General features: G+C 38.0%; 2 protein-coding genes and 1 pseudogene across 2 annotated transcripts; all 3 read left to right on the forward strand.

The window, feature by feature from the left end:
- The first annotated feature begins 128 nt into the window (after positions 1-128).
- On the forward strand, positions 129-6,271 carry LOC125369769. The gene is made up of 7 exons (XM_048372852.1): positions 129-1,450; positions 1,511-1,824; positions 1,903-3,440; positions 3,783-4,141; positions 4,199-4,245; positions 5,085-5,425; positions 5,599-6,271. The coding sequence occupies exons 1-7, from the start codon at positions 286-288 to the stop codon at positions 6,269-6,271; spliced, it is 4,437 nt and encodes a 1,478-aa protein (XP_048228809.1). The 5' UTR covers positions 129-285.
- Positions 6,272-6,442: 171 nt separating this feature from the next.
- LOC125369772 lies at positions 6,443-7,896 on the forward strand. The gene is made up of 2 exons (XM_048372854.1): positions 6,443-6,666; positions 6,993-7,896. Exons 1-2 carry the CDS (start codon positions 6,443-6,445, stop codon positions 7,894-7,896), a joined length of 1,128 nt encoding a protein of 375 aa, XP_048228811.1.
- Positions 7,897-27,736: 19,840 nt separating this feature from the next.
- LOC125369773 lies at positions 27,737-40,542 on the forward strand (annotated as a pseudogene).
- Positions 40,543-72,089: the final 31,547 nt, after the last annotated feature.

Here is a 72,089-nt window from a genome sequence, read left to right on the forward strand (position 1 = left end):
AGATACCAAAATCTTAGTAGAGTTAGAGGACACTTTGGTGGTGAGTTTGGTGGTTATGGAAACTATGATGATGTTGATAGGAACTTAGGTAGTATCAAACTTAGTATTCCTACCTTCTTAGGAAAAACTGATCCGGAGGCATATTTGGAGTGGGAAAAGCGAGTTGACCTTATCTTTGATTGCCATAACTTTTCAGAGGAGAAAAAGGTGAAATTGGTGGTTACCCAATTTAGTGACTATGCTATAGTTTGGTGGGATCATTTGGTGGTTAGTAGGAGGAGGAACATGGAAGAGCCTATTGGTAGTTGGATTGCACTCAAAACTATCATGAGAAGGCGTTTTGTACCCAGACATTACCATAGGGAGTTACATCAAAGACTCCAATCTTTGAGGCAAGGTACAAGGAGTGTTGAGGATTTTTATAAGGAGATGGAAATGCTCATGAATAGGGCTGATTTGGATGAGGATAGAGAAGCTACCATGGCACGATTCATTGGTGGGCTTAATAAGGAGATTGCTGATAGGGTAGAGTTGCAACATTATGTGGAGCTTGAGGAGTTAGTTCACCTTGCAATTAAGGTGGAAAAGCAACTAAAACCTAAAGGGACAGCAAGGTTTGAATATAAGGGCACTTCGAGTGGGAGGCCACATTGGTCTAGTTCTTGGAAAGGAGGTAAGAAAGGTGATGATAAGGTTATTCCCAATAACAACAAAGGGAAAAGCATTTCAGGCAACAAAGACACATCTAAACCAGAAATTAACAAAGAAAAGAATAGAGACATCAAGTGTTTCAAATGCTTGGGGCGTGGCCATATTGCTTCACAATGTCCAAACAAGCGGGCAATGGTGGCTAGAGACCATGGGGAGATTGAAACAGCAAGTGAAGAGAGTGATAATGATGATGAGATACCACAATTGGAAGACGGCAGCGATGATTGCATTGAGGGTCCTACGGGAGGTGAGCTCTTGGTGGCTAGGCGCACACTAAGTGTTCAAATGAAGGAAGATGATACCTTGGAGCAGCAAAGAGACAACATTTTCCACACAAGATGCCATGTACAAGGTAAGACTTGTCTTGTTATTATTAATGGTGGTAGTTGTACAAATGTTGCTAGCACTTTAATGGTTGAAAAATTGGGTTTAAATCTAATTCCACATCCTAGACCTTATAAATTGTTATGGTTAAATAATTGTGGTGAGATCAAAGTGAATAAGCAAGTTGTTGTACCTTTCACAATTGGTAGATATTCAGATGAGGCGCTATGTGATGTAGTGCCAATGCATGCTGGCCATATATTGTTAGGTAGGCCATGGGAATTTGATACGGGGGCCTTCCATGATGGCTTTCTAAATAGGTACTCATTTGTGAAGGATGGGAGAAAAGTTACTTTGACACCTCTTTCTCCTAAGGAAGTGTATGATGACCAATGTAAGTTGGAAAGAGAGAGGCGTGAGGCTGAAAATAACAAAAAGGAACATGAAAACCCAAAGGGTGAGATTCAGCCTAAAGAGAAAACAAAGGCAAAGGGTAGTTTTTTGGCTAGGGAAAGTGAAGTTAGGCATGCATTTCATTCAAGTCGGATGTTATTTGTTGTTACTTATAAAGATGTATATTTGAACACTACTGAACTTGATCTTTCCTTGCCGAGTGTGTTTGCTAATCTTTTGCAGGAATTTGCTGATGTCTTTCCCGAGGAAATGCCAAGTGGATTACCTCCTCAAAGAGGGATAGAACATCAAATAGACTTCATACCCGGGGCTTCCATACCAAATAGACCAGCCTATAGAAGTAATCCAGAGGAGACAAAGGAGCTTCAAAGGCAAGTGGAAGAACTGATGTCAAAGGGGTATGTGCGTGAGAGCTTAAGTCCTTGTGCGGTTCCAGTGATTTTGGTTCCAAAGAAGGATGGCACATGGAGAATGTGTGTGGACTGTCGTGCAATCAATAAAATAACGGTAAAGTATCGTCATCCCATTCCTAGGTTAGATGATATGCTTGATGAGTTGCATGGTGCATGTTTGTTTACTAAGATTGATTTGCGTTCTGGTTATTATCAAATTTGCATGAAAACTGGTGATGAGTGGAAAACGGCTTTTAAGACTAAATACGGTCTATATGAGTGGTTAGTTATGCCGTTTGGGCTTACAAATGCACCTAGTACTTTTATGAGATTGATGAACCATGTCTTGCATGAGTGTCTTGGTAAATTTGTGGTTGTGTATTTTGATGATATCTTAGTTTATTCCAAGTCCATTGATGATCATGTCATGCATGTGCGTAGGATTCTAGACATTCTTAGGGTAGAAAAATTGTATGCCAATTTAAAAAAGTGTGCTTTTTGCATGGATAAAGTTAATTTCCTTGGTTTTGTCGTTAGTTCAAAGGGGCTCGAGGTTGATGTGGAGAAAGTGAAAGCAATTAGGGAGTGGCCAACACCTAAAAACATTAGCCAAGTTAGGAGTTTTCATGGCTTGGCTAGTTTCTATAGGAGGTTCATTAAGGACTTTAGTAGTATAGCTGCACCTTTGAATGAAATTGTCAAGAAAAACGTTGGGTTTACTTGGGGTGATGCACAAGAACATGCTTTTAATATGCTTAAAGATAAGTTGTGTATTGAGTGTGATGCTAGTGGCATTGGGATTGGTGCTGTTTTGATGCAAGAAGGCAGACCTATATGCTATTTTAGTGAAAAACTAAATGGAGCAGCCCTCCGGTACCCAACCTATGACAAAGAACTCTATGCTTTGGTTCGGGCCTTGCAAACATGGCAACACTATTTATGGCCCAAAGAATTTGTCATCCACACGGATCATGAGAGTTTGAAGCATCTCAAGGGGCAAGACAAATTGAACCGAAGACATGCTAAGTGGATGGAGTTCATTGAGACATTCCCATATGTGATCAAATACAAGAAAGGTAAGGAGAATGTGGTTGCTGATGCACTATCTCGAAGGTATGCTTTACTTACTACTCTTGATTCTAAATTGCTGGGCTTCGAGTTCATAAAAGAGTTGTATGTGAGTGATAATGATTTCAGCGGCATGTTTACAACTTGTGCTAATGGGGCTGTTTCTGCTGATTTTTATGTGTTTGAGGGATTTCTTTTCAAGAAAAATCGCCTTTGTATTCCTAATTGTTCTTTGCGGGCTGTATTGGTTAGGGAAGCACACGGGGGCGGTTTAATGGGTCATTTTGGGGTGCAAAAGACTTATGATATTCTGATTGAGCATTTTTATTGGCCATGCATGAAACGTGATGTGCATAAAATTTGTGGTCAATGCATTGTGTGTTTGAAAGCTAAGTCCAAACTGCAACCCCATGGGTTATATACACCTTTACCTATTCCTGATGTTCCTTGGACAAATTTGTCTATGGACTTTGTGCTTGGTTTGCCGAGATCTAGGAAAGGTAGAGATAGTATATTTGTTGTTGTGGATAGGTTTAGTAAAATGGTTCACTTTATCCCTTGCCATAAAAGTGATGATGCTGTCCATATTTCTGATTTGTTTCTTAGAGAAGTTGTGCGTTTGCATGGAGTACCTAAGACCATTGTTAGTGATAGAGATGTTAAATTTCTAAGTCACTTTTGGCGTGTGCTATGGGGTAAGTTAGGAACTAAATTGCTTTATTCTACTACTTGCCATCCACAGACAGATGGACAAACTGAAGTTGTGAATAGGACTTTAATTCAATTGCTTCGTGCTTTGATTTCTAGGAATTTAAAATCTTGGGAGGATTTGTTGCCATATGTTGAATTTGCATATAATAGAGCTGTTCATAGCACTACACACACTTCACCATTTGAAATTGTATATGGTTTTAATCCTTTAACTCCTATTGATTTGATTCCTTTGCCTCTTAACAAGCTTGTTAGTGTTGAAGGTTCTTCTAAGGCAGATTTGGTTAAAAAGCTACACAAACAAGTTCAAGAGAGAATTGAGAAGCAAAATGCAAAAGTGGCCGAGAGGGTTAATAAAGGACGAATTCCAATGGTATTCCAACCTGGAGATTGGGTTTGGGTGCATTTTCACAAAGAAAGGGTCCCAAATCAAAGAAAGTCTAAACTAAGTCCGAGGGGTGATGGTCCATTTCAAGTCCTTGAGAGGATCAATGACAATGCCTACAAGATTGATTTGAAAGGTGAGTATAATGTGAGTGGTACATTTAATGTAGCTGATTTGAGTCCTTTTGATGTAGGTGATGAACTTGATCCGAGGACGAATCATCCTAAAGAAGGAGGGAATGATATGGACATGGCCAAGCTTAAAGATGGACTTGATGGAGAGAACAACAAGAAAATCAAAGATAAAGCTAAGGATCCATTGAGCATGCTACAAGGCCCAATTACAAGGTCAAGGTCCAAGAAGCTACAAGAAGCCTTAATTGGCGAGGTGCCTCTTTGGTCTTAGCTTAAAGAAACTCTCTTGCCTTGAGTAAGGATATTCTCCTTGAGTTTACAGCATGAGGATTATAGCATGAACAGCTCTCGGCGTCATCCTGGTATCAGAGCCTCTGGTTGAGAGAAGAAGAAATTGATAAGATCATGGAAACAACTTCAAATCCAATTGTCCAAGCCTCTTCCCTCTCACTACCTACTTCATGTAAACAGTATATTACAGATAAGATCGATAATCTAGTAGAAATTTCCCATATTCCCGAAACCGCTCAAATTCAAAACTCTCTTGTCCCAATTCTCAACCCTTATGCTGTCTTTCGACGCAACCAGTCTTTTTCTAGACAACTGAGACATATTATTTCTAGACCTTCTGTCAACATAAAGGAATATGTACAGTCGTCTTCCCTTTCTCAGTGTGTTCTCTCAGAACCACTCAACAAGACGTGAATTTAGAAATTCCACCTCATTTCATCCAACAGTGGAGACAATGAAGTATACCCATCTCCACTTGGAGCCATCAGACTTGTTCTCTCCTATCATGGGAGATAAGGACTTCCGATTCACAGCAGACTCTCCTTGTTAGATACCCGGTATCTAAATTATGAACATGCCGTAATCGGCTCTATTGCTACAACACTGAATGGAGCGTAGTGCTAACGTTCTTCCCTAATTTCAACATGTCATTAGAAGATTCACATCTTAGTCAGGGCCTTGAAGGTTCAAGTCCAGGATTACAGTGGCCGATCAGTTGCCGATACCATTTCGGCTACTCTTCATCATCGGATGGTTTCTGAGGCTTCAAGACCATGCAATAAATCTGCAGACCCCGTGGTCTCTAGCGGAGACGCATTATTTATCTTTACTGACAGTGGTCTTACTCCCACTATAGTTCAAACTCCTAGGCAATTGCCTAGAGAAGAACTGGAGAAGTTGATTCCCTCTGTTTGGATCACAAATTATGAGAAACTTCACCAAAGCTCACAGCCTGTCCAGAAACAAGATCCAATATTCATCAAACAGCTTGACAAGTCCGCTCAAGGTTTCATATCTATCATCATCTTCAAATCCTCATACTATCTCTATGATTCAACCAAGACAGAGATCTTATGAGAAGAAAATTCCCATTCAGCCAGTCAAACGGGTGGGAAGTTTATAAAGGCAAGATTAATGGTCATTTCATTTGGGATGTTAATCCCTCCAGATGTGATCTTGGATGTAACTGCCAAGATGATCTGGATGATCTAGAAATCGGATCAAAGGGGACTAAGACTTGGAAAAGAAAACATACATGTTCTAGTCCACCTAGATATGATGACAAAGATGATGATCAACCTGATTCCATTCAGGTTCCTGCAAAAAACAAGAAAGAAAGACCTTGGATCGGTCTTCCACCAGAGAAGAACAAACCGATGTCCAATGATGACTATCTAAAGAGATGCTTTGAAATATTGAAAGAAGGACTCTTGAATTGTCCTCCTCCTCCAATGGTTTGCTCCTGTTCTTTTGAGCCAGTAAAGATCCCAGAGTCTGTCGCAGTGCCATGTTTTATGGTCAACTCAGAAGAATTTCCTCCTCTGGCGAGGAAAGAAAATGAACAGACCAAGGCTCCTGCCCGTCCTTTTATTGTGAAGGATACAGTCCAACCTGCAGGCAGTTTGGCCCCCCTCTTAGCTGCTGAAGAAGTTTTGAACTGGCAGACAAACAATGCTGTTGCCCAGAATCATTATCTGGAAAAGATTGACAATAGACTCTCAGAAGTCTATGAAAAAACCAGTTCCATAGAAGCTCATGTCACCTCATTCAGAGAAGAAGCCTTACGGATGCACACGAAGCTTTCGTCTAGGCTATTTAAACTTGAGCAGGAGATGGAATAGATTCTGGCAACTCAGCCTACATCACCTTTATTCTGGCAAAAGGATAAAGAGATCTTAAGGCTGAAAGAGCAGCTCCGGGAAATAGAAAGAGATCTTTACCCTTCCAAACAATCTACCTCTTCTCAACTAAATTTTCCTATTTCTACACCACACCCTTTCATGTCCACGGTTATGCCTGTTAAACAATATGCTACTATCTCAGACTTGGTGCCTCGAGCATCCAAACCGGCATCCAAACCTGCAAAAAGGACATCCTCAACTCCCTCATCCTTTCCATCCAAGCCTTCAAAGGATAAAGGGCCTACTAAAACACAGATGGCTATACAGCAAAACCCTCCTATCTTTACGGAGTCTACCCCTTCCTCAACTGGGTCGTATATTTCAGATTCAGATCGGTCTCAGTTTGAATTACAAGATTGACTCTTCCTCTTCCGATCGAGGAACTGATATCTCTGTATCAACGAGTTTGGAACACAAGGTCCTCGGTGTTGATGAACATACCGCAAGAGCCCTGAGATTACAGGAAGAAATCAAGAATTAGAGTCTCTTGCTCCGAACATCCTTTCCGCCAAAACCAGATTCCGGTCCCTGGTTCTCTTTAGATACCGTACCTCCATCACAATGGCGTAACAAGATTTTAGAATTCAATGCTTGGCTTGATCTCCAAATGATAAACCCTCAAGCTAGTCTCCAAGCTCGCCTTAATGTAATTCACATCAAGGTTCACTGGCACATTACGGGAATGGTTCTCTCACTTGTCTGAATACCAGCAGCTTCAATTTGTTCAACTTGGTTCTATCACTCAAGCTCTGGCACAAATCCATCAACAGTTTCTAGGAGACTACAATTTAATTTTCAGACAAAGAAAACAAGAGTACTTTGATCGCAAATGCTGTTCTATGAAGAGAAAAGATCTAGAAGTTCACTATGTTCATATGTCCAAACTCTATTATGAACTCGCCGGGCCCAATAGTGATGATCTCAAATATACTTTTGTCAGCTCTCTGCCTGAAGAAATGCACCCTGAAATTCAACGCATGATGACAGAAACTCACAGAGATATCACTCATATTTCTCTCGGAGAAATCTGGCAATTCACCCTGGCCACTCTAGACAAGATGTGTGAACAGCAGAAACTTTTCAAAAAGATTGCAAAAGGAGAAGCATTGCTAAGAAACTTATGCAACAGGGATTATCTCCAAATCAAATGCAAAGAGAAACACTGTGACTGCAGATCAAAGAAGAAAAAGCATTTTTCTTCTCATTCAAAGGAATCTTCTCATTACAAGCAAAGAAAGGGAAGGAAGATACGCTGGTTCAAAAGGAAATCGACAAACAAGCGTAAATCAGATCGGTGCTACATCTGTGGCCAAAGAGGGCACTATGCAAAGAAATGCCCTAACAAGCCGAATCAGACTGTTGCTCTTCTTCATCAATTAAAAGACTCATGTCCAGAAGATCTATCTGACCATGACCTTGAGTCTCTTTTCTCAGAAGAAGAAATGGCGTCTTCTCAGACTCTATTTGCCATTCCGTACTCAGACAACAGCACAGATGATGAAAATTCTTCAGACGAAGAAACATCTATTCTTACTATTGGTCCTGCTGATGTGGAAAAGGAATAGGATCGTTTTTGGAATGAGTTTGAGTACTTTGAATGGTAGGGAGCAAATAAAAGAACACGACACTAAGTAAAGCACTCTCAAACTTCTACTCTCAAACACTAAGTAGTAAGAGCAAAAGGGCGTGTAAACACAAAGTAAAACACTTAGAATAATTTCACAAAGAAATCAGATTTGTTTTCAACTCTCAATGCCTATAACACTTGGCCATGAGTTCTATTTATACTCAACCACTAGAAGAGTTACATGACATAGATAAACTCTTCAACTTCCTCCTAAAAACTGACCAGCTACAAGGATTCACATTCCCTTGTAACATCCCTAATTAAACAGCAAATAAAAGTGCTAAATAAAGAAAATCTTTGTAACAGCTATTAAAGGCTGATTACAAAGGTTTTATTACACACTTAAAACTGAAATTCTAACAGCAAATTAAACAAAGAATAACTCCAAAAACGTCCACCTTTATGAACAGCAAAAACTGAACATAATGAGCAGCAAATAGAGTAAGGAATAACTCCAAAAACGTCCACCTTTATGAACAACAAAAACTGAACATAATGAGCAGCAAATATTCCCCTTCTCAAGCTTTTATTCAACCATCCAATTAAGGCAAGTGATAAAGGTTTGTTTTGATGAGAATCCCATGAAATGTTCTGATCTTTGCTTAGCATTTTCATGCACTAGCAAGGCATGGACCGTAGCATCATTATCTTGCACTTGAGCTGTGTGATGGACCTCTTGTTGGACTGATTCCATATCATTCTCCCCCTCTTGAAAAGTTTGTCCTCAAACTTTCATTATCAAGGTATGGAGTTAAATCCCCCACATTGAAAGTTGCACTTACACCACCATACTCACTTGGAAGTTCAAGTTTGTAAGCACTTTCTCCAATCTTTTCTAACACACGAAATGGACCATCTGACCTAGGCATGAGTTTGTTTTTCCTAAGATTAGGAAAACGTTCCTTCCTCAAATGTAACCACACTAGATCACCCTTAGCAAAGGTAGGCTGTTTTCTTCTCTTGTTAGCTCTTGCCTTGTAAACTGCATTCATTGCTTCAATTTTCTCCTTAACTTGAGTACATGTTTTCTGAAATGCTTCCCATCTTTTCTTTGAATCAACATGGACTAAGTCCTTTCTTGGCAATGGAACAAGTTCAACAGGAAGAAGAGGATTTACCCCATAGACCACCTCAAAAGGAGCACGACTTGTAGTTGAAGAAGGTGATCTATTATAGGCAAATTCAGCATGTGCCAACTTGATATCCCAATCTTTCTGCGTTTTACTCACAAGTCCACGCAACAAAGATCCAAGTGTTCTATTAGTCACTTCCGTTTGGCCATCACGAGGATGATGAGAAGTACTAAAAGAAGCTTAGTACCTACCAACTTCCATAAAATTCTCCAAAAGTGACTTAGGAATTTAGAATCCCTATCTGAAACAATTGATCTTGGAACACCATGCAAACGAATGATCTCACGAAAATAAAAGTCAGCAATTTTGGATGCATCATTCGTCTTATGGCACGCAATAAAGTGAGCCATCTTTGAAAATCGATCAACCACCACCATGATGCTATCCTTTCCCCTTTGAGTCTTTGGAAGCCCCACAATAAAGTCCATACTTACACTTTCCCAAGGGGCATCAGGGACGGGTAAGGGATGGTAGAGACCTTTATGGAAGGTACTCTTGGACTTTTGACAAGTAGAACATCTCTCCACCACATGAGTCACGTCTTTTATCATGTGTGGCCAATAAAAGTGTTCATTGAGTATGTCCATGGTCTTATGAACACCAAAGTGACCAGCAATTCCACCTCCATGGACTTCCCTAATCAAAAGCTCACGAACACCACACTTAGGGATACAAAGTTTGTTCCCTTTAAATAAGAAACCATCTTGAACTATGAACTCCTGAGTAGGCTTTTGAAATATAGTAGCAAAGTGTTCATCATTCTCATATAAACCTTTTAAATGTTCCGCAACAACATTGTTCCTTCCCTCCTTATACTTCGAATGGAAAGTGAAAGATTGCAGGAACTCTACCCACTTGGCATGTCGATGATTCAGCTTTTGTTGGCCATGTATGTACTTCAAGGCCTCATGATCCGAATGAAGAACAAAAGGTTTTGGCCTTAGATAGTGAGACCAATGTTCTAAAGCTCTAACAATCGCATAGAACTCACGATCATAGTTGGAATAATTCAGCTTGGCTCCACTTAGTTTCTCACTAAAGTAGCAAACTGGACGCTTCTCTTGAATAAGGACAGCTCCAATACCCACGCCGCTTGCATCACATTCCACTTCAAAAAGCTTGTCAAAATCTGGAAGAGCAAGGATGGGTGCATTGCATAATTTTGTTTTGACTTCTTCAAAGGATTTTTGGGCCGCTTCACTCCATTTGAATTCTCCTTTCTTCATTAACTCCGTCATCGGGGCTGTAGTTGTTGAGAAGTTCTTGATGAAGATTCTATAGAAAGAAGCAAGGCCATGAAAGCTCCTAACTTCATGAACATCCCTTGGAACTAACCATGTGGAAATGGCCTTCACTTTCTCTGGATCAACCTGTATCCCTTCACTAGAAACAATGTATCCTAGGAAAGAAATACTATTACACATGAAAGTACATTTTTCCATTTTTCCATACAACTTGTGAGTTCTCAATTTTTCAAATAAATCTCTCAAATGCAACATATGCTCACTTTCAGATTGACAATGAACTTATTGAGAAAAGGTCGAAGTACCTCATTCATAAGTCTAATGAACGAACTAGGGGCATTGCAAAGTCCAAATGGCATGACAAGCCACTCATACAACCCTTGTTTCGTTTTGAAAGCTGTCTTCCATTCATCACCTTCTCGAATTCTCATTTGATGGTAGCCACTCCTCAAATCAATCTTGCTGAAAATTCTGGCACCACTCAATTCATCAAACATATCTTGGAGCCTAGGCATAGGAAATCTATATTTGATAGTTATGTTATTGATTGCACGACTATCAATACACATTCTCCATGTTCCTTCTTTCTTAGGCACTAAAAGAGCCGGAACAGCACATGGACTAAGGCTCTCACGCACATAACCTTTCTCCATTAGTTCTTCCACTTGCCTTTGCAACTCTTTAGCTTGCTCGGGATTGCACCGATAGGCTGCTTTGTTAGGCAATGGGGCTCCCGGGATTAAGTCAATTGCATGCTCAATCCCACGAAAAGGTGGCAGTCCTTTCGGTAAATCACTAGGAAATACATCAGAAAATTCTTCAAGCAAATGACTCAAAAACAAAGAGTTAGTGGCATAGGAAACAACATTAGAAATGGGTTTAACAAGAAGTACAAACCCTCCTCCCTCCATTGCACACTCTTTTTCGAACTCTTTCCTCGAAATCAGAAAATTAGGTCTCCTTTCCACCATAGGTTCAACCTTAGGAGGCAAAGGCAACAATCTAATCTTTTTTCCACCCGTGGTAGTAACCGTATATATATTAGAAACACCATCATGTACAGCATTTCTATCAAATTGCCATGGTCTACCAAGCAAAATATGACATGCACTCATAGGCAATACATCACACCAACGTTCATCATGATAATTGCCAATTGTAAATGAAACTAAAGCTTGTTTCTTGACCTTCAAACCAGTTTCATTATTCAACCAATTCAATTTGTAAGGCTTAGCATGATTTCGAAGAGGAAGCTTAAGCTTACTGACAAGTTCTGTGGATGCCACATCCGTGCATGATCCTCCATCAACAATCACATCACATGTCTTATCAAGAACTTGCACCTTGTATGGAAAAGGTTCTCTCGTTGCTGCATGTCTTTGAGAGGTTCGGAATGTAAGACTCTCCTAACAACTCCACAAAGAGGGTTGTCATTCTCCTCCGCATCATACTCCTCAACATCTTCATTGTTACTTTCATATTCATAGCTGTAAGAATCCTCCTCACTCGGGTGAATTGTGAGAATATTCCTTTTTGGGCATTCACTAGCAATATGCCCACGTTCTTGGCACTTGTAACAAGTCCTTTTGAATCCTTCTTGCTTAAAACTAGATTTTCCACTTTGAAACTTTGAAGGATTAGTAGAAGAAAGTTGTTTAGAAGAGCTAGAAGAAGACTCACTCTTCCTAAAAGGTATGTATGGTTTATATGGAGTCTTGACGCCACTTGTGTTCGCCTTAGGCTTCTCCCTGTTTCACTTGTGCTTCCACCTTCCTAGCTACTGTCACAACTTCATCAAAAGTAGAAAAGCTCATAAGATCTACCTTGTGAGAGATGGGTTTGGACAGCCCTTTAGTGAAACGAGCAATCTTGAGGGGCTCCTTCTCTTGCAAGTCACACATCAAGCCTAGCCTCTCAAATTCACGAACATACTCATCAACACTGAGATCGCCTTGAGTTAGTCGAGTTAGCTTGACATATTGATCTTGCTCATACTCACGTGGTACCCAACGCCTCTCCATTTTCTTCTTGAGTTTCTCCCATGACTCGATCTTTTCTTTCTCTTCTCTTCGTCTCTTGGCTTTTACCAAAGCCCAGCAAGCTTTGTTAATCTAAGGACAGCTATCTTACACCTCCTCCTATCATCAAAGTCTTTATAATCAAAGACACTTTCCATTCTTCGAACCCAATCTAAGAAGTTTTCCGGATCACTTGAGCCATCAAATTCAGGAAGTTCCAATTTGAAACTCCTATCTTCTTCTTGAAAATTTCGATAGGTAGGATTCCCACCGGAGCTTGCTGTGTTCTCCAAGTCTCCAACACGTTCTCCCATCTTTAAGGATAGTTCCGCAATGGCATCCATCCTAGCTTCATGTTTCCTCAAGTCTCCTTGTAGCTCACGAAGTTGCTTCATGATAGCAGCCAACATTTCAGAATTAGACTGATTTGTTTCCATTACAATAGCGTGCAATTTTAATCAACCAAAAAAAATATCAAACGGACTTCAAAAATTTTGTAACTTTACAATCACAAAACTCTCAAAGAGAAAAACAATTTAAACTCAAGAAACACTCAAAAATCTTCAGGAACAAGGGAGATACGAATCAAAACCTTCAGACCTGTTTTCAGCAACGTAATCTGTTTTTTTTTTTTTGTACGAAACTCACACTCTCCAAAGCCTAAGCTCTGATACCAATTGATGTGGAAAAGGAATAGGATCGTTTTTGGAATGAGTTTGAGTACTTTGAATGGTAGGGAGCAAATAAAAGAACACGACACTAAGTAAAGCACTCTCAAACTTCTACTCTCAAACACTAAGTAGTAAGAGCAAAAGGGCGTGTAAACACAAAGTAAAACACTTAGAATAATTTCACAAAGAAATCAGACTTGTTTTCAACTCTCAATGCCTATAACACTTGGCCATGAGTTCTATTTATACTCAACCACTAGAAGAGTTACATGACATAGATAAACTCTTCAACTTCCTCCTAAAAACTGACCAGCTACAAGGATTCACATTCCCTTGTAACATCCCTAATTAAACAGCAAATAAAAGTGCTAAATAAAGAAAATCTTTGTAACAGCTATTAAAGGCTAATTACAAAGGTTTTATTACACACTTAAAACTGAAATTCTAACAGCAAATTAAACAAAGAATAACTCCAAAAACGTCCACCTTTATGAACAGCAAAAACTGAACATAATGAGCAGCAAATAGAGTAAGGAATAACTCCAAAAACGTCCACCTTTATGAACAACAAAAACTGAACATAATGAGCAGCAAATATTCCCCTTCTCAAGCTTTTATTCAACCATCCAATTAAGGCAAGTGATAAAGGTTTGTTTTGATGAGAATCCCATGAAATGTTCTGATCTTTACTTAGCATTTTCATGCACTAGCAAGGCATGGACCGTAGCATCATTATCTTGCACTTGAGCTGTGTGATGGACCTCTTGTTGGACTGATTCCATATCAATATGTATCGTAACTCATTAGTTATTGGGTGTATGGTTGCTAAGATGATGATTTCCTATCATCTTGGCCGCATATCCTAGTCATTCTAGGATTAGGATTATTTTGTTTTAAACTCTATAAATAGAGCTATGTATTTCGGCAAAAGCATCTTTTATTGTTTAGGTTTTGATTTCACTTCTACCTTAATTTAATTCTATTAACTTGTTAGTTTCTAGGATTAATTAAGTTCATCTCATTATAGCTATTGATCTTATTTCTTTATAAATAAGGATGAAAGTTCCGCAAATAACTTTTGGCAAACCTTATAAGTATTGATCTTGGCGTTTAATCTTCTCTTCTATAGAAGGTTTACATCGCATATAATTCACACCTAATAAAATAATCCTTAATTAAATAAAAATAAACTAAAACAATTACTTAACCTAAAACCTAAAAGGATAAGAACCCATGTAAATATGAATTAAGCCAAAAGCCTAATCATGAACGAATGGCTTTTATTCTTCAAATGGACTAAATGCTTCATTATAAGGTTGGAGTTTTGTTTTCATGCTTGAGTTGCATTTCCATTTTGGACCTTTTGGTGTATGCCTTTGCAATGGAATCTCATGGCAACCTTGATTCATATCATTCCCCCTTTCTTGAAAGAAATTCGTCCTCGAATTTTGCCCAAATATTGCGAAAGAAATAAACATATAATATCAAATAGTAATAGAATGCCTTCATCAACCTGCAATTCCTTCGCAATAGTGATTAAAGGAACTTTAGAACAAATTATATTTTTAGTACCAATAAACTCAACATGCTCAAAAGGCTCAATTTCATCAAGCAAAACACTTTCATCCTTCACTAACTGAACCATTGCCTCTCCATCAACTACAAACTCTTCATTATTGAATTCATTCATAAGTAGCAAGTCATTGTCTTTCTTGCTTTCTCCATTTATCAAGTCTTCAAAATCTACATTGACTTTAGTAGAGCAATTTACCTCCTTTACATCATCGATGTTAGTCTTTAATGATGGCTTAGAATCGGCTTTATCTTTAAGATGCTTAAGAAAGCTATTAGTCAACATCTTGAACTCTTCAAACTCATACTTAAATGAGGTAAACCTTCTTAGGAAGAGAAGGATACACGCCAAGATCGATACTTAAAAGGTTTACATCTTTGGTATTAGAACTAGCTTACAAGGTTTGGTCACGTATCCTATTTGTTATCTTGTTGTTCTTCTACTCACATACTCTTTTGTTTGGTTAAAGTCTTCAAGACGTTCTAGATAAATTGGTTTGTGATATCTTTATCTTGTTATTTCGTTTCCTTTAATTTGCTTGATCAAAGTCTTCGAGACATTTCAATCAAATTAAGCTCTATGTGTTTTGTTCTTGTTTGGTTATTAAAAAAAATTTGTGTATGGATCTGAATTATTGATCCAAAGTGAGGCTTAAAAAAAAGAAAGAGTATAGAAAGCAAGATTTGGAGCTGATTCAAAAAAAGATTGACTTGGTCAAGGTCAAAATCAGGTTTGAAGATATCACATAACCTTCTCTTTGCAATTCCTTTTTCTATTATACTTCTCCTTAATTGTTTCCTATTCGATTTCTTATATTCCTCTTTATCATTGATGGGAATTGTAGGTTTCATCAATTAACTCCCCAATAGCAAAAATACTATGATAAGTTGAATTAGAAGAAAACTAGAAATTACCAATTTAATCCACAAATTCGGATCGTTCAAAGATTGAAGTAAGAAGATGGATGCTACTTAACCCCTTTACCAACAAGGATAAAGATACTAAGATAGACTTTGAATTTCCTCTTATGCCACAAACAAGAAAGTTTGATAAATAACAAGAAAACAAAGATTTAGATTTTGACACCACAAGCTAGAATAAAGCTTGATAAGTCGCAAAGTTCAAGCAAGAAATTAAAGACAAAATTCCTCACAATAAAACTCAAACAAAATTTCATATATCAAATTCAATCATGCGCTAAAAGAAAGAGAAAAGGACTTGTTTATATAGAGTACAAGTCCATGCACACACTACTAAAATAGACTCACACACATAGGATTACTTTTACTCTTAAATGGCCTTAGTAACCACTATCCACACTAATAGCCATTACTTGGTATTAATTACCCCATTACCACCATATACAAGTTAATAGGATTTCTATGCCACCCAAACTTTCTCTTTTTTTTTTATCTTCTGATTCTTTTTTTTTTAATGATAATAACACAAGTGAAAAGAAATTATGAACAACACAATTTTTTTTTAGCAAGGGACAACGAAGTTTTACTTTATGCGCACAGAGGTGTAAACTTTGAAAAGAAAGAGTACTTAGAAGGAAAATATTGAAACAAGAAGAATTTGGCACAAAAAAAATAAAGAAGATGAGAAACTTTAATAACACACAAAACACAAAGATAAGCAAACCTCATGTTAAGAACCTCCAAGGATTAGAACCACGAACCCTAATGATTATGAACCCGTGAATTACTATCTTAGAAACCCAAGAACAAATTGAGTTTCAAAACCCAAGACCGCTTAAATCAGATTGCAAGGTATGGTTGATCAAGATCAGAACCTAAAGAAAACTAAGTTCTTTAAACCCTAACCCTTAACACGCCACAAGGATAGATCGATTCCTTGATAAGTGGTTTATGCATTCAACAAGAATTCAAGAATTCAAGCAAATATGCAAAGGAAACAACTACTATAATTTTATCAAAATTTGAATTTTTCAAAACACAACTTAAGGGGCGTTTTTATAGCCACCTAACATAAGAAACCCTAGTAAAACTATTAACCCTAGCTGCCACATAAGAAAAATAGGCAATAACATTGTTCTGAACTTAAATAAGAGATTTCAGCCCAAATATTAGCCCACATTAGTCTTCATGTATTTGGACTTGCAAAACATTAAATAAAGCCCATTCAGATGTGTCTTTACTTGGGCCTATCCTAGCATGACCAATTGGGCTTCCTTGACTAGCCCGATCTTGCATATAGCCAATTAAGGCTTCTTGTAGCTTCTTGGACCTTGACCTTGTAATTGGGCCTTGTAGCATGCTCAATGGATCCTTAGCTTTATCTTATTGTAATTGGGCCTTGTAGCATGCTCAATGGATCCTTAGCTTTATCTTTGGTTTTCTTGTTGTCCTCTCCATCAAGTCCATCTTTAAGCTTGGCCATGTCCATATCATTCCCTCCTTCTTTAGGATGATTCGTCCTCGAATCAAGTTGATCACCTTGCACTCTCTCATTTTCATGCATTTGTGCCGCGAGTATTACCGGTAGTTGGCACATTATTACCTCCACTAGAACCACTTGACATGCTGCAATAAAAGTTAGTATGCAATAATAAAAAAAAAAAATAAATCGAAGGAAATTAAGGACCTCACCAACACTCCCTCACGTGTTTACTCTCAATTAATGGGGATGGTCACTCGTGTTTCGCACAATCAAGAATGATCACACAAGGCTGAAAACTCACACCACTCAGCTTGTTTTCAAGGATTCTTATGTGAATCAATAACCACACATCAAGTTATTTCACTATGCTTGCAATGCACCAAGAATTATGATCTAACAAGAACAAGTGTTTAATGAATCAAGAACAATGAAGAACTCAAAAAGAATTAATGGGCATGTAAAAGGAACGAAAATAAGGTGAAAGAAACAAGAAATTAAGTTCAAGAACCAAGCAATCAAGTTTCAACCCGAATGGAAATCTCTAACCAAACAGCATTGGAAACAAGCTCAAGAACGAATTAAAACTTCAATTTGATGTATAAGACATGTAAGGAACAGATTTAGGAAGTAAAAATCACAAAGAAGGTTGATCAAGAAAGAAGTTTACCTCTTTATGCTTTAAATGTGTCAAATCTGCCCAAACTCAAAAGACACACAAAGAGGAGAATAAATGAAGGACAAAAACGAATTTAGAGCTGAATTAATTCAAATAAGATGGTATGTATAGGGCTCAGGTCATTGGAATTTAATGTCCCTTTGAATCTTCCCAAACAGCCACCAAATCCTTATTTATGTAGGATTGTGAAAATCTCCCTAAACCTTTTAACAACCTTAATATCTATGTAATCACCCCAAGAACAATGATTTCAACACCAAATACGTTTTTTCCAGTAACAAAGACAATCAAACCAATCAGACCTATTCCTTTTTTTTTTTGCTAATTCGGATCTGATATTTTTCTTTTCTTGTTTCGTTTTCTTTTTTTTTTTTTTGAATCAGAATCAGAAACTACAAGAATCAAGAACTAAACAATGTAGATCTCAAGAATACCAAGAATACTTCAAGAACAATATCAAGAACTCAAGGAAAACAAACAATAACTTAAAGAAAAGGGATAAATAACCTGATTTAAGAGCCAAAGCTCTGATACCAAATGTTAAGAACCTCCAAGGATTAGAACCACGAACCCTAATGATTATGAACCCGTGAATTACTATCTTAGAAACCCAAGAACAAATTGAGTTTCAAAACCCAAGACCGCTTAAATCAGATTGCAAGGTATGGTTGATCAAGATCAGAACCTAAAGAAAACTAAGTTCTTTAAACCCTAACCCTTAACACGCCACAAGGATAGATCGATTCCTTGATAAGTGGTTTATGCATTCAACAAGAATTCAAGAATTCAAGCAAATATGCAAAGGAAACAACTACTATAATTTTATCAAAATTTGAATTTTTCAAAACACAACTTAAGGGGCGTTTTTATAGCCACCTAACATAAGAAACCCTAGTAAAACTATTAACCCTAGCTGCCACATAAGAAAAATAGGCAATAACATTGTTCTGAACTTAAATAAGAGATTTCAGCCCAAATATTAGCCCACATTAGTCTTCATGTATTTGGACTTGCAAAACATTAAATAAAGCCCATTCAGATGTGTCTTTACTTGGGCCTATCCTAGCATGACCAATTGGGCTTCCTTGACTAGCCCGATCTTGCATATAGCCAATTAAGGCTTCTTGTAGCTTCTTGGACCTTGACCTTGTAATTGGGCCTTGTAGCATGCTCAATGGATCCTTAGCTTTATCTTTGGTTTTCTTGTTGTCCTCTCCATCAAGTCCATCTTTAAGCTTGGCCATGTCCATATCACCTCAACTTGAAGCAAGCTCTGATACCAAATGATAGGAAATCATCATCTTAGCAACCATACACCCCAATAACTAATGAGTTACGATACATATGGAATGCAAGAAAACACCCTCCAATCAAGATGATTCCAAAAACCCAAGGATCTCCTCAAGTGAAGTTAGGAAAAAACTAGTTCCAACAATGAAACTAGCACTTGAATTCAACTCAAAACGCTACAAATCAAGTATGATTTGATAAGTTATGAATCAAACACAAGATTTTGGTTAGAGAACGCCACAAACTAAAAATAGTTTGATAAGTTCAAAGTTCATGCAAGAACTTAAGCAAAAACACTCACAAAGAGCAAACAAAGATTATCATTCAAAATTCTATATTTACAAATGGATTTGGCTTTGATATTTATAGCCAAAACAAGACAAAGAAACCTAAATGGATGTCTTTTGAGCTTCCCCACGTTTTTCCCTTTAATTCCCCTTAAAACTTATTAAAAGTGGCTGTTTTTACATTGATGTCACTCATTTTTGTAACTCCCAAATGACAACTAATTATGTGCATCCATTTTGTAACTCCAAATTATGACTAATTATGTGCATCTATTTTGTAACTCTAAAAGACAACTAATCACACCATAACTTAAGAAAAACCTAATAAAATGAAAATAAAAAAAAAGCTTCAAATGAATCTTATTGGACCTATGAGTTCAGCCCAAACTTATTGCACTAAATTGATGATTTTGGATCCTTTTTGCAATCCTAAATCTTGGACTGAGCCTTGTTGTGTTTGAACACTCCAAATGTCTTTAATTAAGCCCAACAAAGCTTCTTGCATACTTTTGGACTTGGTTCTTGTCATTGGACCTCCTTGAAAGCTTAAAGGATCATTTGTAATTCTTGTCTTTATTGCATCACTAATCTTAGGAAAAACAAACTCATGCCTAGGTCAGATGGTCCATTTCGTGTGTTAGAAAATATTGGAGAAAATGCTTACAAACTTGAACTTCCAAGTGAGTATGGTGGTGTAAGTGCAACTTTCAATGTGGGGGATTTAACTCCATACCTTGATAATGAAAGTTTAAGGACAAACTTTTTCGAAGAGGGAGAGAATGATATGGAATCAGTCCAACAAGAGGTCCATCACACAGCTCAAGTGCAAGATAATGATGCTACGGTCCATGCCTTGCTAGTGCATGAAAATGCTAAGCAAAGATCAGAACATTTCATGGGATTCTCATCAAAACAAACCTTTATCACTTGCCTTAATTGGATGGTTGAATAAAAGCTTGAAAAGGGGAATATTTGCTGCTCATTATGTTCAGTTTTTGTTGTTCATAAAGGTGGACGTTTTTGGAGTTATTCCTTACTCTATTTGCTGCTCATTATGTTCAGTTTTTGCTGTTCATAAAGGTGGACGTTTTTGGAGTTATTCTTTGTTTAATTTGCTGTTGGAATTTTAGTTTTAAGTGTGTAATAAAACCTTTGTAATCAGCCTTTAATAGCTGTTACAAATATTTTCTTTATTTAGCACTTTTATTTGCTGTTTAATTAGGGATGTTACAAGGGAATGTGAATCCTTGTAGCTGGTCAGTTTTTAGGAGGAAGTTGAAGAGTTTATCTATGTCATGTAACTCTTCTAGTGGTTGAGTATAAATAGAACTCATGGCCAAGTGTTATAGGCATTGAGAGTTGAAAACAAATCTGATTTCTTTGTGAAATTATTCTAAGTGTTTTACTTTGTGTTTACACGCCCTTTTGCTCTTACTACTTAGTGTTTGAGAGTAGAAGTTTGAGAGTGCTTTACTTAGTGTCTTGTTCTTTTATTTGTTCCCTACCATTCAAAGTACTCAAACTCATTTCAAAAACGATTCTATTCCTTTTCCACATCAGATATTTAATGGTAATCTTGTTAATTGCACGACAATCAACACACATATGCCAAGACCCATCTTTCTTAGGGACTAACAAAACAGGAACAACACATGGGCTAAGACTTTCCCTAACATAACCTTTACGTAGTAGTTCCTCAACTTGGCGTTGCAGCTCTTTGGTCTCCTCGGGATTGACTCTATAGGCTGGTCTATTTGGAATGGATGACCCCGGCACAAAGTCAATTTGGTGCTCTATCCCTCTTAGTGGTGGCAACCCACTAGGTAACTCCTCGGGAAACACATCGTCATATTCCTGCAAAACACTTACAAACACACTAGGAAGAGAAGAGTTAAGATTATTAGTGTTAAATAAAGTCTCCTTGTACACAAGTACAAGTACTTGCCTATTTTCACTCAAAGCCTTTCTCATGTCTCGCTCTCTAACTAAGAAACTCATTTTTTTCTCGCTTGCCTCCCCTTTTTCTTGTGCCTTACTCGTTCTTTTGCTCACATTCTTGGGCAAACCCTCTCACACTATCTTTTTTCTTTCTCATATGCTTCCATTCGGTCCTTTACAACTTTTAGTAATTCACAAACTTCTTTAGGACTTAATGGTGCCAAAACATACGGTTTTCCATCCATTACAAGAGAATATGCATTAGTTCGACCATTATGAATTACAGATCTATCATATAACCATGGTCTACCTAGCAACATATGACATGCTTGCATGGGAACAACATCACATAATACCTCATCATTATACTTCTTTACACTAAATGCAATCCGTACTTGCTTAGTAACTCTAATCCCACTTTGATCATTAAGCCATTGCAAGATGTATGGCTTAGGATGCTTAATAGTTGAAGGTCTAAGTTTATCAACCATCATAGCACTGGCTACATTAGTACAACTACCCCAATCAATGATTAAACTACAATTAGCATCATGGTTTTATACTTTACATGTAGTATGGAATATGTTTTCCCTTTGAGCGTCATCATCAATAGGTTGTAAATTAAGAGTAACCTCACCCAATTGCACATCATCACATTCTTCCAACTCAGGCATGGTTCGGATTCTTCATCACTCTCAAAGACCACTTCACCACCCCATACCCCAAACACTTGAAGCATTGCACTTTCTTTGATTTGAGGTCACTTTGCGGGCTGGCTTGATGTCCTTTGATGCCTCACGACCCTTGTTAGGGGGCTGGTTGCTCCCTTTCCATGCGTTACTCCATTTTGAGCTAGGGGCAGCACTTCTGCTCTTAATTTTTAATTGCTTTTCCACCTTTATGGCCATGTGCAACATATCCTCCATCTCTACATAATGCTGCAATTCAATTATGTTAGCAATATCACGATTCAAACCATGCAAAAATCTTGCCATTGTGGCTTCCCTATCCTCATCTATATTGGCTCTAATCATAGCTATCTCCATAGATTGCCAATACTCCTCAACACTCTTACTACCTTGTACTAGATTTTGTAACTTGTTGTACAAATCCCTTTGGTAGTGCGATGGCACAAACCTTTTACGCATAATGCGTTTAACCTCATCCCATGAACCAACTTCGTGTTCCCCATGACGCCTACGACCACTCACCAATTGATCCCACCAAATGGCAGCATAATCACAAAATTCAACAACAGCAAGTTTAACCTTTTTAGACTCACTATAGTTATGACATTCAAAAACCCTCTCAACCTTCTTTTCCTACTCCAAATACACTTCAGGGTCACTCTTACCATGAAAAGATGGTATTTTCATCTTAATGCTACCCAAATTAGTGTCAATTTTGGGTTGGAGATTATGTCTAGACCCTTTAGACTCACTTTCTTGGTCATTATCAGATTCATCCCCATTAGACGTTTTAGGCATATCATTCAATAACCTAGTTAATTTGTCATCTTGTTTTTTAAATTGTTTTGTCATATGTTCTACTACATCTCTCAATGTATAAGCTAAATTTTCCAAAGTCAATGATGGTTCAGATGACATGGTTAAACCAAAAGACTGGGAAAGAAAACAAAAAAAAGGACATGATCAAGTGTTATACTCTGGAGGCTTCTTATAGTTAAAGGCAAAACAAGAAAAGATCACTCCTTCACGTGTTTCACTCACAAAGAATTGAATTCCTTATAGAAATTAAATCAAATTGTTCTAGTAATCACAAGAACAAGTTTTTCACAACCTCTTAACGTTTATTAATTCTGAAGTTCAATAGAACACTCGTGAATCAATAAAATGAATTATAAGCGTGTGAACAAAACAAGCTTACAACTAATCGAACAAGACTCAATTAACCCAAAAGAAAAGCTTTTTAAGAGAAAACAAACAAAATTACCCAAATCAGAATTATAAGAATGAAGAACAGCTCCAATTAATTAAAAGGAATTGCGGAATGAATCAATCAAGAGTCAATTCTTCGAGAACTACCCAACACAAATGTTTAGGGTTAGTTTTCCGTTCCTTCCTTTTTTCTTTTTTAGAAATCTGCCTTGGTATGCGGGCAGCAATGAAAATAGTATACTTTCTTTTTTATTTATAATGATGCGAACAGAAATTGAGATGAAATAGAAGACAGACTCTTTAATTGAAAAAAAATGAACCAACTTACAAGTTTGGCTCTGATACCAAATGATACAAACTCGAACCGGATACGTTCAAACACCAAGATAAGTAATGGTGAGAAAATCAAACTGATAAATGCTTTCCCTATTTAAGAGGAAGCACCCTTACCAATAAGTTCGAATTTGTCGCCCCAAGATCTAACTTGAAAGTTTGCAATTGATTATGGAACTAACAAACTTAGCAATAGAACTATTAAGCCCTTTAGTTATAAATAGATGAAGAATGTTCAAACAACTCAAGAAACTAATAAAAAGTTAATTGATTGATCAAACATGTAGATGTGAAACTAAATCAAACAAGTTAATTTAATCTCAAGAAATTCAATAAGGAACACCTTAAGGAATAAGAGTTAACAACTCAAATAAAACTTCATTCAGAAATGTATATTGATTTTATGTGCTTTAGCCGAAATACATAGCTCTATTTATAGAGTCTTGAAATGATTCTAACCCTAAAAAGACTTCTAATGTGCAGCTGCCTCCTTCTCTAAGCATAAGTGGTGGCTGCCCTAGGGTTAGGTGAGACCTCCAATGCTTCTAGAAACCCTAATGTGTGGCCCAATGCTTCTAGAAACCCTAGGAAACCTGTTGACTTTGATCCTTGATCTTTGACCTTGACCTTGACCTTGTTCCATAACCAGAAGTTTAAACTTCATTAATAGCAATTAATGTCACTATCTTCAAGGCGTTGTTATCTTCATTAAAAGCACCATCGGTCCTCCATAGGCTAGTGGATCCATGCTAGTTGACTTAGATGAATCCTTGGTTGCATCAACTACCCACACTAATAGCCATTACTTGGTATTAATTACCCCATTAACTTGTATATGGTAGCTCTTAATAACCACTACCCACATTGATAGCCATTACTTGGTATTAATTACTCCATTAACTTGTATATGGCGGCTACATGTAACCCTAATTGTTATTAACACAAAAACAAGTTAAATATTATTCCTTGGGCCTCCATGGATGCCTTATTGGGTTGAAATTCTTGGGCTTTCCAAATGTCCCTAATTAAACCCAATATGGCTTGTTGAAGCTTCTTGGATTTGGACCTTGTGATTGGGCCTTCTTGTACTATTAATGGATCTTGGATCTCTTTAAGCTTTGAACTTGGATTCACATCAAAGAAAAATGTACTTCTTGTGATAACTCATCATCCCTTAATGAGTTATTAGAAGAGTACAAAGATATTTTTCTGGATGACTTACCAAAAGGCCTTCCACCACTTAGAGGCGTTGAGCATGCCATCGATTTGATTTCGGGGGCATCCTTACCCAACAAGGCAGCCTATAAATGCAATCTAGAAGAAAATAAGGAACTTCAAAGGGAAATCGATGAATTAATTCAAAGGAGCTATGTGAGAGAGAGTATGAGTCCATGTGCCGTTCCCGCTCTCTTAGTACCAAAAAAAGATGGTACTTGGAGAATGTGTGTTGATATCCATTCCATAAACAATATCACAATCAAATATAGATTCCCTATGCCTAGATTGCAAGACATGCTGGATGAGTTGAGTGGTGCCTTAGTCTTTTCCAAAATAGATTTAAGGAGTGGATACCACCAAATGAGAATTAGGGAAGGAGATGAGTGGAAGACGGCCTTCAAAACAAAACAAGGGTTATACGAGTGGTTAGTGATGCCATTTGGGCTTTTGCAACGTCCCAAGCTCTTTCATGAGATTGATGAACGAAGTCCTCCATCCTTTTCTGAATAAACTTGTTGTTGTTTACTTAGATGACATTCTTGTACATAGTAAAAACAATAAGGAGCATTTAATTTATTTGAGGATGAGAGGGCAGAAGTTGTATGGAAAGCTAGAAAAATATACTATCATGACTCCTAGTGTTATATTCCTAAGATATATTGTAACAGGAGAGGGGGTGCCTGTAGATCCCGAGAAGGTCAAGGCAGTCCAATCTTGGTTGGCTTCGAAGAATGTGCACGAGGTTAGAAGCTTTCATGGACTAGCATCATTCTATAGGCGGTTCATTCAAAACTTCTCAACCATCATGGCTCCCATCACCAAATTAACAAAGAAAGGAGAGTTCAAGTGGAATGAAGCTGCCCAAAGTGTAGCACCCCAACTCAAACATCCAATTGTATAGCAATATATATATAATTAACTTTATAGACATAATTTATTACTTAATACAATATACATTCATACAATCTAAGTGGCATAATATACTTAATATACATAAGGAATATTTATACATTAGTTTAATTCACACAAGTACCTAAAATGCCCCAATGCTTGAGATAACTCCTCTGGCCCACCTGATAATATTGATTGATGCAAAGAGAGCAATGCACAGCTAAGGCTATCTACAACTGTACTAACCTGGAAAAAATTGCTAAGGAATGAGCTAGCGACTCAATAAGCATTTAATTTACTAAACTATAGTATATTATGCTAGAATTATCAAGTTTTTATCAAATATAGAAAATTATGCCAACACTTAACTGACAATCACAAAATCAACCATTTCAATTATTCTCATAAACAAATAATTTCATCTCGCATAATGCAAATAATCTCAAACTCAACCAAGTCAAATAATTTAATTCCATATTATTTGATGTGAATCCAAGTTCAAAGCTTAAAGAGATCCAAGATCCATTAATAGTACAAGAAGGCCCAATCACAAGGTCCAAATCTAAGAAGCTTCAACAAGCCATATTGGGTTTAATTAGGGACATTTGGAAAGCCCAAGAACTTCAACCCAATAAGGCATCCATGGAGACCCAAGGAATAATATTTAACTTGTTTTCATGTTAATAACAATTAGGGTTACATGTAGCCACCATGATGTGAATCCAAGTTCAAAGCTTAAAGAGATCCAAGATCCATTAATAGTACAAGAAGGCCCAATCACAAGGTCCAAATCCAAGAAGCTTCAACAAGCCATATTGGGTTTAATTAGGGACATTTGGAAAGCCCAAGAACTTCAACCCAATAAGGCATCCATGGAGGCCCAAGGAATAATATTTAACTTGTTTTCATGTTAATAACAATTAGGGTTACATGTAGCCACCATACAAGTTAATGTGGTAATTAATACCAAGTAATGGCTATCAATGTGGGTAGTGGTTATTAAGAGCCACCATATACAAGTTAATGGGGTAATCAATACCAAGTAATGGCTATTAGTGTGGATAGTGGTTACTAAGGCCATTTAAGAGTAAAAGTAATCCTATGTGTGTGAGTCTATTTTAGTAGTGTGTGCATGGACTTGTACTCTATATAAACAAGTCCTTTTCTCTTTCTTTTAGAGCATGATTGAATTTGATATATGAAATTTTGTTTGAGTTTTATTGTGAGGAATTTTGTCTTTAATTTCTTGCTTGAACTTTGCGACTTATCAAGCTTTATTCTAGCTTGTGGTGTCAAAATCTAAATCTTTATTTTCTTGTTATTTATCAAACTTTCTTGTTTATGGCATAAGAGGAAATTCAAAGTCTATCTTAGTATCTTTATCCTTGTTGGTAAAGGGGTTAAGTAGCATCCATCTTCTTACTTCAATCTTTGAACGATCCAAATTTGTGGATTAAATTGGTAATTTCTAGTTTTCTTCTAATTCAACTTATCATAGTATTTTTGCTATTGGGGAGTTAATTGATGAAACCTACAATTCCCATCATAAGTGGTATCAGAGCATTGGCTCGAGATTGAGGTTTGCGTATCTAATACTATCTTTTAATTCTCAATATCTTGTGTTCATCTTATATTTTGCACCATTTGCCATCTATTGTTCTTGTTATTATTATTATTTTTATCTTTATTCTTCTTATCTCAAGATTTTGTTTGCATATATCAAAAAAAAAAAAATCGTCCTAAAAGAAAAAAATTGTTATCTTTGATATTTTTGTGTTAGATCTCAGATTACATAAAAGAAATTGACTCTTCATATTCCATTGAGATCTATCTTTATAATTCTATATCTTTGTGTTCTTTGATGATCTATCTTTGTTTTTCATTTCTATTAGCCTATTTGCTACAAATTGTTCATTTCTTTAAGCCTACCTTATTATTTTCTTGTTAGCCTACCTTATTTTTTTTTCATTGATTACTACATTCTTGAAATTTTGTTTGATTGAGAAACTTAGTTCATCTAAGAAATCAAAAGGCAAATTTGAGAGGTAAAAGGCAAGAGTGTGAGATCATTAGAAAAAAATGAAGAAGTCAAAATTGAGTGTAAACACAAGTGGTATACATCAATTTTGAGTGAAAACACGTGAGGGAGTGTTGTGAGATCGTTTCTTTCTATTTTCTTTTATTAAAATTTTAGGTTTTACAATCATGTCAAAAGACACAAGTTCTTCTCCAAATGATCATGTGATTCAAGCTATGCAACAACAATTCGAAAGAATGTTTAGTATGATGGCGGGAGTCAATGAAAAATTAGAGAAGCATGATGGCATCCTTAACCAATTACATGGAGAGCCTAGACAAAGGAGACATCCACCAATTGACCAAGAGGACTATGAAGGAGAGGATGATTTGGATGATGATCAAGTCACCTTGTTGGGACAACGAATCAATCCTAGGAGACAAGCTAGGAGACGACATCCAAATGATGATGTTGATCGCAACCTTGGAAGCATCAAAATGAAGATTCCTTCATTCCAAGGAAGAAATGATCCAGATGTGTACCTTGAATGGGAGAGGAAAGTGGAACTCATCTTCGAATGTCATAATTATTCAGAGGAGAAAAAGGTAAAACTTGCCGCTGTTGAGTTTAGTGATTATGCAATTGTTTGGTGGGATCAATTTTGCAAGGAAAGACGTAGATATGGAGAAAGACCCGTGGAGTCTTGGAGAGAAATGAAGCAAATCATGAGAAAGAGGTTTGTTCCAAGCCACTACTATAGAGAGCTTCATCAAAGATTACAAACTCTAATTCAAGGATCCATGAGTGTGGAGGAGTATCACAAAGAAATGGAGAAGGCTATGATTAGAGCAAATGTGATAGAAGATTGTGAAGCTACCATGGCAAGGTTCTTGAGAGGGCTAAACAAAGACATTGCTGATATTGTTGATTTGCAACATTATGTGGAGATTGAAGATATGGTGAATTTGGCCATGAAAGTGGAAAGGCAATTGAAAAGAAAGAGGTAAGATTCTTGAATGGTCTAAACAAGAATATTGCTGATCTTGTGGAGTTGGAGCTTGAGGACATGGTGAATGTGGCCATGAAAATTGAAAGGCAACTCAAGCGAAAAGGTGCAAGTAAGTTTGATTCTAAACTTAATTCGAGTTCTAGTTCTTCTAATTGGAAATCGAATTGGAGTAAAAAGGATGATAAATTTGGTAAGCCTAAAGTGGATGAGAATAAGAATAAAAATGAAATAGGCAGCAAAAACAAAGTTGAGAATCAAGCTAATCAATCTAGAAGCTTGAAGTATTTTAAGTGTCTTGGACATGGTCATTATGCACGTGATTGCCCTAATAAAAGGACCATGATTGTTAGAGATGGAATTGTTGAATCTGAAAGTGAAAATGAAAATGATGATGAGAATGATGACATGCCAACTTTAGAGGATGTTAGTGATGTTGAGTATGCTAAAGGGGATGTGTTAGTAGTACAACGCATACTTAGTTTGCAATGTAAACACGATGAACATGGAGAGCAGCATGAGAATTTGTTTCATACTCATTGTTTAATTGCTAATAAGTTGTGTAACATGATTATTGATAGCGGAAGTTGTACTAATGTTGCTAGTACTTTGCTTGTGGAGAAATTGAAATTACCAACTACCAAACACCCAAGGCCTTACAAGTTGCAATGGTTGAATGATAGTGGTGTTGTGAAGGTAAATAAGCAAGTGCTAATTTCTTTTTCCATTGGGAGATATAAGGATGAGGTGCTTTGTGATGTGGTTCCCATGTATGCCGGACATGTTTTATTGGGAAGACCTTGGCAATATGATAGGCGTGTGATTTATGATGGGTTCAAGAATTGATATTCCTTGACTATTGATGGACAAAAGTTCAATCTTGGACCATTACCTCCCGAGGCCATTTTTGATGATCAAGTGAGAATTAAACAACAACATGAAGAGCTTGAATCTTCATATGGGGAATATCAGGGGAGGGAGCAAGAAATAGTGAAAAAAGAAAAAGGTGAGGTAAGTGGTAAAAGTGAGTGTAATGGGAAACACAAGGTCAGAGAAAACAAGGGAGATGAGAGTGAAAGAAAGATGAATGTGTATGCAAAGCCAAGTGATGTGAGGAGAACACTAACCTTGAGGCAGCCCTTACTAATCAGCATGCATAGGAGACCCTCAGATCAAAGACGACTGATTTCTCCTACTTCTTCAACACCTTCAACTTCATCCAGTCATCCAAATGAAGCCACATCATCAATGGAGTTAAACCCAGCTTTCCTAGAACCATGGTCACAACCAGAAGAACCTCCTCCATCAGATTCTCAATTATTGTCTCAAGAGATATCTCGAAAATCTCCTCGATGCCATTCATCTGACACACCTAGCCCATCACGACGCATTCGTCATAATTATGGCATAAGTGAGTCAGATGACTCTGATGAAGACTACTCAGAACATGGACCTACCAATAAGCGTATTTGGTGAAGAGCGGATAAGCACTCACAAAAGCAAGATGCTCCACTAAGAAGATGCTCTATTATTGTACTTAAAGTAGATATTTTGGCTTTTTATGTCACATGTTTTTTGGCTTTTTATGTCACATGTTTTCGTCTTTATGAAAAGGAATATATTCCTTTTTACGCATGCATTAAGCATAGTACTCTTGCCAGGTGGCAAGAAATTGTGGTTTGTAAGTTTATCTTGACATCTCCCTTCCTCCTATATAAAGGGAAGATCGTCTCTCTTGTAAATCAAGTTGTGTAAGGAATAAAAACACTTATCTTTCTCTCATCTTTCATGGCTTTCTAATTTCTCTCTATTCTTCTTCTCTATCCTATGGCAATGAATTAGCTGTTGCTACGATCTGTTTCTGTTATAATCCGGAAGGGCTAACTCGACTAACTCGGCTATTCGAGTTTCAAAGAAGCAGGAAGACCCCCATGGCGAGGTGCCTCTTTGGTCTTAGCTTAAAGAAACTCTCTTGCCTTGAGTAAGGATATTCTCCTTGAGTTTACAGCATGAGGATTATAGCATGAACAGCTCTCGGCGTCATCCTGGTATCAGAGCCACATGGTTTAGAGAAGAAGAAACTCATCTACAAACATGGAAACAACTTCAAATCCTATTGTCCAAACCTCTTCTCTCTCATTACCTACTTCATGTAAACAATACATTACAGATAAGATCGATAATCTAGTAGAAATATCCCATATTCCAGAAACCGCTCAAATTCAAAATTCTCTTGTCCCAATTCTCAACCCTTATGCTGTCTTCCGACGTAACCAGTCTTTCTCTAGACAACTGAGACATATTATTTCCAGACCATCTGTCAACATAAAAGAATATGTACAGTCTTCTTCCCTCTCTCAGTGTGTTCTTTCTTCTGTAACCACTGAACAGTATGTGACTTTAGAAATTCCATCCCACTTCATTCAACAATGGAAGCAACAAAAATATACCCATCTCCATTTTGGTGCCATCAGACTTGTACTTTCCTATCATGGAAGACAAGGACTTCCAGTCACTGCCAGACTTTCCTTGTTAGATACTCGTTATCTAAACTATGAACATGCTGTGATTGGTTCTATTGTCACAACTCTTAACGCAGGAAGCGTAGTACTTACATTTTTTCCTAATTTTAATATGTCTTTAGAAGATCCTCATCTCACCAAGCCCGAAAGTACAGTGTACAAATCACAGCAGATCAAGTTCGATACAATCTCGGCTACTCTTCATCATCGGCCTAGTCTACAGTTACAAGATCATGCCATTAACCCACAGACTCCCGGCCTCTAATCTGATGCGTTTTCATCTTTCGATAGTGGTCTCACTCCTACAATAGTTCAAACTCCCGGACAACTGCCCCGTGAAGAGTTGGAAAAGTTAATCCCTTCCGTGGATTACAAACTATGAAAAGCCGCACCAAAGTTCTCGACTGTACAAAAACAGGATCCTATTTTTATCAAGCAACTTGACAAGACTCAAGTAAAGTCTCCTATTTGTCCTCCACAGCAACATCCTCTTCAACTCCTCATTCTATTTCCATGATCCAACCAGTGAGGAGGACTTACGAGAAAAAGATTCCCATTCATAGTTTCCGGATCGGGATGGGTAGGAAGTCTATGTCTCTAAGATCAATGGACACTTTATCTGGGATTGTGATCCTTCAAAGTGTGATCCCGGATGTGCTTGTCAAGAAGATCTTGATGATCTTGAAACCAGACCCAAAAGAAACAAAACTTGGAGAAGGAAACATGCTTGTACTGGTCCACGTCAACATGATAAGGATGATGACCAGCCTGATCCCTTCCATGCTCCTTCTCAACCCAAGAAAGCTAGTCCTTGGATCGGACTCCCTCCGGAAAAGAACAAACCCATGACTGAAGATGACTATTTACAAAGATGCTTCCAGATCTTGAAGGAAGAAGGACTCTTGACCTGTCCTCCTCCACCAGTCGTTTGTTCTTGCTCCTTTGAACCAGTTAGAGTTCCAGAGGTAGCAGCGGTTCCTTGCTTCATGATGAATTCCGAAGATTTTCCACCTTTGGAAAGAAAGGAAAATGAGCAATCAAAGATACATGCACGTCCTTTTATTGCAAAGATACAAGATACAACTGCGCAGTACTTTAGCTCCTCTCTCAGCTGCAGAAGAAGTCTTAAATTGGCAAACCAATAACGCTGTTGCTCAGAATCAGTATCTGAAGAAGATTGATAATAGACTTTCACAAGTCTATGAAAAAACAAGTTCTATTGAAGCTCATGTTACTTCTTTCAGACAAGAAGCCTTGCAACTACATACAAAGCTTTCATCCAGGCTGTCTAAACTTGAGCAAGAAATGCAACAGATACTAGCATCTCAGCCTACATCACCTCTATTCTTGCAAAAGGATAGAGAAATCTTAAGGCTGAAGGAGCAGCTCAGAGAAATAGAGAGAGACCTTTATCCTACCAAACATCCTGTCTCCTCTCCACTCAATTTTCCTATTTCTACACCCCATCCTTTTATGTCTTCGGTTATACCCTTCAAACAATATGCCACAGTTTCAGATCTGGTGCCCAGAGCATCCAAGCCAGCAAAAAGGGTATCTTCTAAAACTTCATCTTCTTTCTCACAACCTACAAAAGACAAAGGACCTGCAAAGCCACAGTTTGCCATACAGCATACAACTCCTATCTCATCAGAGTCGTATGTTTCAGATTCAGATCTGTCTCAATTCGAACTTCAACGATCTAGTTCTTATTCTTCTGACCAAGAAACTAGATCCTCTGTTTCCACAGCTGAATCCCAGGTACTAGGTTCTCATGTGTTAATGAACACACAACAAGAACCAAACCTTACGGAAGAGCCGGACTTTACAGGAAGAGACGGAAGATCGAGAATCCCTCGCTCCGAAACTTCTCTCCCTCCAAAACCAGCCTCTCCGGTCCTTGGTTTTCTCTAGATACAGTGCCACCATCTCAATGGAGGAATAAAATCTTAGAATTCAATGCTTGGCTTGATCTCCAAATGATAAATCCTCAGTCTAATCTCCAAGCAGTCCTAACAGAATTCACATCAAGATTTACTGGCACCTTACGAGAATGGTTCTCCCATTTATCTGAGTATCAAAGGATACAATTTGTTCAACTTGGTTCTGTTGCTCAAGCTCAGCGCATATTCACCAACAATTTTGGGTGATTACAATTTAATCTTCGGACAACGGAAACAAGAATATTTTGATCGTGAAATGCTGTTCCATGAAGAGAAAAGATCTAGAAACCCACTATGTTCATATGTCCAAACTCTATTATGAACTCACGGGCCCAACAAAGGTGATGATCTCAAATATACTTTTGTCGACTCTCACTTTGAAGAAATGCAGCCTGAAATTCAACGCATGATGACAGAGACTCACAGAGATATCACTCATATTTCTCTCGGGGAAATCTGGCAATTCACTCTAGCCACTCTGGACAAAATGTGTGAACAGCAGAAACTATTCAAAAAAATTGCAAAAGGAGAAGCGTTGCTAAAGAACTTATGCAACAGGGATTATCTTCAAATCAAATGCAAAGAGAAACACTGTGACTGCAGATCAAAAAAGAAAAAACATTTTTCTTCTTATTCCAAGGAATCCTCTCATCACAAGCAGAAAAAGGGAAGAAAGATACGCTGGTTCAGAAAGAAGTCAACAAACAAGCGTAAATCAGATCGGTGCTACATCTGTGGCCAAAGAGGACACTATGCAAAGAAATGTCCTAACAAGCCGAAACAAACTGTTGCTCTTCTTCATCAATTGAAAGATTCATGTCCAGAAGATCTATCGGACCATGATCTTGAATCACTTTTTTCAGAAGAAGAAGGACCTACACTTCAAGTCAAAATTGAACCTCCAGACAGTCCACAGATTCAGACTCCTGAAAATTTTCACTGGTTATCTCCTTTACCATCACCAGAAACCATCCTTGCAGATATAGCCTACTTCATTCCTGATGAACCACATCCCTACATAATATGTCTCAGTTGTCTAGAAAAAGACTGGTTGCGTCGGAAGACAGCATAAGGGTTGAGAATTGGGACAAGAGAATTTTGGATTTGGGCAGTTTCTGGAATATGGGATATTTCTACTAGGTTATCGATCTTATCAGTAATATAATGTTTACATGAGGTAGGTAGTGAGAGGGAAGAGGCTTGGACAATAGGATTTGAAGTTGTTTCCATGATCTTATCAATTTCTTCTTCTCTCAACCTAGGCTCTGATACCAGGATGACGCCGAGAGCTGTTCATGCTATAATCCTCATGCTGTAAACTCAAGGAGAATATCCTTACTCAAGGCAAGAGAGTTTCTTTAAGCTAAGACCAAAGAGGCACCTCGCCATGGGGGTCTTTCTGCTTCTTTGAAACTCGAATAGCCGAGTTAGTCGAGTTAGCCCTTTTGGATTATAACAGAAACAGATCGTAGCAACAGCTAATTCATTGCCATAGGATAGAGAAGAAGAATAGAGAGAAATTAGAAAGCCATGAAAGATAAGAGAAAGATAAGTGTTTATTCCTTGCACAACCTGTCTTACAAGAGAGACGAATCCTCCTTTATATAGGAGAAGAGGAACTCTCTCAAAATACACGCTAACCCTAAGAGATTGCCATCTGGCAATCTTATCTTACATGACTCTCAATCCTTATCTGATGCAACCAAAGATGCATCTAAGTCAACTAGCATGGATCCACTAGCCTATGGAGGACCGATGACACGAGCAAGGAGTAAAAGGTTCAAGCAAGCCTTAAATTCTTACTTGGAGCATGTTTTGAAGATGGCTAATGATGGTGCTTCTAATGAAGATAACAACGCCTTGAAGATAGTGACATTAATTGCTATTAATGAAGCTTAAACTTCTGGTCATGGAACAAGGTCAAGGTCAAATATCAGGGATCAAAGTCAACAGGCTTTCCTAGGGTTTCTAGAAGCATTGGGCCGCACATTAGGGTTTCTAGAAGCATTGGAGGTCTCACCTAACCCTAGGGCAGCCACCACTTATGCTTAGAGAAGGAGGCAGCCGCACATTAGAAGTCTTTTAGGGTTTGATTCTTTATTGCTTATCTCTTAGTCCTTTTTAGGGTTAGAATCATTTCAAAACTCTATAAATAGAGCTATGTATTTCGGCTAAAGGACATAAGATCAATATACATTTCTGAATGAAGTTTAATTTGAGTTGTTAACTCTTATTCCTTAAGGTGTTCCTTATTGAATTTCTTGAGATTAAATTAACTTGTTTGATTTAGTTTCACATCTACATGTTTGATCAATCAATTAACTTTTTATTAGTTTCTTGAGTTGTTTGAACATTCTTCATCTATTTATAACTAAAGGGCTTAGTAGTTCTATTGCTAAGTTTGTTAGTTCCATAATCAATTGCAAACTTTCAAGTTAGATCTTGGGGCGACAAATTCGAACTTATTGGTAAGGGTGCTTCCTCTTAAATAGGGAGAGCGTTTATCAGTTTGATTTTCTCACCATTACTTATCTTGGTGTTTGAACGTATCCGGTTCGAGTTCGTATCATTTGGTATCAGAGCCAAACTTGTTAGTTGGTTCATTTTTTTCAATTAAAGAGTCATCTTCTATTTCATCTCAATTTCTGTTCGCATCATTATTAAAAAAAAAAAGTATACTATTTTCATTGCTGCCCGCATACCAAGGCAGATTTCCAAAAAAAAAAAAAAGAAAGGGAAGGAACGGAAAACTAACCCTAACCATTTGTGTTGGGTAGTTCTCGAAGAATTAACTCTTGATTGATTCATTCCGTAATTCCTTTTAATTAATTGGAGCTGTTCTTCATTCTTATAATTCTGATTTGGGTAATTTTGTTTGTTTTCTCTTAAAAAGCTTTTCTTTTGGGTTAATTGAGTCTTGTTCGATTAGTTGTAAGCTTGTTTTGTTCACACGCTTATAATTCGTTTTATTGATTCACGAGTGTTCTATTGAACTTCAGAATTAATAAACGTTAAGAGGTTGTGAAAAACTTGTTCTTGTGATTACTAGAACAATTTGATTTAATTTCTATAAGGAATTCAATTCTTTGTGAGTGAAACACGTGAGGGAGTGATCTTTTCTTGTTTTGCCTTTAACTATAAGAAGCCTCCAGAGTATAACACTTGATCACGTCCTTTTTTCTTAGTCTTTTGGTTTAACCATGTCATCTGAACCATCATTGACTTTGGAAAATTTAGCTTATACATTGAGAGATGTAGTAGAACATATGACAAAACAATTTCAAAAACAAGATGACAAATTAACTAGGTTATTGAATGATATGCCTAAAACGTCTAAAGGGGATGGTTCTGATAATGACCAAGAAAGTGAGTCTAAAGGTACCATCTTTTCATGGTAAGAGTGACCCTGAAGTTTATTTGGAGTGGGAAAAGAAGGTTGAAAGGGTTTTTGAATGTCATAACTATAGTGAGTCTAAAAAGGTTAAACTTGCTGTTGTTGAATTTTGTGATTATGCTGCCATTTGGTGGGATCAATTGGTGAGTGGTCGTAGGCGTCATGGGGAACACGAAGTTGGTTCATGGGATGAGGTTAAACGCATTATGCGTAAAAGGTTTGTGCCATCGCACTACCAAAGGGATTTGTACAACAAGTTACAAAATCTAGTACAAGGTAGTAAGAGTGTTGAGGAGTATTGGCAATCTATGGAGATAGCTATGATTAGAGCCAATATAGATGAGGATAGGGAAGCCACAATGGCAAGATTTTTGCATGGTTTGAATCGTGATATTGCTAACATAATTGAATTGCAGCATTATGTAGAGATGGAGGATATGTTGCACATGGCCATAAAGGTGGAAAAGCAATTAAAAACCAAGAGCAGAAGTGCTGCCCCTAGCTCAAAATGGAGTAATGCATGGAAAGGGAGCAACCAGCCCCCTAACAAGGGTCGTGAGGCATCAAAGGACATCAAGCCAGCCCCTAAATTTGATGTTAACACTAAACCAACGACGCGAAAGTGACCTCAAATCAAAGAAAGTGCAATGCTTCAAGTGTTTGGGGTATGGACATATATCTTCCCAATGTCCAAACAAGCGAACCATGGCAATTCGAGGTGGTGAAGTGGTCTTTGAGAGTGATGAAGAATCCGAACCAGGTGAGGAGGATTACCTATACATGCCCTGAGTTGGAAGAATGTGATGATGTGCAATTGGGTGAGGTTAGTAATGTACTTATAACTTTTAGAGCTCTTAATTTACAACCTATTGATGATGACGCTCAAAGGGAAAACATATTCCATACTACATGTAAAGTACAAAACCATGATGCTAATTGTAGTTTAATCATTGATGGGGGTAGTTGTACTAATGTAGCCAGTGCTATGATGGTTGATAAACTTAGACTTCCAACTATTAAGCATCCGAAGCCATACACCTTGCAATGGCTTAATGATCAAAGTGGGATTAGAGTTACTAAGCAAGTACGGATTGCATTTAGTGTAAAGAAGTATAATGATGAGGTATTATGTGATGTTGTTCCCATGCAAGCATGTCATATGTTGCTAGGTAGACCATGGTTATATGATAGATCTGTAATTCATAACGGTCGAACCAATGCATATTCTCTTGTAATGGATGGAAAACCGTATGTTTTGGCACCATTAAGTCCTAAAGAAGTTTGTGAATTACAAAAAGTTGTAAAGAAAGTGTGAGAGTGCATATGAAAAAGAAAAGGTGCACAAGCAAAAGGGGAGTTGTGTGGAAAATAATGAGGGGGGAGAGCAACGAGTGGTAAAAGGAGAGTTTAGCGAGGGTTTGCGCAAGAATGTGAGCAAAAGAACGAGTAAGGCGCAAGAAAAAGGGGAGGCAAGCGAGAAAAAAGTGAGTTTCTTAGTTAGAGAGCGAGACATGAGAAAGACTTTGAGTGAAAATAGGCAAGTACTTGTACTTATGTACAAGGAGACTTTATTTAACACTAATAATCTTAACTCTTCTCTTCCTAGTGTGTTTGTAAGTGTTTTGCAGGAATATGACGATGTGTTTCCCGAGGAGTTACCTAGTGGGTTGCCACCACTAAGGGGGATAGAGCACCAAATTGACTTTGTGCCGGGGTCATCCATTCCAAATGGACCAGCCTATAGAGTCAATCCGGAGGAGACCAAAGAGCTGCAACGCCAAGTTGAGGAACTACTAAGTAAAGGTTATGTTAGGGAAAGTCTTAGCCCATGTGCTATTCCTGTTTTGTTAGTCCCTAAGAAAGATGGGTCTTGGCGTATGTGTATTGATTGTCGTGCAATTAACAAGATTACCATTAAATATCGTCATCCTATTCCTAGGTTAGATGATATGTTAGATGAATTGCATGGAAGTGTTATCTTTACTAAAATTGATTTGAGAAGTGGCTATCATCAAATTAGAATGAATATAGGTGATGAGTGGAAAACAACATTCAAAACTAAATTTGGTTTGTATGAGTGGTTGGTCATGCCTTTTGGCTTAACTAACGCACCAAGTACTTTTATGAGACTAATGAACCATGTTTTGCATGCGTATATTGGTAAATTTGTGGTAGTATACTTTGATGATATTTTGATTTATAGTAAGAGCTTTAGTGAGCATGTTGAACATGTTCGGATGGTGTTGATGGTTTTGCGTGAGAATTCTTTATATGCTAACCTTGCTAAGTGTGATTTTTGCACAAACAAACTTGTGTTTCTTGGTTTTGTTGTTAGTAAAAATGGAATTCAGGTCGATGAAGATAAGGTAAAAGCAATTAAGGAGTGGCCAACACCAAAGAATGTTAGTGATGTGAGGAGCTTTCATGGGCTTGCAAGCTTCTATAGGAGGTTTGTCAAGGACTTCAGTACCCTTGCCGCACCACTTAACGAGCTTGTAAAGAAGAACGTGAAGTTTCATTGGGGAGAACAACAAGAAAACGCATTTAATATGCTAAAGGACAAACTTACTTCATCTCCCATTCTTTCACTTCCGGATTTTTCCAAAACTTTTGAAATTGATTGTGATGCTTCTGGTGTAGGTATTGGAGCTGTTTTAATGCAAGATGGGAAGCCAATAGCCTATTTTAGTGAAAAGTTGAATGGAGCTAGCTTGAAATATCCAACTTATGACAAGGAATTGTATGCTCTTGTGCGTGCACTCAATGTTTGGCAGCATTATTTGCTATCTTAGGAGTTTGTGATTCACACGGATCATGAAGCATTAAAGCACTTGAAGGGACAGAACAAGTTGAATAAGCGCCATGCTAAATGGAGTGAATTCATTGAAGCATTTCCCTATGTCATTAAGTACAAGCAAGGTAAAGAAAATGTAGTTGCTTAGATGCACTATCTAGAAGGTATGCTTTACTTGCTTCTCTAGAAACAAAATTGCTTGGTTTTGAGTATATCAAAGACTTGTATGTTGATGACCACGATTTTGGTTCTATTTTTCATGCTTGTGAACATGGTGCTATTGATAAATTTTACAGACACGATGGATTTTTGTTCAAAGAAAAACGTCTATGCATTCCTATGTGTTCTATGCGTGAATTGCTTGTGAGAGAATCACATGAAGGTGGTTTGATGGGACACTTTGGTGTTCAAAAGACTTTAGATGTTTTGCATGATCATTTCTATTGGCCTAAAATGAAATCTGATGTGAATAGATTATGTGCTAACTGTATTGTATGCAAGCAAGCTAAGTCTAAATCACAACCTAATGGGTTATACATGCCTTTGCCCATACCTAATTCTCCTTGGATTAACATATCTATGGATTTTGTGCTTGGATTACCTAGGTCTAAGCATGGGCATGATAGTATTTTTGTTGTGGTGGATAGGTTTTCAAAGATGTCACACTTTATTGCATGTAGGAAAACCGATGATGCACAACATGTTGCTGAATTGTTCTTTAGAGAAATTATGCGTTTACATGGTATGCCTAGAACTATTGTCGTTGATAGGGACACCAAGTTTTTGAGCTATTTTTGGAAGACCTTATGGGGTAAACTGGGAACTAAATTACTTTTTTCTACTACATGTCATCCCCAAACCGATGGTCAAACTGAGGTAGTAAATAGAACTTTGTCACAATTACTTAGGACCATGGTTAAACGAAACTTGAGAACATGGGAAAATTGTTTGCCGCATGTTGAATTTGCATATAATCGTAGTATGCATTCTTCTACTCAATTTTGCCCATTTGAGAATGTTTATGGCTTTATTCCTTTGAGTCCTTTAGATTTGATTGCTTTACCTTTGAGTGAACAAGTGAATTTAGATGGTGCAAAGAAGGCTGAATTTGTGTTGAAGTTGCATGAGCAAGTGCGTGCAAATTTGGAAAGACGCAATGAACAAATCACCAAACAACGCAATAAGGGCCGCGAAAGGATGGTATTTGAAGTTGGTGATTGGGTTTGGGTGCACTTCAGGAAGGAAAGGTTTCCCAATCAAAGAAAATCAAAGTTGATGCCACGTGGTGATGGTCCATTTGAAGTAATAGAGCGCATCAACGATAATGCATACAAAGTTGACTTACCTGGTGAGTATAATGTTAGTGCTACTTTTAATGTTGCTGATTTGTCTCCTTTTGATTTTGATGAAGGCGTTGATTCGAGGTCGAATCCTTTCAAAGAGGGGGGAATGATGCAACCAAAGATGCATCTAAGTCAACTAGCATGGATCCACTAGCCTATGGAGGACCGATGACACGAGCAAGGAGTAAAAGGTTCAAGCAAGCCTTAAATTCTTACTTGGAGCATGTTTTGAAGATGGCTAATGATGGTGCTTTTAATGAAGATAACAACGCCTTGAAGATAGTGACATTAATTGCTATTAATGAAGCTTAAACTTCCGGGTCATGGAACAAGGTCAAGGTCAAAGATCAGGGATCAAAGTCAACAGGCTTTCCTAGGGTTTCTAGAAGCATTGGGCCGCACATTAGGGTTTCTAGAAGCATTGGAGGTCTCACCTAACCCTAGGGCAGCCACCACTTATGCTTAGAGAAGGAGGCAGCCGCATTAGAAGTCTTTTAGGGTTTGATTCTTTATTGCTTATCTCTTAGTCCTTTTTAGGGTTAGAATCATTTCAAAACTCTATAAATAGAGCTATGTATTTCGGCTAAAGGACATAAGATCAATATACATTTCTGAATGAAGTTTAATTTGAGTTGTTAAACTCTTATTCCTTAAGGTGTTCCTTATTGAATTTCTTGAGATTAAATTAACTTGTTTGATTTAGTTTCACATCTACATGTTTGATCAATCAATTAACTTTTTATTAGTTTCTTGAGTTGTTTGAACATTCTTCATCTATTTATAACTAAAGGGCTTAGTAGTTCTATTGCTAAGTTTGTTAGTTCCATAATCAATTGCAAACTTTCAAGTTAGATCTTGGGGCGACAAATTCGAACTTATTGGTAAGGGTGCTTCCTCTTAAATAGGGAGAGCGTTTATCAGTTTGATTTTCTCACCATTACTTATCTTGGTGTTTGAACGTATCCGGTTCGAGTTCGTATCATTATCTCTTAATTACACATGTGAAGGAATATATTCCTTCTTACAAGACTCCAAAACATGCTCCTCCTTGAGTTTACAGCATGAGGATTATAGCATGAACAGCTCTCGGCATCTTTCTGGTATCAGAGCCTGGTTTAGAGAAGAAGAAATTGATAAGATCATGGGAACAACTTCAAATCCTATTGTCCAAACCTCTTCCCTCTCACTACCTACCTCATGTAAACATTATATTACCGATAAGATCGATAACCTAGTAGAAATATCCCATATTCCGAAACGCCCAAATCCAAAATTCTCTTGTCCCAATTCTCAACCCTTATGCTTTGTCTTCCGACGCAGTCTTTCTAACAAGTGAGACATATTATTTCTAGACCTTCCTGTCAACATAAAAGAATATGTACAGTCATCTTCTCTTCTCAGTGTGTTCTCTCTTCCAGGCGATGCGTGACTTTAGAAATTCCACCTCATTTCATCCAACGGTGGAGACAATGGTATACCCATCTCCACTTGGAGCCATTAGACTTGTTCTCTCCTATCATGGGAGACAAGGACTTCCAGACTCTCCTTGTTAGATACCCCAGTATCTAAATTATGAACATGCTGTAATCGGCTCTATTGCTACAACACCGAATGCAGGGAGCGTAGTGCTAACGTTCTTCCCTAATTTCAACATGTCATTAGAAGATTCACATCTTAGTCGGGGCCTTGAAGGTTCAAGTCGGTTGGGATACCATTTCGGCTACTCTTCATCATCGGATGGTTTATGAGGCTTCAAGACCATGCAATAAATCCTGCGGACTCCAGTCTTTCCGGTGGAGACGCATTATTTATCTTCTTGGCCGATGGTCTTACTCCCACTATAGTTCAAACTCCTAGGCAATTGCCTAGAGAAGAACTGGAGAAGTTGATTCCCTCTGTTTGGATCACAAATTATGAGAAGCTTCACCAAAGCTCACGACTGTCCGGAAACAAGATCCAATATTCATCAAACGGCTTGACAAGTCTGTCAAGGTTTCATATCTATCATCATCTTCAAATCCTCATACTGCCTCTATGATTCAACCGATGCAGAGATCTTATGAGAAGAAAATTCCCATTCACGACAGTCAAACGGGTGGGAAGTTTATAAAGGCAAGATTAATGGTCATTTCATTTGGGATGTTAATCCCTCCAGATGTGATCTTGGATGTAACTGCCAAGATGATCTGGATGATCTAGAATTCGGATCAAAGGGGACTAAGACTTGGAAAAGAAAACATACATGTTCTAGTCCACCTAGATATGATGACAAAGATGATGATCAACCTGATTCCATTCAGGTTCCTGCAAAAAACAAGAAAGAAAGACCTTGGATCGGTCTTCCACCAGAGAAGAACAAACCGATGTCCAATGATGACTATCTAAAGAGATGCTTTGAAATATTGAAAGAAGAAGGACTCTTGAATTGTCCTCCTCCCCCAGTGGTTTGCTCCTGTTCTTTTGAGCCAGTAAAGATCCCAGTCAGTCGCAGTGCCATGTTTTATGGTCAACTCAGAAGAATTTCCTCCTCTGGCGAGGAAAGAAAATGAACAAACCAAGGCGCCTGCCCGTCCTTTTATTGTGAAGGATACAGTCCAACCTGCAGGCAGTTTGGCCCCTCTCTCAGCTGCTGAGGAAGTTTGAACTGGCAGACAAACAATGCTGTTGCCCAGAATCATTATCTGGAAAAGATTGACAATAGACTCTCAGAAGTCTATGAAAAAACCAGTTCCATAGAAGCTCATGTCACCTCATTCGGAGAAGAAGCCTTACGGATGCACACGAAGCTTTCGTCTAGGCTATTTAAACTTGAGCGGAGATGGAACAGATCCCGCAACTCAGCCCTACATCACCTTTATTCGGCAAAAGGATAAAGAGATCTTAAGGCTGAAAGAGCGACTCGGAAATAGAAAGAGATCTTTACCCTTCTAAACAATCTACCTCTTCTCAACTAAATTTTCCTATTTCTACACCACACCCTTTCATGTCCACGGTTATGTCTGTTAAACAATATGCTACTATCTCAGACTTGGTGCCTCGAGCATCCAAACCGGCATCCAAACCTGCAAAAAGGACATCTTCAACTCCCTCATCCTTTCCATCCAAGCCTTCAAAGGATAAAGGACCTACTAAAACACAGATGGCTATACAGCAAAACCCTCCTATCTTTACGGAGTCTACCCCTCCTCAACTGGGTCGTATATTTGATTCGGATCTATCTCAGTTTGAATTACAACACTTCACTCTTCCTCTTAGGATCGAGGAACTGATATCCTCAGATCAACAGTGAGTCAGGAACACAAGGTCCTCATGTGTTGATGAACACACCGCAAGAGCCCGAAATTACAGAAGAAACTGAAGAATTAGAGTCTCTTGCTCCAGAACATCCTTTCCCGCCAAAAAGAGGTTCTGGTCCCTGGTTCTCTTTAGATACTGTGCCTCCATCACAATGGCGTAACAAGATCTTAGAATTCAATGCTTGGCTTGATCTCCAAATGATAAACCCTCAAGCTAGTCTCCAAGCTGTCTTAACAGAATTCACATCAACGTTCCTTTGGCACATTACGGAATGGTTCTCTCACTTGTCCGAATACCGGCGACTTCAATTTGTTCAACTTGGTTCTATCACTCAAGCTCTGGCACAAATCCATCAACAGTTTCTAGGAGACTACAATTTAATTTTCAGACAAAGAAAACAAGAGTACTTTGATCGCAAATGCTGTTCTATGAAGAGAAAAGATCTAGAAGTTCACTACGTCCATATGTCCAAACTCTATTATGAACTCACGGGCCCAATAGTGATGATCTCAAATATACTTTTGTCGGCTCTCACTGAAGAAATGCACCCCGAAATTCAACGCATGATGGCGAAACTCATAGAGATATCACTCATATTTCTCTCGGAGAAATCCGGCAATTCACCCTAGCCACTCTAGACAAGATGTGTGAACAGTGAAACTTTTCAAAAAATTGCAAAGGAGAAGCATTGCTAAGAAACTTATGCAACAGAGATTATCTCCAAATCAAATGCAAAGAGAAGCACCGTGACTGCAGATCAAAGAAGAAAAACATTTTTCTTCTCATTCAAAGGAATCTTCTCATTACAAGCACAGAAGGGAAGGAAGATCTGTTGGTTCAAAAGGAAATCGACAAACAAGCCGGAAAACAGATCGGTGCTACATCTCATGGCCAAAGAGGGCACTATGCAAAGAAATGCCCTAACAAGCCGAATCAAACTGTTGCTCTTCTTCATCAATTAAAAGATTCATGTTCGGAAGATCTATCCGATCATGATCTTGAGTCTCTTTCTCGGGAAGAAGAAATGGCGTCTTCTCGGACTCTATTTGCCATTCCGTACTCGGACAACAAAGACAGATGATGAAAATTCTTCGGACGAAGAAACATCTATTCTTACTATTGGTCCTGCTCTCCAAATAAAACAAGAACCGCCAGACCTTCCACCAATTTCCGAGGGATTTACAATGGCTGCAACCTCTACCTTCTCCCGATTATATCCTTGCGAGATATATCTTACTGTTTCCACGAGATACCTTCTCCAAAGAAAATACCTACACCAGTTCAAACCAGCTCCTCTTCTTCTACATCATTATTCATTCCTACTTCTCCGGAAAGTATGGAAAATCCATCTTCACCGGAAGTCACATCAGCACAACCTATTCATCCTACACCATTGGTATCCATCCATGTCTTACCCGGCAAATATGAAAAACCTATCCTTGTTCTGCTTTGATGGATACGGGATCTCATTGTACGATGTTAAATCCGATGCTCTGCCCTAGTTCAGCATGGAAAAAAGGATTTATCACTTCACGTGCGAGATGGCAAAAGTTTCGGACTACAATGGTCTCTAAACAAAAGATTGGAATCTGAGTTCTTCCCGTGATCATATTGTATGGATCCACGCCATCGGATCCTATCCGTTTGGAAGAGATCTTTTAGTTGGGTTTGATACTTATCATGCGGCGGAAAATTACAAATCCTCGCCATCAGGCTTAAGTATAAGCGAGAATTTCTCCCTTATACTCAAAATCCCAACCAGTTCTCCATTGCGAAGTCCCTCCTGGACTTTGCTCATTTAAAGGGGTTGTTCATACCATGTACGATTCTCATAGAAACTTCTATCACCCTTTTCCACTATACAAGAACCCGGACTTCTTCATCACTCTCCCCTTCAAATTAAATGAAGATGTCAACCCCACTAGAGCCGACCATCCCGGGATGTCTCCATCCCGATTTGGCTTTAGCAAGACAGGAATGCCAAGAACTTCTTCAAAGTAAGGCTTGATAGAACCTACACGGTCTCCTTGGGCATGCCAAGCATTCTATGTAGAAAGAGATCGGAAAAACTAAGAGGGAAAGAAAAGGCTCAGAATTGATTACAAGCCCCTGAATCATTTTCTTTCGGATGACAAATTTCCAATTCCTAAAATCTCTTCTCTATTGATTCGTCTTCAAGGAGCAACCTATTTCTCTAAGTTCGATCCAAGTCGGGATTCGCAGCTTGGGTATTCACCCCGAAGAAAGATACAAGACCGCCTTCCGCATCCCGGGATGCTCGACCAATGGACTGTTATGCCTTTTGGGCTTAAAACAGCTCCTTCCATCTTCCGGAAGGCGATGGTCCGAATTTTTGAATCAATCCCGGATACTTGCATCATTTACATCGATGATATCCTACTTTTCTCAAAGTCGGCCTAAAGAGCATGATGATCTTCTCGGAAGATTTCACAGTTTAGTCCATTCCTACGGGATAATGCTTTCGGAAAAAAGTCTTACATTGGATGATCAAGTTGACTTTCTTGGGCTCAAGCTAAAAAATGGGCGGTATGAAGCAAGCTCACATTTAGCTCAAGAATTACGGCATTTCCCGTTGAGAATCTATCCAAAAACAGATCCAACAGTTTCGGGATCATCAATTACATGCGAGACTTTATTCCAAAGGCCGGCCCATACAAAGGCCCCGGTTAAAGAAAAATGCGGGCCCATGGACTCGGGGCCCATCGTTTAAGATATTAAAACAGTCGGCCCAAAAGACTCAGCCCTCACTATTCCTGCTGATGACGCCGGTGATTCTTCAGACTGATGCAAGTGACTACGCTTGGGGTGCTATTCTCCTCCAAAACAGGAAAATAAGGAGTCACTATGCAGACACGTGTCGGGACAATTCAAGGATGTTGAACTTCATTATCATTCAAATATTAAGGAGATTCTGGCGGTAAAATATGCAATTCGGAAGTGCAAATTCTTTGTGGCCTCAAGACATTTTATAATTAGAATGGACAATTCTAATTTCCCTCGTGATTCGGAATTCAAGGACGACAAATCGATAAACAACTGCCGCTCGAAAGAGTGGTTCTCCCAATATGATTTTGAAGTACAACACATTCAAGGTGATAAAAACCTCATCCCCGACTTTCTATCCCGATTATCCAAATCTTTTATGGATCCTCCTAGTCCTTCTTTCTTTATCTTTATGGCACAATTTAGTCCCGGGTGTGCACCCAAATCAACCCTGAAGGTATGTCTATGCAAGAATTTGAACTTTGGGTCTATAGACGTATCTTAGCCTTCTATCGGACTATCGTACCAAATCCGGAAGACTTTTCCGCCTCATTCCCTTGGAAACTTTTCCCCACTATTACAGTAAACGTTTCCTTCAACTTCAGTTACCGTATCTCCGGTACCTCACATGTCTCAGATCATCTTCCTGTAGAACTACCATTATTACAAACCTTATGGTTCTTACACGGAGAAGAGAATGAGTCACATCCGACTGGCAATTTTTCCTACTATTTGACAATCAACAGGCATGGCAATACAGGCTCAGAAGATTGGTGAACCAAGCAGGTCTTCTCCACATGGCAGACCATGATAAGGCTTTGACCTATCATACCATCCTCTTTCTCCATCAGCGACACAACTCAAATGACACTGTTTCAACAGACATTACAGAATGGAGAACTCTCCCCGGACATTTTGAAGAGATGCCCCTTGTCATTAAACATGCTTTACTTCACAAAGGGAATGAGCTAAATCATACAGCTAATGAGGTGATTCCAGTCATCAACATGCGAAGACAATCCTCGGATCAAAGACGGCTGTTCACTTCTACTTCTTCAATACAGTCATCTCCAGCTAGACAACAATCTGAAGCTACGTCTTCAATGTCAATAAATCCAGCCTTTCAGGAACCATGGTCATAACTAGAAGAATCTCTTCTCCCAGCCTCACAGCTTTTGGCCCAAATGACACCTTTAAGGCCTTCTAGGCCTTGTCCAACTAGCAGGCCCAACCCACCAAGAAGAAGGCGTCGAAGCTATAGAGATAGTGACTCAGATGATTCTGATGACAACTACTCAGAGTGTGGGTCCACAAACAGACAAGACAAGTGATGTCATGATGCACTCCCAACAGCAAGATTCTATATTATGATCCCCATCATTAAGAGTCGTTTGGCCTTACATGTTTTGGCCTTATATGTCATTATTAGGGTCTCCATTATTAAAGACGCTTGGCCTTATATGTCATTATTAGGGTCTCCATTATTAAAGTCGTTTGGCCTTATATGTCATTATTAGGGTCTCCATTATTAAGTCGTTTGGACATATATGTCAGCATGTTTTGGAGTCTTGTAAGAAGGAATATATTCCTTCACATGTGTAATTAAGAGATAAGGATTGAGAGTCATGTAAGATAAGATTGCCAGATGGCAATCTCTTAGGGTTAGCGTGTATTTTGAGAGAGTTCCTCTTCTCCTATATAAAGGAGGATTCGTCTCTCTTGTAGGACAGGTTGTGCAAGGAATAAACACTTATCTTTCTCTTATCTTTCATGGCTTTCTAATTTCTCTCTATTCTTCTTCTCTATCCTATGGCAATGAATTAGCTGTTGCTACGATCTGTTTCTGTTATAATCCAAAAGGGCTAACTCGGCTATTCGAGTTTCAAAGAAGCAGAAAGACCCCCATGGCGAGGTGCCTCTTTGGTCTTAGCTTAAAGAAACTCTCTTGCCTTGAGTAAGGATATTCTCCTTGAGTTTACAGCATGAGGATTATAGCATGAACAGCTCTCGGCGTCATCCTAAGACCCAGGGACCAGAACCTGGTTTTGGCGGGAAAGGATGTTCTGGAGCAAGAGACGTCCTAATTTTATTGAAAGCGTGACTAATTGTTTAATTTTCTTGACTTTTGCGTTTTTGCCTCAACTAAGCTTTTTAGATCATAATTCTTGGTGCATTACAAGCATAGTGAAATAACTTGATGTGTGGTTATTGATTCACATAAGAATCCTTGAAAACAAGCTGAGTGGTGTGAGTTTTCAGCCTTGTGTGATCATTCTTGATTGTGCGAAACACGAGTGACCATCCCCATTAATTGAGAGTAAACACGTGAGGGAGTGTTGGTGAGGTCCTTAATTTCCTTCGATTTATTTTTTTTTTTCTTTATTGCATACTAACTCTTATTGCAGCATATCAAGTGGTTCTAGTGGAGGTAATAATGTGCCAACTACCGGCATACCTACAGCACAAATGCATGAAAATGAGAGGGTGCAACGAAGCATAAGAAATATGAATGAGCAAATGGAGAGGTTGCAACTTGACATGGCAGCCCAACGAAGGGAAATGGCAACCAATCAACAAGCCATTATGGACCAAATTAATGCACTTGCCCGAGGTCTGGGAAATAGGCTTGATGAAGGGGGGAATGTGCAAGGTAATCATGGGCAGCCAATTGGGGTGAATGAGGATGACTTTGATGAGGGTTTTGAGGAGTATGATAATGCAGCCTATGGTGGGGTTGGTAGAGGCCTGGGTAGAGGAGCTAGGACATACCAAAATCTTAGTAGAGTTAGAGGACACTTTGGTGGTGAGTTTGGTGGTTATGGGAACTATGATGATGTTGATAGGAACTTAGGTAGTATCAAACTTAGTATTCCTACCTTCTTGGGAAGAACTGATCCGGAGGCATATTTGGAGTGGGAAAAGTGAGTTGACCTTATCTTTGATTGCCATAACTTTTCAGAGGAGAAAAAGGTGAAATTGGTGGTTACCCAATTTAGTGACTATGCTATAGTTTGGTGGGATCAGTTGGTGGTTAGTAGGAGGAGGAACATGGAAGAGCCTATTGGTAGTTGGATTGCACTCAAAACTATCATGAGAAGGCGTTTTGTACCCAGACATTACCATAGGGAGTTACATCAAAGACTCCAATCTTTGAGGCAAGGTATAAGGAGTGTTGAGGATTTTTATAAGGAGATGGAAATGCTCATGACTAGGGCTGATTTGGATGAGGATAGAGAAGCTACCATGGCACGATTCATTGGTGGGCTTAATAAGGAGATTGCTGATAGGGTAGAGTTGCAACATTATGTGGAGCTTGAGGAGTTAGTTCACCTTGCAATTAAGGTGGAAAAGCAACTAAAACCTAGAGGAACAGCAAGGTTTGAATATAAGGGCACTTCGAGTGGGAGGCCACATTGGTCTAATTCTTGGAAAGGAGGTAAGAAAGGTGATGATAAGGTTATTCCCAATGACAACAAAGGGAAAAGCATTTCAGACAACAAAGACACATCTAAACCAGAAATTAACAAAGAAAAGAATAGAGACATCAAGTGTTTCAAATGCTTGGGGCGTGGCCATATTGCTTCACAATGTCCAAACAAGCGGGCAATGGTGGCTAGAGACCATGGGGAGATTGAAACAGCAAGTGAAGAGAGTGATAATGATGATGAGATTCCACAATTGGAAGACGGCAGCGATGATTGCATTGAGGGTCCTATGGGAGGTGAGCTCTTAGTGGCTAGGCGCACACTAAGTGTTCAAATGAAGGAAGATGATACCTTGGAGCAGCAAAGAGACAACATTTTCCACACAAGATGCCATGTACAAGGTAAGACTTGTCTTGTTATTATTGATGGTGGTAGTTGTACAAATGTTGCTAGCACTTTAATGGTTGAAAAATTGGGTTTAAATCTAATTCCACATCCTAGACCTTATAAATTGTTATGGTTAAATAATTGTGGTGAGATCAAAGTGAATAAGCAAGTTGTTGTACCTTTCACAATTGGTAGATATTCGGATGAGGCGCTATGTGATGTAGTGCCAATGCATGCTGGCCATATCTTGTTAGGTAGGCCATGGGAATTTGATACGAGGGCCTTCCATGATGGCTTTCTAAATAGGTACTCATTTGTGAAGGATGGGAGAAAAGTTACTTTGACTCCTCTTTCTCCTAAGGAAGTGTATGATGACCAATGTAAGTTGGAAAGAGAGAGGCGTGAGGCTGAAAATAACAAAAAGGAGCATGAAAACCCAAAGGGTGAGATTCAGCCTAAAGAGAAAATAAAGGCAAAGGGTAGTTTTTTGGCTAGGGAAAGTGAAGTTAGGCATGCATTTCATTCAAGTCAGATGTTATTTGTTGTTACTTATAAAGATGTATATTTGAACACTACTGAACTTGATCTTTCCTTGCCGAGTGTGTTTGCTAATCTTTTGCAGGAATTTGCTGATGTCTTTCCCGAGGAAATGCCAAGTGGATTACCTCCTCAAAAGAGGGATAGAACATCAAATAGACTTCATACTCGGGGCTTCCATACCAAATAGACCAGCCTATAGAAGTAATCCAGAGAAGACAAAGGAGCTTCAAAGGCAAGTGGAAGAACTGATGTCAAAGGGGTATGTGCGTGAGAGCTTAAGTCCTTGTGCGGTTCTAGTGATTTTGGTTCCAAAGAAGGATGGCACATGGAGAATGTGTGTGGACTGCCGTGCAATCAATAAAATAACGCTTGTTAGTGTTGAAGGTTCTTCTAAGGCAGATTTGGTTAAAAAGCTACACAAACAAGTTAAAGAGAGAATTGAGAAGCAAAATGCAAAAGTGGCCGAGAGGGTTAATAAAGGACGAATTCCAATGGTATTCCAACCTGGAGATTGGGTTTGGATGCATTTTCACAAAGAAAGGTTCCCAAATCAAAGAAAGGCTAAACTAAGTCCGAGGGGTGATGGTCCATTTCAAGTCCTTGAGAGGATCAATGACAATGCCTACAAGATTGATTTGAAAGGTGAGTATAATGTGAGCGGTACATTTAATGTAGCTGATTTGAGTCCTTTTGATGTAGGTGATGAACTTGATTCGAGGACGAATCATCCTAAAGAAGGAGGGAATGATATGGACATGGCCAAGCTTAAAGATGGACTCGATGGAGAAGACAACAAGAAAACCAAAGATAAAACTAAGGATCTATTGAGCATGCTACAAGGCCCAATTACAAGGTCAAGGTCCAAGAAGCTACAAGAAGCCTTAATTGGCTATATGCAAGATTGGGCTAGTCAAGGAAGCTCAATTGATCATGCTAGGATAGGCCCAAGTAAAAACACATCTGAATGGGCTTTATTCAATGTTTTGCAAGTCCAAATACATGAAGACCAATGTGGGCTAATATTTGGGCTGAAATCTCTTATTTAAGTTCAGAACAATGTTATTTCCTATTTTTCTTATGTGACAGCTAGGGTTAATAGTTTTACTAGGGTTTCTTATGTTAGGTGGCTATAAAAACGCCCCTTAAGTTGTGTTTTGAGGGATTCAAATTTTGATAAAATTATAGTAGTTGTTTCCTTTGCATATTTGCTTGAATTCTTGAATTCTTGTTGAATGCATAAATCACTTATCAAGGAATTGATCTATCCTTGTGGCGTGTTAAGGGTTAGGGTTTAAAGAACTTAGTTTTCTTTAGGTTCCGATCTTGATCAACCATACCTTGCAATTTGATTTAAGCGGTTCTTGGGTTTTGAAACTCAATTTGTTCTTGGGTTTATAAGATAGTAATTCGTGGGTTCATAATCATTAGGGTTCGTGATTCTAATCCTTGTAGGTTCTTAACAGAACTTCTTAATAAAGGTTATGTTAGGGAAAGTTTAAGTCCATGTGCTGTTCCTGTTATACTTATCCCTAAGAAAGATGGTTCTTGGCGTATGTGTGTGGATTACCGTGTAATTAACAAAATAACTATTAAATATCATCATCCTATACCTAGGTCAGATGATATGCTTGATGAGTTGCATGGGGCTGTTGTGTTCACTAAGATTGATCTAAAAAGTGGTTATCATCAAATTAGAATGAAAGAGAGTGATGAATGGAAAACAACATTCAAAACTAAATTTGGTTTATATGAGTGGTTAGTCATGCCGTTTGGTTTAACTAATGCACCTAGTACGTTCATGAGATTAATGAATCATGTTTTGCGTGCTTATATAGGCAGGTTTGTGGTTGTCTATTTTGATGATATACTTATTTATAGCAGGTCTTATGATGAACATGTAAAGCATGTGCTTTTAGTTCTTGAAACTTTACGCAAAGAAGTCTTATTTGCTAACCTCAAGAAGTGCGATTTTTACACAAACAAAATTGTTTTTCTTGGTTTTGTTGTTAGTCCAAAAGGAATTGAGGTTGATGAAGAAAAGGTGAAGGCAATCAAAGAGTGGCCGATTCCTACAAATGCAAGTGAAGTTCGAAGTTTTCATGGACTAGTAAGTTTCTATAGGCGTTTTGTGAAAGATTTCAGTACCATTGCCGCACCATTGAATGAATTAGTGAAGAAAGATGTGAAGTTTAATTGGGGAGAAGCACAACAATCGGCGTTTGACTTGCTAAAACAAAAACTTACTTCTCCTATCCTATCTCTTCCTAATTTTGATAAAACTTTTGAGATTGATTGTGATACTTCCGGTATAGGTATTGGAGCTGTTCTAATGCAAGATGGAAAGCAATAGCCTATTTTAGCGAAAAATTGAATGGAGTAAGCCTGAAGTATCCAACTTATGATAAGGAACTCTATGCACTTGTTAGAGCTTTAGAAGTATGGCAACATTACTTGCTGCCCAAAGAGTTCCTGATCCACACCGATCATGAATCCTTGAAGTACTTAAAGGGTCAAAACAAGCTGAATAGAAGACATGCTAAATGGAGTGAGTTTATTGAAGCATTTCCTTATGTCATCAAGTACAAGCAAGGTAAAGATAACATAGTGGCCGATGCTTTATCTAGAAGGTATGCTTTACTTGTTGTTTTAGATGCCAAATTACTAGGTTTTGAACAAATAAAAGACTTATATCATGATGATAGTAATTTCGGCCAAGTGTATAAGGCATGTGAACAAGGTGCGTTTGATAAGTATTATAGGCATGATGGTTTTCTTTTCTTTAAAAAATGTTTATGCATTCCTTCTTGTTCTATACGTGATTTACTTGTGAAAGAAGCATATGAGGGTGGTTTGATGGGACACTATGGTGTTCAAAAGCCTTTAGATGTATTGCATGATCACTTTTATTGGCCTTGCATGAAAAAGGATGTTATGCGATTTTGTGCAAATTGTATTGTGTGTAAACATGCTAAGTCTAAGCTTCAACCACATGGTTTGTATATGCCTCTCCCTATACCTAGTTCACCTTGGGTTGATATTTCTATGGATTTTGTACTTGGATTACCTAGAACTAGGCATGGGCATGATAGCATATTTGTTGTTGTTGATAGGTTTTCAAAGATGGCACATTTTATAGCTTGTAAGAAAACTAATGATGCACAACATATTGCTGACCTATTCTTTAGAGAGGTAGTGCGTTTACATGGTATGCCACGCACCATAGTTAGTGATAGGGACACTAAGTTTTTGAGCTACTTTTGGAAGACTTTATGGGGTAAGTTAGGTACACGCTTGTTATTTTCAACAACTTGTCACCCACAAACCGATGGTCAAACTGAAGTAGTAAATAGAACACTATCACAACTACTACGCACCATGGTAAAACGCAACATTAAGAGTTGGGAAGATTGCTTGCCGCATGTAGAATTTGCTTATAATAGAATCATGCATTCTTCAACTAAATTCTGCCCTTTTGAGATTGTCTATGGGTTTGTACCTTTGAGTCCTTTAGATCTGATTGCTTTACCTTTAAAGGAACAAATCAACCTTGATGGCAAGAGAAAGGCCGAATATGTGCTTAAATTGCATGAAAAGGTTCGAACTAATCTAGAGCGCAAGAATGAAGCAAATGCTAAACACGCCAACAAAGGAAGAAAAGAGGTGATCTTTGAACCCGGAGATTGGGTGTGGATATACATGCGCAAAGAAAGATTTCCAAACCAAAGAAAAAGCAAGTTGATGCTAAGGGGAGATGGACCTTTTCAAGTGTTGGAACGCATCAACAATAATGCTTACAAGATTGACTTGCCTGGTGAGTATGGAGTTAGTGCTACATTTAATGTTGCTGATTTATCTCCATATTATTTTGATGAAGGTCTTGATTCGAGGACTAATCCTTTCGAGGAAATCAAGGCTGATCCTTTACCACCAAGCAAGCCACGAATGGATCAATTGAAGTATGAGGGTCCAATCACACAAGCTAGAAGCAAGAGATTCAAGGATGCCTTGTGTTCTTTCATGGTCCACGTGATAGATAAGATGCATTCAAGAAGCAAGGATAGCGAGTTGGACTTAGAAGATCAAGATTCAACTTTGATTAATTGTATTTCATTCATGGATTAAAGCCCATTATAAAGACATGAAGATCAACTCTAATTTATGTTGAATTCAAGCCCAAACGTAAAGCCCAAGTCCAAGGTTGAATATTCAAAATCAAAATCCAAGTCAAACTAGGAGTTTTCTTTTAACAAGTCCAAGTTCAAATAGGAGTTTTCTTTTCTTTTAATTCAAGGTTTTATTTATTTAGGAATCTTGGCCACATATCCTAGTCATTCTAGGATTAGGATTAATATGTTTTAAACTCTATAAATAGAGCTATGTAATTCGGCAAACACATATATCTTTGATTGAATAGAAAACCTTGTTTTTGCTTAAAGAATTTTTTTGAGTGTTCTTGAAATTAAAGCTTATTGTTTAGGTTTTGATTTCACTTCTACTTTAATTTAATTCTATTAACTTATTAGTTTCTAGGATTAATTAAGTTTATCTCATTATAGCTATTAATCTTATTTCTCTATAAATAAGGGTGATAGTTCCGCCTATAACTTTTGGCAAACCTTATAAGTATCGATCTTGGCGTGTAATCTTCTCTTCCATAGAAGGTTTACATCATTAAATGCTTCAAGACTGATTCTTAAAGATTTGTTCTCCTTGGACAATTCATCAATAAAAGCTTGACTTGGTTGTCTATCTAACCTCTTAGGTTTAGATTTAGAAGAATAAATGTTTTCTACAATCTTCATAACAATAATTTCTTTGACCCTATATCATATCATAAGATTGATAACGAAGATTTCGACATTGTCTAATGAACTTAGCTTCATGAAACATTTCTTTTTTTCTTCTTTATGTCTAAGGATGAAATAAAGATGAAAATAGAGAATCACAAACAAGTTTGAAGGAAAGAACAAAAAATATTATGTGCAATTTGAAGGAAAAGAAAAAAAAACAACATAAAGAGATTAACAAGAAGGGAAAACAAAATTTATTTAATGAACACAAAGGTGTAAACTTAAAAAAAAGAGTACTTAGAAGGAGAAAAGTAAAACAAAAAGAATTCGGCACAAAAATAAGTGAAGAAAATGAGAAACTTCAACAACACACAAAATACAAAGATAAGCAAACCTCAACTTGAAGCAAGCTCTGATACCAAATGATAGGAAATCATAATCCTTGCATGACGCCGAGAGCTGTTCATGCTATAATCCTCATGCTGTAAACTCAAGGAGAATATCCTTACTCAAGGCAAGAGAGTTTCTTTAAGCTAAGACCAAAGAGGCACCTCGCCATGGGGGTCTTTCTGCTTCTTTGAAACTCGAATAGCCGAGTTAGTCGAGTTAGCCCTTTTGGATTATAACAAAAACAGATCGTAGCAACAGCTAATTCATTGCCATAGGATAGAGAAGAAGAATAGAGAGAAATTAGAAAGCCATGAAAGATAAGAAAGATAAGTGTTTATTCCTTGCACAACTTGATTTACAAGAGAGACGATCCTTCCTTTATATAGGAGGAAGGGAGATGTCAAGATAAACTTACAAACCACAATTTCTTGCCACCTGGCAAGAGTACTATGCTTAATGCATGCGTAAAAAGGAATATATTCCTTTTCATAAAGACGAAAACATGTGACATAAAAAGCCAAAATATCTACTTTAAGTACAATAATATAGAGCATCTTCTTAGTGGAGCATCTTGCTTTTTGTGAGTGCTTATCCGCTCTTCACCAAATACGCTTATTGGTGGGTCCATGTTCTGAGTAGTCTTCATCAGAGTCATCTGACTCACTTATGCCATAATTATGACGAATGCGTCGTGATGGGCCAGGTGTGTCAGATGAATGGCATCGAGGAGATTTTCGAGATATCTCTTGAGACAATAATTGAGAATCTGATGGAGGAGGTTCTTCTGGTTGTGACCATGGTTCTAGGAAAGCTGGGTTTAACTCCATTGATGATGTGGCTGAAGTTGAAGGTGTTGAAGAAGTAGGAGAAATCAGTCGTCTTTGATCTGAGGGTCTCCTATGCATGCTGATTACTGGAAATGCCTCATTAGTTGAATGATTGAGTTCATTCCCCTTATGAAGTAGAGCATGTTTGATAGTGAAAGGCATTTCTTCAAAGCGGCCATGGAAGGTTTTCCAGGGAGTGATGGTTGTTGAGACAGTGTTTTAAGAGATTGATGAATCATGTTTTAAGAGCATTCATAGGCAAATTTGTTGTTGTCTATTTGTTGTTGTTGTCTATTTGTTGTTGTATGCTAATCTAAAGAAATGTTGTTTTTGCACTAATGAAATTACTTTTCTTGGATATATTGTCAATGACAAGGGTATTCATAGGTAAAAGTAATTAGAGAATGGCCAACACCCACAAGTGTAAGTGATGTAAGAAGCTTTCATGGTTTAGCTAGCTTTTATAGAAGGTTCATTAAGAATTTTTCTACCATAGCTGCACCTTTAACTGAATGCATAAAAAAGAATGTTGGTTTTAAGTGGGGAATTGAACAAGATGAGGCTTTTACTAATTAAGTTCTGCACCCTTGTTATCTTTGCCAAATTTTACTAAACCTTTTGAGATTGAGTGTGATGCAAGTGGCATAGGTATTGGAGGAGTTTTGATGCAAGAAGGCAAGCCCATAGCATTCTTTAGCGAAAAGCTAATTGGAGCAAGTCTAAACTACCCTATATATGACAAGGAGTTCTATGCATTAGTGAGGGTTCTAAAGACATGGCAGCATTACCTTGGCTACAAAGAATTCATAATTCACACTGACCATGAGTCCTTGAAGTATCTCAAAGGACAAGGAAAGCTCAACAAGAGACATGCAAAATGGGTGGAATTCATTGAATCCTTTCCATACATCATTAAGTACAAGCAAGGGAAAGAAAATGTGGTGGTCGATGCATTGTCAAGAAGGTATGCCTTGATCTCTAAACTTGATGCAAAATTATTAGGATTTGAATACATAAAAGATCTGTATTCTAATGATCCTGATTTTGCTAATGTTTATGGGGTATGTGAGAAAGGGGGTTTTGATAAGTTCTATAAGTTTGATGGTTTTCTTTTTCGGAAAAAAAAAATTGTGTGTGCCACAAAGTTCTTTGAGAGAGTTACTTATGAGAGAGGCACATAGTGGAGGTTTAATAGGACATTTTGGGATTAAGAAAACTTTGGATATGTTGGGTGACCATTTCTGATGCAACCAAAGATGCATCTAAGTCAACTAGCATGGATCCACTAGCCTATGGAGGACCGATGACATGAGCAAGGAGTAAAAGGTTCAAGCAAGCCTTAAATTCTTACTTGGAGCATGTTTTGAAGATGGCTAATGATGGTGCTTTTAATGAAGATAACAACGCCTTGAAGATAGTGACATTAATTGCTATTAATGAAGCTTAAACTTCTGGTCATGGAACAAGGTCAAGGTCAAAGATCAGGGATCAAAGTCAACAAGCTTTCCTAGGGTTTCTAGAAGCATTGGGCCGCACATTAGGGTTTCTAGAAGCATTGGAGGTCTCACCTAACCCTAGGGCAGCCACCACTTATGCTTAGAGAAGGAGGCAGCCGCACATTAGAAGTCTTTTAGGGTTTGATTCTTTATTGCTTATCTCTTAGTCCTTTTTAGGGTTAGAATCATTTCAAAACTCTATAAATAGAGCTATGTATTTCGGCTAAAGGACATAAGATCAATATACATTTCTGAATGAAGTTTTATTTGAGTTGTTAACTCTTATTCCTTAAGGTGTTCCTTATTGAATTTCTTGAGATTAAATTAACTTGTTTGATTTAGTTTCACATCTACATGTTTGATCAATCAATTAACTTTTTATTAGTTTCTTGAGTTGTTTGAACATTCTTCATCTATTTATAACTAAAGGGCTTAGTAGTTCTATTGCTAAGTTTGTTAGTTCCATAATGAATTGCAAACTTTCAAGTTAGATCTTGGGGCGACAAATTCGAACTTATTGGTAAGGGTGCTTCCTCTTAAATAGGGAGAGCGTTTATCAATTTGATTTTCTCACCATTACTTATCTTGGTGTTTGAACGTATCCGGTTCGAGTTCGTATCAATTTCTTTTGGCCACACCTGAAAAGGGATGTTGAGAGAATTTATGAGAAATGCATTACTTGTAAACAAGCCAAATCCAAAGCAATGCCTCATGGTTTGTATACACCTCTTCCCATACCAAATGAACCTTGGGTAGACATTTCTATGGACTTTGTTTTAGGATTACCTAGGTCCAAGGGAGGGAGAGATTCTATTTTTGTTGTTGTGGACAGGTTTAGCAAAATGGCACATTTCATTCCATGTCACAAGACAGATGATGCAACCCATATTGCGAATCTATTCTTCAAGGAGATTGTAAGGCTGCATGGAGTGCCAAGGACCATTGTGAGTGATAGGGATGTCAAATTCCTAAGTTACTTTTGGAAGACTCTTTGGGGAAAGATGGGGACAAAGCTTTTGTATTCTACAACTTGTCATCTGCAAACGGATGGACAAACAAAGGTGGTCAATGGGACACTTGCAACACTTTTGAGGGCTCTCATCCAAAGAAATTTGAAGAATTGGGAAGAATGTTTACCACATGTGGAATTTGCTTACAATAGGAGTGTGCATGGTTCAATAAATTGCTCACCCTTTGAAGTTGTGTATGGATTCAATCCATTGACTCCATTAGATTTGCTACCATTACCGTTGGACAAAGCTAATTTAGAGGGGAAACAAAAAGCTGAATTCATCAAGACTTTGCATGAGAAGGTGCATGCAAACATTGAGAAGAAAACACTCCAATATGAAAAGCAACACAACAAAGGGAGGAAGCAAGTCATTTTTGAGCCTAAAGATTGGGTGTGGGTGCACTTGAGGAAGGAAAGATTTCCTAACCAAAGGAAATCAAAGCTTATGCCAAGACGAGATGGTCCTTTTAGAGTGCTTCAACGCATCAATAACAATGCCTACAAGCTAGAACTTCCAAGTGAGTATGGCAATGTTAGTGCTACTTTAAATGTTAGTGACTTGTCTTTGTTTGATGTAGGTGATGAAGATGATGGAGCTAATTTGTGGACAAATCCTTTTGAAGAAAAGGGGAATGATGTGAATCCAAGTTCAAAGCTTAAAGAGATCCAAGATCCATTAATAGTACAAGAAGGCCCAATCACAAGGTCCAAATCCAAGAAGCTTCAACAAGCCATATTGGGTTTAATTAGGGACATTTGGAAAGCCCAAGAACTTCAACCCAATAAGGCATCCATGGAAGCCCAAGGAATAATATTTAACTTGTTTTTATGTTAATAACAATTAGGGTTACATGTAGCCACCATACAAGTTAATGTGGTAATTAATACCAAGTAATGGCTATCAATGTGGGTAGTGGTTATTAAGAGCCACCATATACAAGTTAATGGGGTAATTAATACCAAGTAATGGCTATTAGTGTGGATAGTGGTTACTAAGGCCATTTAAGAGTAAAAGTAATCCTATGTGTGAGTCTATTTTAGTAGTGTGTGCATGGACTTGTACTCTATATAAACAAGTCCTTTTCCTTCTTTTAGAGCATGATTGAATTTGATATATGAAATTTTGTTTGAGTTTTATTGTGAGGAATTTTATCTTTAATTTCTTGCTTGAACTTTGCGACTTATCAAGCTTTATTCTAGCTTATGGTGTCAAAATCTAAATCTTTGATTTCTTGTTATTTATCAAACTTTCTTGTTTGTGGCATAAGAGGAAATTCAAAGTCTATCTTAGTATCTTTATCCTTGTTAGTAAAGGGGTTAAGTAGCATCCATCTTCTTACTTCAATGATACGAATTCGAACCGGATACGTTCAAACACCAAAATAAGTAATGGTGAGAAAATCAAACTGATAAACGCTCTCCCTATTTAAGAGGAAGCACCCTTACCAATAAGTTCGAATTTGTCGCCCCAAGATCTAACTTGAAAGTTTGCAATTCATTATGGAACTAACAAACTTAGCAATAGAACTAGTAAGCCCTTTAGTTATAAATAGATGAAGAATGTTCAAACAACTCAAGAAACTAATAAAAAGTTAATTGATTGATCAAACATGTAGATGTGAAACTAAATCAAACAAGTTAATTTAATCTCAAGAAATTCAATAAGGAACACCTTAAGGAATAAGAGTTAACAACTCAAATAAAACTTCATTCAGAAATGTATATTGATCTTATGTCTTTTAGCCGAAATACATAGCTCTATTTATAGAGTCTTGAAATGATTTTAACCCTAAAAAAAGGACTAAGAGATAAGCAATAAAGAATCAAACCCTAAAAGACTTCTAATGTGCGGCTGCCTCCTTCTCTAAGCATAAGTGGTGGCTGCCCTAGGGTTAGGTGAGACCTCCAATGCTTCTAGAAACCCTAATGTGCAGCCCAATGCTTAGGGTGTGGCCCAATGCTTCTAGAAACCCTAATGTGCGGCCCAATGCTTCTAGAAACCCTAATGTGCGGCCCAATGCTTCTAGAAACCCTAATGTGCGGCCCAATGCAAGTTTAAGCTTCATTAATAGCAATTAATGTCACTATCTTCAAGGCGTTGTTATCTTCATTAAAAGCACCATCATTAGCCATCTTCAAAACATGCTCCAAGTAAGAATTTAAGGCTTGCTTGAACTTTTTACTCCTTGCTCGTGTCATTGGTCCTTCATAGGCTAGTGGATCCATGCTAGTTGACTTAGATGCATCCTTGGTTGCATCATTCCCCCCCTCTTTGAAAGGATTCCACCTCGAATCAACGCCTTCATCAAAATCAAAAGGAGACAAATCAGCAACATTAAAAGTAGCACTAACATTATACTCACTAGGTAAGTCAACTTTGTATGCATTATCGTTGATGCGCTCTATTACTTCAAATGGACCATCACCACGTGGCATCAACTTGGATTTTCTTTGATTGGGAAACCTTTCCTTCTTGAAGTGCACCCAAACCCAATCACCGACTTCAAATACCATCCTTTTGCGGCCCTTATTGCGTTGTTTGGTGATTTGTTCGTTGCGTCTTTCCAAATTTGCACGCGCTTGCTCATGCAACTTCAACACAAATTCAGCCTTCTGTGCACCATCTAAATTCACTTGTTCACTCAAAGGTAAAGCAATCAAATCTAAAAGGACTCAAAGGGATAAAGCCATAAACAATCTCAAATGGGCAAAATTGAGTAGAATGCATACTACGATTATATGCAAATTCAACATGCGGCAAACAATCTTCCCATGTCCTCAAGTTTCGTTTAACCATGGTCCTAAGTAATTGTGACAAAGTTCTATTTACTACCTCAGTTTGACCATCGGTTTGGGGATGACATGTAGTAGAAAAAAGTAATTTAGTTCCCAATTTACCCCATAAGGTCTTCCAAAAATAGCTCAAAAACTTGGTGTCCCTATCACTGACAATAGTTCTAGGCATACCATGTAAACGTACAATTTCCCTAAAGAACAATTCAGTAACATGTTGTGCATCATCGGTTTTCCTACATGCAATAAAGTGTGACATCTTTGAAAACCTATCCACCACAACAAAAATACTATCATGCCCATGCTTAGACCTAGGTAATCCAAGCACAAAATCCATAGATATGTCAATCCAAGGAGAATTAGGTATGGGCAAAGGCATGTATAACCCATTAGGTTGTGATTTAGACTTAGCTTGCTTGCATACTAATCTATTCACATCAGATTTCATTTTAGGCCAATAGAAATGATCATGCAAAACATCTAAAGTCTTTTGAACACCAAAGTGTCCCATCAAACCACCTTCATGTGATTCTCTCACAAGCAATTCACGCATTGAACACATAGGAATGCATAGACGTTTTTCTTTGAACAAAAATCCATCATGTCTATAAAATTTATCAGTAGCACCATGTTCACAAGCATGAAAAATAGAACCAAAATCGTGGTCATCAACATACAAGTCTTTGATATACTCAAAACCAAGCAATTTTGTTTCTAAAGAAGCAAGTAAAGCATACCTTCTAGATAGTGCATCGGCAACTACATTTTCTTTACCTTGCTTGTACTTAATGACATAGGGAAATGCTTCAATGAATTCACTCCATTTAGCATGGCGCTTATTCAACTTGTTCTGTCCCTTCAAGTGCTTTAATGCTTCATGATCCGTGTGAATCACAAACTCCTTAGGTAGCAAATAATGCTGCCAAACATTGAGTGCACGCACAAGAGCATACAATTCCTTGTCATAAGTTGGATATTTCAAGCTAGCTCCATTCAACTTTTCACTAAAATAGGCTATTGGCTTCCCATCTTGCATTAAAACAGCTCCAATACCTACACCAGAAGCATCACAATCAATTTCAAAAGTTTTGGAGAAATCCGGAAGTGAAAGAATGGGAGATGAAGTAAGTTTGTCCTTTAGCATATTAAATGCGTTTTCTTGTTGTTCTCCCCAATGAAACTTCACGTTCTTCTTTACAAGCTCGTTAAGTGGTGCGGCAAGGGTACTGAAGTCCTTGACAAACCTCCTATAGAAGCTTGCAAGCCCATGAAAGCTCCTTACATCACTAACATTCTTTGGTGTTGGCCACTCTTTAATTGCTTTTACCTTATCTTCATCGACCTGAATTCCATTTTCACTAACAACAAAGCCAAGAAACACAAGTTTGTTTGTGCAAAAATCACACTTAGCAAGGTTAGCATATAAAGAATTCTCACGCAAAACCATCAACACCATCCGAACATGTTCAACATGCTCACTAAAGCTCTTACTATAAATCAAAATATCATCAAAGTATACTACCACAAATTTACCAATATACGCACGCAAAACATGGTTCATTAGTCTCATAAAAGTACTTGGTGCGTTAGTTAAGCCAAAAGGCATGACCAACCACTCATACAAACCAAATTTAGTTTTGAATGCTGTTTTCCACTCATCACCTATATTCATTCTAATTTGGTGATAGCCACTTCTCAAATCAATTTTAGTAAAGATAACACTTCCATGCAATTCATCTAACATATCATCTAACCGAGGAATAGGATGACGATATTTAATGGTAATCTTGTTAATTGCACGACAATCAACACACATACGCCAAGACCCATCTTTCTTAGGGACTAACAAAACAGGAACAGCACATGGGCTAAGACTTTCCCTAACATAACCTTTACTTAGTAGTTCCTCAACTTGGCGTTGCAGCTCTTTGGTCTCCTCCGGATTGACTCTATAGGCTGGTCTATTTGGAATGGATGACCTCGGCACAAAGTCAATTTGGTGCTCTATCCCCCTTAGTGGTGGCAACCCACTAGGTAACTCCTCGGGAAACATATCGTCATATTCCTGCAAAACACTTACAAACACACTAGGAAGAGAAGAGTTAAGATTATTAGTGTTAAATAAAGTCTCCTTGTACATAAGTACAAGTACTTGCCTATTTTCACTCAAAGCCTTTCTCATGTCTCGCTCTCTAACTAAGAAACTCACTTTTTTCTCGCTTGCCTCCCCTTTTTCTTGCGCCTTACTCGTTCTTTTGCTCACATTCTTGCGCAAACCCTCGCTAAACTCTCCTTTTACCACTCGTTGCTCTCCCCCCTCATTATTTTCCACACAACTCACCTTTTGCTTGTGCACCTTTTCTTTTTCATATGCACTCTCACACTTTCTCATATGCTTCCATTCGGTCCTTTACAACTTTTTGTAATTCATAAACTTCTTTAGGACTTAATGGTGCCAAAACATACGGTTTTCCATTCATTACAAGAGAATATGCATTGGTTCGACCATTATGAATTACAGATCTATCATATAACCATGGTCTACCTAGCAACATATGACATGCTTGCATGGGAACAACATCACATAATACCTCATCATTATACTTCTTTACACTAAATGCAATCCGTACTTGCTTAGTAACTCTAATCCCACTTTGATCATTAAGCCATTGCAAGGTGTATGGCTTAGGATGCTTAATAGTTGGAAGTCTAAGTTTATCAACCATCATAGCACTGGCTACATTAGTACAACTACCCCCATCAATGATTAAACTACAATTAGCATCATGGTTTTGTACTTTACATGTAGTATGGAATATGTTTTCCCTTTGAGCGTCATCATCAATAGGTTGTAAATTAAGAGCTGTAAAAGTTATAAGTACATTACTAACCTCACCTAATTGCACATCATCACATTCTTCCAACTCAGGCATGTATAGGTAATCCTCCTCACTTGGTTCGGATTCTTCATCACTCTCAAAGACCACTTCACCACCTCGAATTGCCATGGTTCGCTTGTTTGGACATTGGGAAGATATATGTCCATACCCCAAACACTTGAAGCATTGCACTTTCTTTGATTTGAGGTCCTTTGATGCCTCACGACCCTTGTTAGGGGGCTGGTTGCTCCCTTTCCATGCGTTACTCCATTTTGAGCTAGGGGCAGCACTTCTGCTCTTGGTTTTTAATTGCTTTTCCACCTTTATGGCCATGTGCAACATATCCTCCATCTCTACATAATGCTGCAATTCAATTATGTTAGCAATATCACGATTCAAACCATGCAGAAATCTTGCCTATCCTCATCTATATTGGCTCTAATCATAGCTATCTCCATAGATTGCCAATACTCCTCAACACTCTTACTACCTTGTACTAGATTTTGTAACTTGTTGTACAAATCCCTTTGGTAGTGCGATGGCACAAACCTTTTACGCATAATGCGTTTAACCTCATCCCATGAACCAACTTCGTGTTCCCCATGACGCCTACGACCACTCACCAATTGATCCCACCAAATGGCAGCATAATCACAAAATTCAACAACAACAAGTTTAACCTTTTTACACTCACTATAGTTATGACATTCAAAACCCTTTCAACCTTCTTTTCCCACTCCAAATAAACTTGTGGTCACTCTTACCATGAAAAGATGGTATTTTCATCTTAATGCTACCCAAATTAGTGTTAATTTTGGGTTGGAGATTATGTCTAGACCCTTTAGACTCACTTTCTTGGTCATTATCAGAACCATCCCCTTTAGACGTTTTAGGCATATCATTCAATAACCTAGTTAATTTGTCATCTTGTTTTTGAAATTGTTTTGTCATATGTTCTACTACATCTCTCAATGTATAAGCTAAATTTTCCAAAGTCAATGATGGTTCAGATGACATGGTTAAACCAAAAGACTAAGAAAGAAAACAAAAAAAAAAGGACGTGATCAAGTGTTATACTCTGGAGGCTTCTTATAGTTAAAGGCAAAACAAGAAAAGATCACTCCCTCACGTGTTTCACTCACAAAGAATTGAATTCCTTATAGAAATTAAATCAAATTGTTCTAGTAATCACAAGAACAAGTTTTTCACAACCTCTTAACGTTTATTAATTCTGAAGTTCAATAGAACACTCGTGAATCAATAAAATGAATTATAAGCATGTGAACAAAACAAGCTTACAACTAATCGAACAAGACTCAATTAACCCAAAAGAAAAGCTTTTTAAAAGAAAACAAACAAAATTACCCAAATCAGAATTATAAGAATGAAGAACAGCTCCAATTAATTAAAAGGAATTGCGGAATGAATTAATCAAGAGTCAATTCTTCGAGAACTACCCAACACAAATGGTTAGGGTTAGTTTTCCGTTCCTTCCCTTTTCTTTTTTTTTTGGAAATCTGCCTTGGTATGCGGGCAGCAATGAAAATAGTGTACTTTCTTTTTTATTTATAATGATGCGAACATAAATTGAGATGAAATAGAAGACAGACTCTTTAATTGAAAAAAAATGAACCAACTAACAAGTTTGGCTCTGATACCAAATGATACGAATTCGAACCGGATACGTTCAAACACCAAGATAAGTAATGGTGAGAAAATCAAACTGATAAACGCTCTCCCTATTTAAGAGGAAGCACCCTTACCAATAAGTTCGAATTTGTCGCCCCAAGATCTAACTTGAAAGTTTGCAATTCATTATGGTACTAACAAACTTAGCAATAGAACTACTAAGCCCTTTAGTTATAAATAAATGAAGAATGTTCAAACAACTCAAGAAACTAATAAAAAGTTAATTGATTGATCAAACATGTAGATGTGAAACTAAATCAAACAAGTTAATTTAATCTCAAGAAATTCAATAAGGAACACCTTAAGGAATAAGAGTTAACAACTCAAATAAAACTTCATTCAGAAATGTATATTGATCTTATGTCTTTTAGCCGAAATACATAGCTCTATTTATAGAGTCTTGAAATGATTTTAACCCTAAAAAAAGGACTAAGAGATAATGATACGAACTCGAACCGGATACGTTCAAACACCAAGATAAGTAATGGTGAGAAAATCAAACTGATAAACGCTCTCCCTATTTAAGAGGAAGCACCCTTACCAATAAGTTCGAATTTGTCGCCCCAAGATCTAACTTGAAAGTTTGCAATTCATTATGGAACTAACAAACTTAGCAATAGAACTACTAAGCCCTTTAGTTATAAATAGATGAAGAATGTTCAAACAACTCAAGAAATTAATAAAAAGTTAATTGATTGATCAAACATGTAGATGTGAAACTAAATCAAACAAGTTAATTTAATCTCAAGAAATTCAATAAGGAACACCTTAAGGAATAAGAGTTAACAACTCAAATTAAACTTCATTCAGAAATGTATATTGATCTTATGTCCTTTAGCCGAAATACATAGCTCTATTTATAGAGTTTTGAAATGATTCTAACCCTAACCCTAAAAGACTTCTAATGTGCGGCTGCCTCCTTCTCTAAGCATAAGTGGTGGCTGCCCTAGGGTTAGGTGAGACCTCCAATGCTTCTAGAAACCCTAATGTGCGGCCCAATGCTTCTAGAAACCCTAATGTGCGGCCCAATGCTTCTAGAAACCCTAGGAAAGCCTGTTGACTTTGATCCCTGATCTTTGACCTTGACCTTGTTCCATGACCAGAAGTTTAAGCTTCATTAATAGCAATTAATGTCACTATCTTCAAGGCGTTGTTATCTTCATTAAAAGCACCATCATTAGCCATCTTCAAAACATGCTCCAAGTAAGAATTTAAGGCTTGCTTGAACCTTTTACTCCTTGCTCGTGTCATCGGTCCTCCATAGGCTAGTGGATCCATGCTAGTTGACTTAGATGCATCTTTGGTTGCATCATTCCCCCCCTCTTTGAAAGGATTCGACCTCGAATCAACGCCTTCATCAAAATCAAAAGGAGACAAATCAGCAACATTAAAAGTAGCACTAACATTATACTCACCAGGTAAGTCAACTTTATATGCATTATCGTTGATGCGCTCTATTACTTCAAATGGACCATCACCACGTGGCATCAACTTTGATTTTCTTTGATTGGGAAACCTTTCCTTCCTGAAGTGCACCCAAACCCAATCACCAACTTCAAATACCATCCTTTTGCGGCCCTTATGCGTTGTTTGGTGATTTGTTCATTGCGTCTTTCCAAATTTGCACGCACTTGCTCATGCAACTTCAACACAAATTCAGCCTTCTTTGCACCATCTAAATTCACTTGTTCACTCAAAGGTAAAGCAATCAAATCTAAAGGACTCAAAGGAATAAAGCCATAAACAATCTCAAATGGGCAAAATTGAGTAGAAGAATGCATACTACGATTATATGCAAATTCAACATGCGGCAAACAATTTTCCCATGTTCTAAAGTTTCGTTTAACCATGGTCCTAAGTAATTGTGACAAAGTTCTATTTACTACCTCAGTTTGACCATCGGTTTAGGGATGACATGTAGTAGAAAAAAGTAATTTAGTTCCCAGTTTACCCCATAAGGTCTTCCAAAAATAGCTCAAAAACTTGGTATCCCTATCACTGACAATAGTTCTAGGCATACCATGTAAACGTACAATTTCTCTAAAGAACAATTCAGCAACATGTTGTGCATCATCGGTTTTCCTACATGCAATAAAGTGTGACATCTTTGAAAACCTATCCACCACAACAAAAATACTATCATGCCCATGTTTAGACCTAGGTAATCCAAGCACAAAATCCATAGATATGTCAATCCAAGGAGAATTAGGTATGGGCAAAGGCATGTATAACCCATTAGGTTGTGATTTAGACTTAGCTTGCTTGCATACAATATGATTAGCACATAATCTATTCACATCAGATTTCATTTTAGGCCAATAGAAATGATCATGCAAAACATCTAAAGTCTTTTGAACACCAAAGTGTCCCATCAAACCACCTTCATGTGATTCTCTCACAAGCAATTCACGCATAGAACACATAGGAATGCATAGACGTTTTTCTTTGAACAAAAATCCATCATGTCTTTAAAATTTATCAATAGCACCATGTTCACAAGCATGAAAAATAGAACCAAAATCGTGGTCATCAACATACAAGTCTTTGATATACTCAAAACCAAGCAATTTTGTTTCTAGAGAAGCAAGTAAAGCATACCTTCTAGATAGTGCATCGGCTACTACATTTTCTTTACCTTGCTTGTACTTAATGACATAGGGAAATGCTATTGTCCAAACCTCTTCTCTCTCATTACCTACTTCATGTAAACAGTACATTACAGATAAGATCGATAATTTAGTTGAAATATCCCATATTCCAGAAACCGCTCAAATTCAAAATTCTCTTGTCCCAATTCTCAACCCTTATCTTTGTCTTCCGACGCAGGTCTTTCTCTAGACAACCGAGACATATTATTTCTAGACCATCTGTCAACATAAAAGAATATGTACAGTCATCTTCTCTTTCTCAGTGTGTTCTTTCTTCTGTAACCACTGAACAGTACGTGACTTTAGAAATTCCATCTCACTTCATTCAACAATGGAAGCAACAAAAATATACCCATCTCCATTTTGCTGCCATCAGACTTGTACTTTCCTATCATGGAAGACAAGGACTTCCAGTCACTGCCAGACTTTCTTTATTAGATACTCGTTATCTAAACTATGAACATGCTGTGATTGGCTCTATTGTCACTACTCTTAATGCAGGAAGCGCAATACTTACGTTTTTTCCTAATTTTAATATGTCTCTAGAAGATCCTCATCTCAGTCAAGCCCCCGAAAGTACAGGTACAAATCACAGCGCAGATCAAGTTACGACACAATCTCGGCTACTCTTCATCACCGGCCTAGTCTACAGTTACAAGACCATGCCATTAACCTACGGACTCGGCCTCTCTATGGTGATGCAGTTTTCATCTTTCACGATAGTGGTCTCACTCCTACAATAGTTCGGACTCCCGGACAACTGCCCCGTGAAGAGTTGGAAAAGTTAATCCCTTCCGTGTGGATTACAAACTATGAAAAGCTGCACCAAAGTTCTCGACTGTACAAAACAGGATCCTATTTTTATCAAGCAACTTGACAAGACTGTTAAAGTCTCCTATTTGTCCTCCACAGCGACATCCTCTTCAACTCCTCATTCTATTTCTATGATCCAACCAGTGAGGAGGACTTACGAGAAAAAGATTCCCATTCATAGTTTCAGATCAGATGGGTGGGAAGTCTATGTCTCTAAGATCAATGGACACTTTATCTGGGATTGTGATCCTTCAAAGTGTGATCCCGGATGTGCTTGTCAAGAAGATCTTGATGATCTTGAAACCAGACCCAAAAGAAACAAAACTTGGAGAAGGAAACATGCTTGTACTGGTCCACGTCAGCATGATAAGGATGATGACCAGCCTGATCCCTTCCATGCTCCTTCTCAACCCAAGAAAGCTAGTCCTTGGATCGGACTCCCTCCGGAAAAGAACAAACCCATGACTGAAGATGACTATTTACAAAGATGCTTCCAGATCTTGAAGGAAGAAGGACTCTTGACCTGTCCTCCTCCACCAGTCGTTTGTTCTTGCTCCTTTGAACCAGTAAAAGTTCCAGAGGTAGCCGCGGTTCCTTGCTTCATGATGAATTCCGAAGATTTTCCACCTTTGGAAAGAAAGGAAAATGAGCAATCAAAGATACCTGCACGTCCTTTTATTGCAAAAGATACAGTACAACCTGCAGGTACTTTAGCTCCTCTCTCAGCTGCAGAAGAAGTCTTAAATTGGCAAACCAATAATGCTGTTGCTCAGAACCAGTATCTGAAGAAGATTGATAATAGACTTTCACAAGTCTATGAAAAAACAAGTTCTATTGAAGCTCATGTTACTTCTTTCAGACAAGAAGCCTTGCAACTACATACAAAGCTTTCATCCAGGCTGTCTAAACTTGAGCAAGAAATGCAACAGATACTAGCATCTCAGCCTACATCACCTCTATTCTTGCAAAAGGATAGAGAAATCTTAAGGCTGAAGGAGCAGCTCAGAGAAATAGAGAGAGATCTTTATCCTACAAAACATCCTGTCTCCTCTCCACTCAATTTTCCTATTTCTACACCTCATCCTTTTATGTCTTCGGTTATACCCTTCAAACAATATGCCACAGTTTCAGATCTGGTGCCCAGAGCATCCAAGCCAGCAAAAAGGGTATCTTCTAAAACTTCATCTTCTTTCTCCCAACCTACAAAAGACAAAGGACCTTCAAAGCCACAGTTTGCCATTCAGCATACAACTCCTTCTTCAACTGCCTCATCAGAGTCGTATGTTTCAGATTCAGATCTGTCACAGTTCGAACTTCAACGATCTAGTTCTTACTCTTCTGACCAAGAAACTAGATCCTCTGTATCCACAGCTGAATCCCAGGTTGTAGGTTCTCATGTGTTAATGAACACACAACAAGAACCAGACATTACAGAAGAGCCAGACTTTGCAGAAGAAACGGAAGATCGAGAATCTCTAGCTCCAGAAACTTCTCTCCCTCCAAAACCAGCCTCTGGTCCTTGGTTTTCTCTAGATCTGATGCCACCATCTCAATGGAGGAATAAAATCTTAGAATTCAATGCTTGGCTTGATCTCCGGATGATAAATCCTCGATCCAATCTCCAAGCGGTCCTAACCGAATTCACATCAAGATTTACCGGCACCTTAAGAGAATGGTTTTCCCATTTATCCGAGTATCAAAGGATACAATTTGTTCAACTTGGTTCACATTGCTCAAGCTCAGCGCATATTCACCAACAATTTTTGGGTGAT

Source organism: Ricinus communis, chromosome 1, assembly GCF_019578655.1.
Source record: "Ricinus communis isolate WT05 ecotype wild-type chromosome 1, ASM1957865v1, whole genome shotgun sequence".
In the NCBI taxonomy this organism is placed as follows: Eukaryota; Viridiplantae; Streptophyta; class Magnoliopsida; order Malpighiales; family Euphorbiaceae; genus Ricinus; species Ricinus communis.

Coding starts and splice junctions, on each gene's coding strand:
- LOC125369772 (XM_048372854.1), top strand. CDS start 6,443: ATGCCTGTTAAACAATATGCTACTATCTCAGACTTGGTGCCTCGAGCA. Junction 6,667..6,992: donor TATATTTCAGATTCAGATCG/GTCTCAGTTTGA, acceptor ATTCACATCAAG/GTTCACTGGCACATTACGGG.
- LOC125369769 (XM_048372852.1), top strand. CDS start 286: ATGGAAGAGCCTATTGGTAGTTGGATTGCACTCAAAACTATCATGAGA. Junction 1,451..1,510: donor TAAGTTGGAAAGAGAGAGGC/GTGAGGCTGAAA, acceptor TTCAGCCTAAAG/AGAAAACAAAGGCAAAGGGT. Junction 4,142..4,198: donor CTACAAGATTGATTTGAAAG/GTGAGTATAATG, acceptor CTTTTGATGTAG/GTGATGAACTTGATCCGAGG.